Genomic DNA, 67,500 nt, shown 5'->3' with positions numbered 1-67,500 from the left:
TTCACGCTCGAATTGTGATTACGTGATAAGCGTCTGCACAGGTAAAGCTGAATGTAAACAAACAGAGCGAGCAGAAGAAAAACAGCCTTCAGCTTCAAGTTATTCTTATAGTTGTTTTTAGTTATAGAGATTGCTGCAATAAAATAACTGCGCTCTTACCTTTCAAAGTTAGAATTTTAGTCAACCTCTTTGCCCTTTCTGTGAACAATTTGTTGAATGTTTGTTTCTCTTCGCAAGAATCAAGTAAATTACCTCGGGAAATCTTTAATCAGTCATAAGCAAACAATTTGAGACGACAATATCGTAAAATATCGTGGTGTCTCTTCAATAGAAAAGAGTCCACTGGATCGCGATAAAAGCCATTTGTGCACGTGTATGATCCCTAACAGATATTTTGATTCACCTGTAGGTTTGGTATGACCAGGTCATCCTCTTGCCCCGGACGCACCTGACCCCTTGTACGTTTCCTTCAACCATTCAGTCATATCATTCTCGCAGGATAATAAAGGAACCATTCCTGTTTCGTGCGGAGCCCATGCGGTGGCACCGCACTGATCACTTACCCCTCCAAAGGAGCAAAGTGCCATCGTGAAATTACCCTTGAATTTCTTACACCTGATAAAACATACCCGCGAAACGGAAGAAGAACGTGACCTCGGTCCAGTCCCACTCTCTCCTATGTCCAAAATGGCGGGCCAGTTGATTTTGCATGAATATCAATGCCCTGGCCTCGTGTGGTTATTGTATTTAGCAATACAAGTTTTTTGTTTTACTATCCAGCTCTCCTAACGATGCATTCCTTCTTGACGGATGGTTTCATTTACTCCGCTCTAGAGGACTCTGAAATAACGGGTTACATCGACACTGCTATAAACTGCAGCTCGTATATATCTACGTATATATCTATGTATGTATGGTCATGCTCCTTTACTGGTGGGTATTTACAAGAAATGTTCAGGCTGTTAACAGACATAGATTATATGCTAACGAATGCTTTCGTTAAGCTAACTTTATCTTGTAATAATGATAAAAATCAGGCCTGACAAAATATAGAGACTTTCCATACTTGGAGCAGCGGAGAAGAATTATGACTTGAAACTGAATATTAATCAATGAAAAGTTCAAGCATCGTTTAGAAAGATCGTTATATCGAGGTAAGGCCTTCATCATTTGTGCTATTTGATGGGTACTAGGTTTTCAAAGTACAAATTAACCCTTGTTTTGCTAAATCAGGGTATTTGTTGTGCTAATCAAAGGCCTTTAAGAGCAATTGTAAGGTAAGAATCAGAGTATTTCTAAACAATTAAACTGATTTGGCTTTAACAATTCATTTTCACTGACCAAATACAGAATCAGGGCTTCATGTCAACAATTTGGTTTGTTTATGGCATGAATTATGCTCAAAATTCCATTTTGCATGACCTTATAGAGGCATGGAGTGTTTGTGACAAAAATTCAACAAACCGTGATAAGCCAAATTTTTCTCAACTGATTTTGATAATTGGGTCACTAAAGTAAATAGTGGTTTAGGTACGGATGTTATGCAAGAAGGCAGGTAGATACACTGATTTTTTGAAAAATGGCAATTTTGAGTTGCAATTTTGAAATTAATTTTGGCCAAACTCTAGCCCCAGGCTCCTCTCTGTCCAATACCTTGAAGGCAAAGTTACATGTATGAAATGAAAGCTCTATTATAGTAATGTTCATAGTCAAATTCATTTGGCAGCACAATTTACCAGTTGGGTTTTATGGCAGTTTCAAAATGACCCCTGAAAGGATGGATTTTTTGTGCTCAAAGGGCAAAAAATGAGACCCCCCTGAAACTCTAAAACTTAAAGTCAGAGAACTGAGCCAGATTGGCTTTTGAAATATCTCATGGCAACCAACTTCTGTGCCAAGTTTCAGCCAAATCGGTTGACCACAAGTTTTGGCCCCTGGAACACTTTCTCAGACAATGACACTTAAGGGTAGTGACGGGCTGAAAAATAACGTAACCATACCGAGGATTTATCGCTGTCAAACTGTCGGGTGCTGAAAAAAATCCCACAACATGGGCTTTGTGACCTTGTTTAAGCACCTCATAGAGCTTTTTCTGATCTTCTTGCAGAAGCCAAGCGTCTTGTGCAGTGTGTGGATATGACGGTGTATTTACGTAAATTGCGTACTCGTAGCTTGCATCCACGGAGCTGTTCTCAAACCAAGCAGTAGCGTAGTACCCAGTCGACGGGTTACTCTTTTGATTTCCTGACGTCTGGTTTTGGATGTGAATCTTAACATAAGGTGCAGACGAGAGTGGAATGTAGTAGCTGTTGCCTTTCGTGTCGAGCAAAATGGTAGGCGATGGTCCTTTACTTGGATTGTTTGGTGTCATAGCTAAAAAGGTACTAGTCATTCCTTTACTGACACCATCCACCTTAATGGAGAACGCTGAGGCGCTTCTGTTAAGTTTGTCTTGAAAAAGAGTTGTTTGTGCTTTAAATCCAGGTCCATTGGTCAGTTTTATGTTACTTCCCAAGCAAACTAACAAGTTTTTATGAAAGAAAACGGACTTTTTAAAGCGTAGTTTTCGGACTCGTAATCTGGCTGATTGAAATTCATGCCAAACACGCCATTGGACAAAAATTCTGTACCCAGGAAGATAACGCCTCAAGCAGACGACTGTGGGCTGTAGTTTCTATTGACAACTAGTTTTGCCTCGTTGAGGGTTATAGACATAGTAGTTGTTCCAGGAATTCTAATCCAATCCCAGCCTGCATCTACGTCATGAGCCTTCAACGCTTCCTCGCTGTTAGCTATTAGCATCGAGCCGTGAGCAAAGATACCGTTGGGATTTTCAGTAGTCGTTTTCTCGAAGTCCCAGACGAACTTGTTAAAGCCCTTCACTGTCACAGCCCAGTCTTCTCGCCGGTGAATAGAGAGGGCAGCAAAGTTCTTTGACCAGTGACCTTCTGGGGATTTTTCAGCAGCCAAGTTCTTTGAAAGGGCCTTCGCGTTCACCTGGAGAGAAATATAAAAGAAAATTTAAAAAAATGAGAGCATGGTGTTTATTTGTGTCACTTCAAAAGAGTGAAAAATTAAATTTTTGACGCAATATCCTCGCCCATCCGTAAGCGTCAAGTCTAAGCTTGGTGGGAGCTTTTTGGGCTTCTTTGCATTATAAATTAACATGATAACAGCATCTCGGACTTCAGAATACAATGGCGTCAGTGCCAGCCGCTATCAGTCCATTATGTGCGTACTGTAACCCACTCATAGTCCATGATATGAATGATGCGTGATGTGTGAAAGGTAGACCATTCACAGGAGAAACCTCCCATACTCTATTCGAACAGTAGTGTCGGTTCTTTTACGTCCCCTATTAGGCTTTGATAATTTGTGGAAGCATACTGTTTTCCAGAATTCGTCATTACGAACATGATTTTCACGTATTTTCCGAAAAATAGTAGTGCCAGCATAATATGCACGTTTGGCTAGTTTCGCTGTACAAAATTGTCACTTATTGATCATGCAACCAATTATTTTGGCCCGAGATAACTGTTACTGGCGAATTTAAGCAACAAAATCAATTTCTTGGCTGCTTATTTTAACGATTATGGGACGTGGGTTCCGTAGGAAGTAACCCAGGACTCTTTCCAGAGGACGCAACGCATGCGCATAACTGGCTAGCTCCAAATCAGAATACTATTAGAGCATGAACGAGTTCATCTATATCAGAGATTTCGAAGCCGTTCAAAAAACTCACAGTCGTGTATTTTCAGGTTTAAAAACTCTCGGCTTCGCCTAAACCTGATAATACACTTCTTAAAAAGTTTCTGGATGTAGTAGGATAAATGGCTTTGTCATTTGCTTGTTTGTTGCATAGTTATAGAAGTGGAAACATAATTTCCGCATGTTTTGCTAAAATGAGCATAATTATTGGCATAATTTTAGAAATATACGAGCACTGCTAGTAGCCTTCGATTTGACTAATGAAGAAAGAAAAAGAATGAAGGATGGAGACGAGGCCAACAGCTTAACGAAACCGCCCAATGACACAATCATCTCAACTGAGACAAGGTCTATGATCACAGCCAACATGATTCCACCAGTTGTTAAAGACCCCAGCTGTTGGTTGTTGCTCCGAGCTTCCGCTCGGCAGACCGGTGCTCTCCCATCTGAGCTAACAGTGCGGCGTATGTATACTTATACTCAAAATAAACATCATAACTTTGAGGAGTTGCTAGAAGCGATATGCCACTGCAAGGAATAATTAAAGGTGTAACTTATTAGAAATTTTGTACACAATTCCGGCTTTTTTTGCGTATGGGTGGCTTTCTTTGTAGGCCACTTGACATTACGAGAATAAAGGCCTGCTTAAAAGAAGGGAGGGTAACCCTTACTTTCAGTCATATGATAGCTTGTTAAGTCTGACTTAGACTTTGCGAAAGAAACGAAACTCAAAGTTGAAATCTTACTAATAAAACGGCATTTGATACTTATTTTTAATTTCACGTTAAAAGTAAGCCAGAATTTCGATACGGGAACTCCAATTCTAATCCAGTGCTGATCATATTACGCATTTTAAGGATTACGTGGAATGTACGCAGTGAATTTACAGTCGATGCATTTCCAGTTTTTTAGTCCTAATTACCTGTACTCTTACCTTAATCATTACTTGCAGAGAACTAAGCGTGTTGAAATATGACTTGCCTGCTTTAATATGACAATATTTCAACTCTTTAACGACAATATCATCTGACGGTTGATACAAACGTTCAAAGATTGCTTCATTGTTGTTTAAATCAGGAATGTATATACCCTTCAAGGGCGTTGAGGGTAGCACACCTGGATGAGCTACTGCTATGTAGACGTAGGCTGGGAGATTTCTCAACAGAGTTACCTTGGAATAGACCGAAAGGCGTCCTCCCACACTTCTTGGAGTTGAATATTTTACAGCTGTTATGCGTAGAATTTTAAGAGCTTCTTGTAAATTCAGTTTAGCAGTTTGTGATAATTCAAAGGCTGTTCCCTCTAAGAGACATTGTACTTGTGCCGCCGTGTGCAATGCGTCAGGTATGTACGCAGACGCATAAAATGCCATGTGGTGAAAGCCGGTGAAATCGGGTTTGATTACACCACCTAAAGCTTTGTTGATGGTCAATACATTTTTTATCCATTTTATTAAAGCGTCCATATCTCGTTTTGCCTTCTTTTCTTCACTTGTATTACTTGCCATAACTAAGACAATAATAAGTCTATATAACATCCTTTTTAACATAAAGTCCGCTGTAGTTCCATTATACTCAAAGGATGATTGATATACTTCTCCAAAGTCGTGGTACCATTTGGCGGTTTTTGTTAAGTTCTGTAATCTGTTTTTGTATGTTTCATTTTTGGCAAAAGCGTCTTTCAAAAGAAAAAGACTGTGCATAAATCCAGCGCTGCTTTGAAGACTTTCCATGTATAAAGAACCCGATGCACTTCCATCAGCCCAACCTTGATCCTCGAGATAATCTAGGACGTTACAAATTCTTTCCAGGCGAGCTTGGTCTAAATATTTCAGTGAAAGGCGTACTTTAGCTTCTGTATAAGGCTTTCCCTGTGCTTTTAAGTGGTTAAGAAACTTGTCTTGCATTTGTTTGTCATCTCCACAAATTTGAGTAAGGGACGCACTCTCCTCTTGATTATCCTGAGAATTCAATTTTGATGTCTCCTTACTCACTGTCTTTATCACTTCGTCAGTTCGAGATTTTAAGTGGAGTTCTATAGCCAGAGGCTGCAATATTTTTGTGATAACGAAGCCATATTTTCTTAACCGTTGAGAGGAAGAATAATCTTTTGTTCGCCTAGCACATCTATGGCAAAAAAGGGAAGGACCACTAATCACCTTTTTGCCAAAGACTGTCTTAAATTCGAGCCTTTCATATTCAGTATGCGCACTGTTGATACTTTCCTTTCCATCGGTTCCTCACAGGTCCCGAAAAATCGTAGGTCATTGTATTTTCGTCACAGTAAAAGTTTCTCAATCGACTCTCAATGAACAAAGGAGACTTTTGTCTGATTGGCTGTTTGATTTTGTAGTGTTCAGTCTCCTCACCGCGCGCAATTGAGTAAACAAAGGTGGCTACCAAAGCCAAAGCCCTCCTTCGATCGTTCGTTCAAGATGGCATGTAAAGGTTGACAAAGTGTGATGTCTTTCTCTTAGCCTATAGTACTTATAGGGGCGTTGACAAGATTTTTAATATGCGTATATTGCTGAGTGCGTTGCAAAAAGAACTCATCTAAAGTAAAGTACATCGGCTGGGATGTGAAATTTTTGATTTACAAAATGCTACAATAGTCTTTTTCGGAGGAGGAAACGTATTTTCCAACTTTACTGAAACGTCCTGCCGACCCGGACAAAACAGAGAAAGGTAAGCTTATTGTTTAGGTGGCATGTTTTATCACTCAAACTGTGTACAACGTCTTGATCTTCAATTAGGTAGATGTTGTTGAGTTTTAAATAAGATTAGGCTTAGTTTTTCTGTTTCTTGCCAGGTTGTGAATTTCTGTCTGTACTGTCCCTGAATGACGTACGGAGTGATGCATGTAGCGACTCAGAGACCTGCTTATTTTTTTAATTTTTTTTGCAAACATTTTTCACCACGACCCCATCTATTAAAATAAGTTACCTGTTTACTACAAAACTAGAGACGAATTGGAGTCGGTAAACGTCTGGGTGCTTTCCTAACGAATGCGGTTCACTGTAATTAATGCTAAAGGGGGACCCACCATATACATGTACTTGACTTAATCACTTTTTTGCTGGTTATTTAATACATGTAAATGTAGTCCATAGTGTAAGCAAACACTACATCTGCATCTAAAACTAAAGGGAAAGCAATAATTATAGTCTATTTTACAGTTACAGTCGAGGCTGGAGTTGACCTTGTTTTGATACAACCCTTACTTCTCTATTATGTAGATCATGTTGTTCTTATGCAAACAGTTTTTTTTAAACAAAATTTGCATTTATAAGTAAAGGAAGGAGGTTTAATTGTATCAACCTCAGCTTCACGTTCACTCAAAGACTGGGAGACTAAGCCCACAACTGTAAAATGGCCTATTGGTCTTGAATGTACATACTGTAAGTCAGTCCACATGTCATTCTCTCAGCAGTATAATCATTGTATTTTCCCCTCCTTGTTCTACCAACTATCTATTTCCATTAATAATACTATTATTTCATTTTACCTTCCTTTTCAACAATTATATTAATGTGCACCAGTTATCATGATATACCTGTTTAATAACTTTTAGTACTTGATACAGGTTTAGTAACATGAAGGTCTACATTGCTCAGGGTAGTGGGTTTTTAAGACTGGTAAATCAGATAATGATCGATATAGAAAATAATTTATATTGGCTGAAGAAAGAGATGGTTTCTGTATGAATTTTTTATGAATGGTTACATTGTAGGTACAGTATTCTAATGAGATGCAACAGTTGTATAAAAATTCTGTTCTTCCTATTTTTATCAGATGTTTACTAGACCCAAAGTTTTAGTTTGTATTAAAAGACAATTTGTGAACTACAGTCTGTAAAATTTTTGTATAGTATGAATTATTGTGCTTTGTCACATTATCTAAAAGGACATGTGGCAAATAAATAGCTGAACAGGATGCATTTTTGCTGAAGAAGCCTTGATGATAAGAGTCTCAGCTCTTTGTTAGGGTCTGTGCAAAAAAGTGTATTTCCTATGCACGTCTTTACAAATATTGTAAACACTATATGGCTGAAAGTTTATGGTTATGATTATGATTATAGTTTGCAAAGAATTCAACAACATGTTTCTTTAGTGGTTTGGAAAGGGAAGGCATTACATAGATGGGTCTGTAATTATCCCAGCTGTTTTCCGCGCCATTCTTAAAAGGAAGCGTTACTTTTGCTAGTTTTCTTGATTTACTGTAAAAGTTCTCCTTTACTATCGAAGCAAAGACTGGAGAAGTAATTTTCATTAATCTAATTGTAATGTCACTAGGGTCCGTTGCTTTCCAAACGGTTATCCTGCATGAAAATTTTATTCTACGTTTTCTGGCGTTTCGTAGAAGTGTGGCATATACCGCCTTTTAGAGGCTTTGCAAATTCGAGAATGCTATATTTGCTGCCAGAGAAGTTTTGTCACTGCAATGGAAGCCTTTATGATCCTGTTGCGAAGGCTTACTTGTTTGCCACGTTTGGAAGGTTCGAATCTGAGCTAAGCCTAATTTGTCATAAAGTATTAAACCTATGTAACTATAGAACTTGCCTTATAAAAAAAAAAAATAATATGTTAAGCTTCTTTATTGTAACTCCCAGGTCAAAGTGGTTGGTTAAAAGCCCCATTCCTTCGAATCAAGTACATGAAAAACTTCTTGAATATAGAGACTGGAATCTTCTTAAATAACATAGAACTTGTCTTAATATGGTCACCTAATGGTCACCCAAGTTATACATGAAAAAGTTGCTCCACTTAACCAGTGCTGGGGATTAATTGACAATACCCCAAGACCAATGGCACGCCCAACAAGAAATCAAAAGATTGTGTACAGTGGACATAATTTAAGAACACACTGCATAAAGTTCCAGGTACAACAGCATGCTGTGTAGAAGTTGGATTGAAGAAATAATTATTACTTTGCCTCAGGACCAGAATTTAATTTACCAAGGCAACTCTCTCCCACGCCATAACATAGCCCATCCCAAAAATGAACAGACAAGTAACTACTGTAACAAGGGTATACATGTAATGTACAATGTAGCCTACGTTGCGGATGAAACTTAGCTCCGGTTAAGTCTGTGTACGAAACAGTGCCAAAATCCATGTTCTGGGCCCCCACCAGTGTATCAGGATTTGAGTATGCGCCATGATTGGCTTGTTAAAAATTCCATTGTCGATCTTCCAATCAAGATGAAAGGAAATTCGAAATGCACTTCTGGAATTCCTTGAGTCCGTTGGGGACCCAGAACACAGACATCAGTGCTGCTTCACAGACGTTACTAACCGAGGTTAAATAATACGTCTGTGACGCGAGCTATATCAGAGCCTGCTCTCCTATAATTACCACTGGTCCCTTACAGTGCTTTTTAAACCTGGCCATGACTATCATTGTATATTTTAACATTATTTCGTAGTCAGTTGAAGCTCCTAATGGATTGAGCGCCAACACGTTTGGCCCTATAACGAGAAAACGACATAATAGCTTCTTGCCAGGGGTCAGCGGTTGGCTGATAAGCTGAGAAAATTCCAGAACCCAAATGGGAACCCCTATACAATTAATGGAGACCCAGCCTATTGCCTGACAAGAAACATACTGCCTCCTTATAGGGGAGTTAGATTGACAGATGATCAGCAGGAATTCAATAGTCAAATGAGCAAAGTGAGAACCTGTGTAGAATGGGGATTTGGGAAGATTTTTCAGCTCTTTGCATTTCTGGATTTTAAGAAAAACTTGAAGCTTTAGCTCCAGCCTATTGGCAAGTACTATGTGGTGGCAGTTATACTGGTCAACTGCCATACTTGCTTGTATGGTTTTCAGACTGGTGCATATTTTGATCTTGACCAACCCACGTTAGAACCCCATTTGTCAAACCATTAAATTCCAAGAACAGCGGTGTGCATCAAACATGTGTTTCTAAAGATTTTTTGCAAAATTCAAGAAATACAGGTACAAAGTTAACAACTTAGGCTTAGGCTTACAAACACTGGTGGTTCCAAATACAAAGTCTTGTATAAACTTAACTTCAGTCTTGTTTACCAATTCAAGATTTAATTTAAAATAAATAAAAGCTACTTTGTGTTTTTCAAAAGAGCAAAAAATGCAGTCTTCTCTTCTAACTCCAGTGTAACCAGTTCAAACAAGGAGGGTGGGAGAGAAATGGCGAAAATGGCAAAGGAAGTGCTCTCCTCATTTGAGCCTGCTATGCAGGCTAATCTCTGGTTAAAGTTTCTCTCTCTTTAACGTTTTCTTACAAAACTCAAAAAATACAAGTACAAGGGTAACACCTTATGAAAACTGGTGTTTCCAACTCCAAAGTCTTGTATCAATTCAACTTCAGGTTTTGTTCAGTGCCAATTCGAAAGCCTGTTCTTCAACAGAGCAAGAAATGTCTTTCTCTCTTTCAACTCTAGTTCAAGTTTCTCCTGTCTCTTTGCTGCTGTTTCTTCATATTTCTGTTTTTGGAACTCGAACTCTTTTTTTCTTTGTTCTGACTCAAGCTCCTTTAAATTAGCCTTCCTAACATTTTTCGTTCCCAGCATCTCTATGGCCGACAGCTTTGATGCCCTCTTCTTCTCTTTGACTGGTTTTGCTTTTGATGCTGGAGAGAGGATTAGTTGTCTAATTGAACTTAACAACTAAAATTATTACGGTGCTTGCTAGTCCTTGAAACAACCACCTTTGAGGAACAGCACTGTTGCTATATTTTGGAATTACATTCTTAGTGTGTTGGCAAAGGCATGACTCATGAATATATATAACATATGGGCAACCTGAAATCAAATTGTGGCATGCAGCGAACCAAAATAATACCTAGAGCAACTGCTTGTCCAAAAAGGCAAATTATAAAGTAGAAATGCAAATATGTAGTCATCAAGATTTCAGGCAGTCAGTTTAAGTGGAATGGCATGCAAATTTTTACAGAATCAAATGTCTAGCAAACATCCTTCCCACCACCGGCCCATTCTCCTTGGCTCAGCCCTCGTGAGCACAAAAAGAGAACCTGAATATTTTTTCACTTCCTTTTTCTGTTCAGGAATTTGAACATGGAAAAGTGACTGTTCTAGAATGCCTGTAATAGAAAAGTAGTTGTTTCGTAATCAGAGCCGGTTTCATGTTTTCGCTTTAATGTAATTTTTAAATAATAAGTTTAATTTAATTAATTAGCTTAAGACAAAAAAAAATGTTAGATCTTTTATAGCCATTTCTATTTTTACATGTGGTTGCTCTCATTATTGGAGGAGTGGGTGGGGGGTTGGGGTATACGTATAAACCATGTAAATACATACTTTTACAGAGTACAAATGCTGATTGATGTCATTTTCACCAGTTATGATAACATTTACAAAGTTTTTGAACTTCCCGCAACACTGAAAAATGACGAGTCGGGTGAATTAAAGGAACAGTATCCCGTTACTGCGCATGCACCAAACTTTGATTTTTGGACAGGATGTCGCGAAATCAAAAGATGCGAGGAGAGTAAGAGAATCTTGAAAAATCCGTTTGCATCGCGCTTGGCCGGGTTCAATACGACACTAAAACTTCTCAGGATTATAGATCAATGATATATTTTTCCTGTTAAGTTCGATTTGGGCAAAATCTGGATTTTTTGGCGTTACTTTTATTGCCGTTGGCGGTAGGACCAAAAGATTGGAAGCACTTTGATGCCGATTGAAGGCTTATTTCTTCTGCTAGCTTCCATACAAGCTCAGATAATTGTGAAAGGAATACGCAGAAATGAAACAGCAACAATAAAGACTGTAAGAAAGAAACCGTTGAGACATTGATGTGACTGAGAAGATCTTGTGGAGGGAAGCTTCGTGAAGCAGAATGTTTTGCAACGACGCGTTCGTAAACTTTTAAATGAATCTCCCTACGGCCGACAAAATCAAACAAACAGGCGTTACATGTTTTGAAAAACTAGTGACATGAAATCATAATATCATTTTTGACTAACCTTTGTGATGATTCATAGCGTTGAGATTGTATTTTTATTTATGTCTTTCAAACGTTTGAGGCTAGAACGCGAGCAAATCAGGCAGATATTACTGGACTTGGAGCGATTGACCTCTTACACGAGTTTCAATTAGAAAATATGTTTTTAAAGCGAGCGGAACGAGATTTTCGGGTCGCGAGGCGGCCCAGCTAGCGATAAAAACGCGATGAGTCTTCGAACCGCGAGCCAAATTTTTATATTAGACGAAAGACTTCTTCGAAAGTCTAAAATATTACTTGAGAAGATAAACAACAAATCTCTGTCGGCGGTGCGGTCCGGAAGGAAATCTTATCTAGTCAATTTGACAGTTCTATTGTCTTTTGAAGAAAAAACAGATGACGCTCGCGCGTGCGCATAATCGGGATCTAGCAATGTTTCAGTACAAGATTATTCCCAACATCCTTACAACCAACAACAACCTTGATTATTACATCCAACTAGAGAGAATTTTTACTGTTTTATGGCTAATGGAGTGAAAAAAAGAAATTTTGACATAAAATGATAAAAGGGTGTGTAAGAGCTAAATTAAAAAATGCATAATTTGTGATTACGATGTTTGTCATCAAAGTTTTGCTGACAGGCACTCCATTCGATCGCATGTTTTTACAGTTTCATTAACAGTGGCTTTCTGGAAATCCCAGGCTTTCAAAACTGGTGGAACATTAAAGCTTATGCATCTATCTCATTAACAGATAGTCTGGAGTTTTTCGTGTGTATATATATTGTAAAGTGTCATACTTTTTATATTTTTGCTTAGTGATTCAAACTTGCCCACTGTGTCAACCAAAAATATTCGAATAAACTTACGTCTCAAGCTAAGCAAGGCAGCATCCCTCATTTCTTCAGCTTCCCGTTTATCCTCTTTCTCCTTCTGCTTTTTGCTCTCCTTTTCCTTCTTTTGCATTTCCTCGGCATCTTTTCGAAAGATCTTCGAAAGGTGTAGATGTCCTCAAGTACCTGACTCAGTTCGCAATACTCTTCTTCAGTGCCAGATCTACGCAGCAGAGAAAAAAACAGAGAAATTGAGTGCGCATTGTGAGCCGTCTCAAATAATAAACTTGATATTTGTACTCACCTCTTAAGCGCCTTTTTATCTTTCTCTATATACTTTGCCATCAAGCGGTCTAAAAGCTTTCTAGATACACACCCCTGGCGTCAACCTCCCCTCAAATTGCCGTAACATAAAGGATTTGTATGAGAATACAGGTAATAGATTCCAGAAGATTAATACTCACATGAACTTTCAATAAAATTCGCTTTACCTTATTTAATGGTTTCTTCTTGCTTTCGATTTCTTGTGTGGTTATTTTCCCGATCCGTTGCGATTTAAGGGCTTTCCTTAATATCTATGGAAACTCGGGATAAGTAATGGTTTTAGTTATGAAGGAAGAAATACATCGTAGCACCTGGGCCACTCTAGGCGACCCAAGGCCCACTTTAGTGCGACAGCAAGGCTACTATAAACTCACTTTTATTGTAGAAATACCTGGATACCTAAAAGAATACCTTTGTCGAACGTAGGTCCCAATATAATTCATTCAGATAAGACCATTATCAAACGAAACAAAGATAGCAAAGTGCTGAACCTATAACGAGAGCTAAAATCTTAGACAAAAGTGTTAAGAGAAATAGTCTTTGTCGTGTCTAGTTTTAAGATGAGGCTCTAACTAGGAAAATCCCCCCCCTCCCCCGCCAAGAAAATAATGTTGAAGTCCGGTTAGAACATCTCGGCCCTCGACTGAACAACATTGACCAGAGATTGCTGGGGTGTTGTTGGAATGGTCATTACAGTACCAAACGCGCAAGATACATCTCAGATCTATCCGATTTTTAATTTATGGACAATTCTATGAGTGTAATTGCACTTTTAGTGTTAAGCCCCTGTCTACCCTAGTTCCTTTTCAGAAATCTATGTTTTGCTCTTAACAAAACTGTAATGGAAGTTCTGTCCATGTTACCGTATTACTGACCACTCCAGAAAATACCATAACATGCCATAATGCTCTTTGTTTGTCACCCCCAAATTTTGCATAAGCATTGTTTTCAGTTTCTCTTGGGGCCATTTTAACTCCCAAGAGAAACTAAAGACAATGCTTATGCAAAATTTGGGGGTGACAAACAAAGAGCATTATGGTATGTTATGGTATTTTCTGGAGTGGTTAATTGTATTCGACTGTCATCACCGAGCATTGGCAGACACACATCTGGCGAAAAACCTTTTGTACCCATGCTTTTCATTTTCACGGACATGTGTAACTCTCAATACGCTTGCTTGAATAACGCCAGCGACTATTTTCGGTATAGCGCATTTTAAATCATAGGGCTTAGGTTTCAATAGCTTCACCTTTCGAGATTTTTTTTTAATTTTTGTTTTTTTAACACATCCTCTTTAGATCGTTTTATTTTGGACGCAAGGCCAAAACGCATAGGTTTTCAGGAATGCGTCTCCTGACGAATCCGAACGAAGTTGTGGCTCTACTCTCTGGCCAGAACGCACAAAAATACATGCGTTTTGAAGGAAAATCTCATTGATATGAAAGTCAATGCAAGTTTTCAGGAATACATCTCCTGTGTTCTCTATGCTCACTGTTGCGTCACATTCCGTGAACCAGGTCGCTGTTAGCGATCAGCATCAAAGGCACTGAGTAGTGATCTAAACTCTCAGTTTCGTTTTGGCAGAACTGACTGATAAGCGCACCGAGAAGCAAATGTTTTACCTGTTCGAAATGATCTTCGGGCAATTGTTATCACATCACTTGAAATTCACGAACAGTATCCCAACTCATCAGACATTTCCGTCATTTTGAAACATTAGCCACCGCAGGTATCAAACAACGATCATCTGGTACTTTGTTCCGGCACAATTGTGCGACCAATGGACAAAGGTTGAGCCTCATTTATGAATCATTAGCAGAGTTTAATTAGCACGCAGGTTGAAACATATGGACTTTACAGACGAGTATTGCCTAATCTGTTGCCATACCATCAAGGTCTTAATATTCAAGAAAAGGGTCCTCGAAGTACTTTTAGGTGGGTAATCCATTTGGTCTCTCATATTTTTGTTTGTCTGTTTGTCTGTTTGTCTGTTTGTATATTTCTCTGTTTTGTACAATAATTTTGATGTAACGATTTTCTAGTATGGAGGTCACGTTTTTCACAAGAAATTTATATATTTTGAGGTTAATTTCAAAAATGGGAGTAAGGGACGATTCTGGTAGATCTTTCATCGGCTCTTTTATATTATAAGGATAAGTAATTGTTTTACAATTAAGTGGACTAGAACATTTCACTGAAAAAGTGCAATTTCTTTAATGGCACACCATGCCAACATTACAAAACAGTATGAAATTAAAAAAATGTAACATTTTGAACAACTGTAGCTTACTGTTACACGCATAATGTCCTGCCATACTTCATTTTATCGTATCTGTTAATACGTACGCGCCCTGTGATTGGTTAGTTTAGCGGGACGTATTTCAGTGTGCGGACCGTAAATTCAAGTTTGTTTTTGCTTGTAATTCGTGAAAGAAAAAGATTGTAAAGCTTTTCGTTTCATGTAATTTTCGGCTGTTATGGATAATTTACCGTTACGTCCATGGTTATTAAACACATTAATCAGACAAAGCAGAGTGCAGTAGAAAATATGAGACAGTAACACTTTATAAACCAGGGATTAAAGTTAGTTTTTCCGTTGTGCTACTACATACTTTCCTAGAAGTAATAATGGTCAGTGGTTGCCCCTAAGTAACAAACAAAATTCCAATTGAAACTACAACTTCTTTTACTGACCGAGATTAAGAATAAGGCTCGTAAAAACAAACTAAATGCCCGTATGTTTCATTAAACCTCTAAGTAAATACTGGTATATTAAATTTTCAGAGTCTTTTGACGTAGTTCCTAGTTACCCCTTTAGAGTAAGGAGTGCCACTAAAGAGGTAAGAAACCGAAATTGGTCTAGTTTTTTTTTTATCAAAGATTTGAGTTGAGTGCCATTGCAAATTTTATTGAAATTTTGTGGTTAGGGATTTTATGGAAGGTCTAAATGGAGTCCGCCGGCATAGTTTTTAATATTTCTTTGTTTTTAAATGTTTTAAGTGGCACACGACTGGCATGCAAATTCCATTTGAAACAGCATTTAGTTCTTGCTGTAATAGTTTCGACAGCCGATTAATGCAATAATATAACGTAACTGTGGAATAGAGTCTATCGTTTTCTGAAGAAGAGCTTATTCATTGGAAAATCTACAAAGAGAAAACAGACGTGCATAGTCCTAAGCCCTGAACAAGTTATGAGTCAACGATGTCGAATTTGGTGTCTCACAAGAAATTGCTGAGGCCTTTGACTGATCATCGTCTTATAATCCTCGTCTTACGTATGGATGGAGAATTGTCAGCGCCTACCGCTTGTAGCAACTACATGAACCCCTAAGCAGTATTTAATCGCAAATAAATGTGAACAATATTTTACACATTAAATCAACTTAACGTCTCGAAAAATGCAATGGTGCTTGAATTAACGTAGAGACGACAGCGACTTCGTCGAATTTTTTCATTAAAATCTCCCTACTCCTCGGACATCTAACTGGAAGAAACTGCCTTTGGGCCCACATTTGAAAGGGTCCTTCGGTCACGTCATTTTAGGCCTAACAGTTACCACGGAATCACAGAATTAACTGAAACATCAAAGTAATTGTTTTTAACTATAGTCAAAACAAGGGGAATACAAAAGAAGACAAAACGGAGCTCATACGGTGAAAGTTGAAGAAGATCAAGATGGGGGTGTGAAAGTTTCTAATTTGCGAAATTGCCTCCGAAAACGTTTCTAGAAGTACATCACCACCAGCCGGAATTTGGGCCTTTTTAAAAAAAAAATAAAAAAATAAACAATATATATATACACTGAGGTTAACCTTATAGGGGTTCCATCACAACATACTCATGCAGCATGAGTCTTTAGAGGAAAGTGTTGTCTTAAAACTACAAGGGAAGTTCAAATAAGAACTAGCATAGGGATAAAGAGAAATAAACGACTTAATAATAAAGTAGATATATTACATTCGTATGGCCGAAAGATTTATTTTTGGATCTAGCACTGTCATTAAAAAGGTAGGAAATTATATATTAAATTTCCAGCATTTTATTTGACGATCGAAATAAATTTCAATTAATCTTCATCTTAACAAGTGCTTTTGTAAACAGAGAACAGAGATAAAATATAATAATAAAGCTCTTAAAAACGAAGTAAATGCCTGTATGTTTCATTTAACCTCTAAGTAAATACCGGTATATTAAATTTGAGGAGGTTTTTACCGTGGTTCCTAGTTACCCCCATTAGAACTGGGAATGCCATCAAAGAGGTATGAAATCGCAGTTAATCTAGTTTAGTTTTATCGAAGACTTAGACGTTTCATTTCGGCTTCAAGAATTAAACAACAGCAAAGCGCTGTCAATAGTCACCTGTCCACCCCTAGAGAATTTTGTTACGGGATCGGTATTCCTGAAGGGTCAATTCTTGAACCCCCACTATGTCTACTTTAAGTGCATTACCACCAGCGGGAATTCGGGCCTTTAAGAAAAAAAAAAAAAAAAAAAATATATATATATATATTGGTTAACCGTAAAAGGGTACTATCAAAACATACTCTTGCAGCATGCGTCTTTAGGGGTAGGTGTTGTTTCAAATTACAAGGAAAGTTCAAATAAGAACTAGCAGCGGGATAACAGATAACAATAAAGTAGATATATTACATTTCCATGGTCGAAACATGTATTTTGGGATCTAGCACTGTTATCAAAGTGGTAAGAAATTATATAGTAAATTTCTAGCAATTTATTTGACGAAGAAAATAAATTTCAATTCAAAACTAAAGCACGATAGTTGGAACAATCTTCATCTTAAGAAGTACTTTTTTAAACAGAAAACAGAGATTAAGGATATTTAACTCTTAAAAACGAAGTAAATGCCGGTATGTTTCATTAACCTCTAAGTAAATATCGGTATATTAAATTTGCTGAGTCTTTCAACGTAGTTCCTAGCTACTCCCATTAACGCTAGGAATGCCGCCAAACAGCGTTTAGGTCTTGCTGTAATAGTTTCGGAAGTTCAAATAAGAACTAGCAGCGGGATAAAGAACAATAAACAGTTTAACAATAAAGTAGATATATAACATTCGCATGGTCGAAACATGTATTTTTGGATCTAGCACTGCTATCAGAGGTAAGAAATTATGTAGTAAATTTCTAGCATTTTATTTGACGATCAAAATAAATATCAATTCAAAACTAAAGCACGATATGTGGACTACATATAATATTCATGTTAAGAGGTGCTGCTGTAAATATGGAGGGGTTTTGTGTTGAAAACTATAAAAACAGGAAAGGACTATTAGTTTTATTTCGGTTTATATTTTCTTGTATCTGTTATTCTCATAGCTCTTCAAACTGAGTACAAGAGGAAATCCAAACGAGCCCGTTGTTTCTTTGAGTCAATTATGTCAGGAGACACATTCCTACTCCTAATACTTACGGCTAGTGCTATCTTGCTGTTTCCATCAGCAAAAAGCGGTGAGGTTTTTTACTGGATTACTTGACTCTCTGATAGAACCAAGGGAATTATTTACAAAAAATGAAATAATCTTATTAAGGGGATGGAATGAAACGAGATGATCTGTTTAACTTCCAGCGCTCTTAAACGCTTGTTGGAGACAACAAGCGTTTAAGAGCGCTGGAGAAGGTACGTTAAATGAGAAACCATGGCCACGACGAGGATGACAGTAGGAAGAACGTCTCCTATCCTGTTACCCTGTTTTAAAATTCATCGCTCTTATTGCATGTTGTTTAATTTGTCTAATGTTGGTGAGTATTTCTGTAGTTGAATTCTAACTGCCCTGCCGAACCTAATTCTTCAATTAAGTTCGACAAAAGCACGGCACAAGCACGACGTCTGAATCAAAATTTCTAATTTAGTGCGGCAGAGCAATTAAATTCGACAAGGTCTGCCGTGCTACATGACTGGCACGGCAGTGATTGAAACATCGTGCTTATTCCGTGGCGAACTAAATGCATAAATTTGGGAAATGTTGTTTCGCGGGAATTGTTATCCCACGAGTCCCCACGAGTGGCGAGGAAAACTGACTTTCACTGAGCATGCGCATTGAGTCTGTTTATTACAAACATGGTTGCTTTGTGTACAAGTTCTCTCGCCATGCCGCCCTTGTTTGGGTGGGCTGAAGAGACTGATGACACGTTGCCAATCTAAATGCCGGTGGAATTGGATCTTCTGTGACAGTACCACGTAAATTGTGTCTAATATGACCAAGATAAAACTAAAGGTATCTTTTGATACAAGGTTAATGTCGGTCGATGTTTTTCGGCCTTTCCTAGCTTTTTCTCTTTGACATCCTTGCTTCAAAAACGTGTGTTGGCTTAAAGTGCTGGAACCAGGAAAGATATTGGCCACGGAAATCACATTGCGGGCCAATTTATGCATTCCTTCTTCTTAGTAGTTAGCGAATACAAACGGGATTAAAGCACTCGTGTGGATGGGTGAATCCAAACCCGATACATCACACCAATGTAACTAGTAATGACTACAGCTTCATGACAAACAATCATAGCTTCCGAGAATGAGGTATTAAAGTTACAAACAACGGGGATGAACTTCGAGAAACTATAAAACTAACAATTTCTCAAAGCCTCAACTGCAATTCCATTTTATCCCCTTTAATGTATTTGTTGTGTAATTTGATGCCGAAAACATTTATTTGCTTAACTATTTAAAATTTAATGAACATTTGAGCTCACTGACATTAATAATATGATCAAAATAAGGCTCACTTGCGTAAAACTTTCATGGTCGTGTACGTTCATCCCACATGTACTACTAAACATCTTGCCAAAGTTTTGTTTAAACTACGTAGATTCGCCACGTAAGAGTACGAATAGAGACTGAGAATGATTCCTATGTATGTGTCCTAGAAAATGGATGTGAAGATACCCTTGACTTTGAAGACTCCAAGCAGGAGAAATGTTTCGAAGTGGCAAGTACTCCAAACGGACACATTTCGATATCCGCTTTCATAGCCAAGAATGGGCAAAAGTCTCTCAAGCTGGAGTCGGCAGCTGGTGAAAAATCCATTTTTAGGTACGTCCGACCATCTAAGTTTCCCATAGAGAATAAGGATCTTTGGAGAGGAGGGATTAAAATGTGGATTTATAAGACAGCTGCCGTCAATGGAAATAAGATGGAGGTTATTCTTACGGACAACACTAACAAGGCAACAGTGGGAAGATTTATGGTCGATATGGGATTTAAAGGCTGGAGAGGAATATGGGTTTCGTACTTCGAGTGTAGAGAATCTGAGAACAGTCTTCGTAAAGCGAAAGTAAAGACAGTTGATTTTGTATTAAATCATCAGGACACCATTTATATTGACTTGTTGGAGTTTGTTCCCAGCCTTGCATTTCAGTCTCGCGATAAAGTTGTTCCACCATTTACCAAATTTGGCTCAAAGTATAAGTATTGGCATTTATGGCAGAAAAGTTATAACTGGAGTCAACAACTTCCTACAGCAGCCCCAAAAGATATTGATCCGTCAAAGATTTCTAGCTTATCCCACATTGAGAGTCGGTTGAGAAACTGGTACTGTGATGAGAAAACAACAACTTACGATTTTTCAGGAACTGTGAGGAATCGATGGAACGCCCTTAAGAAAAGTATCAACATCGCGCACAAGGAGTATGAAAGGCTCGAATTTAAGACAGTTTCCGGCAAAAAGGTGATTAGTGGACCTCCGCTTTTTTGTCTAAGATCTACAAGGGGAACAAGAGAATATTCTTCCACTGAACGGTTAAGAAAGTATAGCTTCGTTATGACAAGAATATTGCAACCCCTGGCTATAGAACTCCACTTAAAATCTCGGGGTGATGAAGTGACAAGGACAGTGACTAAGGAGACACCAGAATTTAACTCTCAGGATAATCAAGACGAGAGTTCGGCCCTTACTCGAATTTGTGGAGATGACAAACAAATGGAAGACAAGTTTCTTAACCATTTAAAAGCACAGGGAAAGCCTTACACAGAAGCCAAAGTACGCCTTTCACTAGAATATTTAAACCAAGCTCGCCTGGAAAGAATTTGTAACGTCCTAGATTATCTCGAGGATCAAGGTTGGGCTGATGGAAGTGCATCGGGTTCTTTATACATGGAAAATCTTCAAAGCAGCGCTGGATTTATGCACAGTCTTTTTCTTTTGAAAGACGCTTTTGCCAAAAATGAAACATATAAAAACAGATTGCAGAAGTTAATAAAAACCGCCAAATGGTACCATGACTTTGGAGAAGTATATCAATCATCTTTTGAGTATAATGGAACAACAGCGGACTTTATGATAACAAGAATGTTATATAGACTTATTATTGTTCTAGTCATGCCTGACACCGCAGAAGAAGAACAGAAGGCAAAACAACGCGATATGGACGCCTTGAAAAGATGGTTGGATAATGCATTGACTATCAACAGGGCTTTAGGAGGGTTCATCAAACCCGATTACACCGGCTTCCACCACATGGCTTTTTATGCGTGTGCATACATACCCGACGCATTGCACACCGCGGCGCAAGTACAATATCTTTTGGAGGGAACAGCCTTTGAATTATCACAAACTGCTAAACTTAACTTACGGGAAGCTCTTAAAACTCTTCGCATAACAGCTGTAAAATATTCAACTCCAAGTAGTGTAGGAGGGCGCTTTCCGGACTATTCTTTGGTATCTCTGTTGAAAAATCTCCCAGCCTACGCGTACATTGCTGTAGCTCATCCAGGTGCCCTACCCTCAACGCCTCTAAAAGGTATATACATTCCTGATTTGAACAAAAATGCAGCCATCTTTGAACGTTTATATCAACCGTCAGATGATATTGTCGCTAAAGAGTTGAGATATGGTTATATCAAAAGAGGCAAGTCATATTTCAACACGCTTGGTTCTCTGCAAGTAATGGTTAAGGTAAGGGTGTAAACTCATTGCGTACATTCCTCGTAATTAAATATAACGGAAAATCCGTAATGATCAGCACTGGATTAGAATTCCTGGATTAGGTTCCTGTGTCGAAATTCTGGCTCTTTTTCATTGTGAAATATAATGAAAGCAATTTTGTTAGTAAAAGTTCATTCTGTGTTTCGTTCCTTTGAAGTAACATTTTTTCAAAACAAAAAAGAAGAAGCTAAGTCAAAGTCGAGGTCAGATTTAAGGCAAGCTAAAACAGGACTGAAAGTCAGGGTTGCCCGCCGCCGTTACCTACCCTACCCTGTTCTGACTCGTAAGTTCAAGTGGCCTACCAATGAAATCACCCATACGCACAAAGAGACGGAATTGTGAACAAAATGTATAGTAAAGGTACACCACCATTAGTTGTGCCTTCCAATGATATATCGCTTTTAGTAATTCCACAAAGTGACTGTGCGAGTTTCACCCACCAAGCTTAGACTTGGAGCTTACCGATAGGGGAGGAAAGTGCAGCTAAAATGTAAAGGCAGGTACTGTAAAAACCCACAGAACGAACATGGTTTTTAAGAGCCTTTTGGGTTAAATTCTGCCTGTTAGGTCGTCTCCTCTATACAAGAACCTGTTAAGCCTAAATTTGAAACAGGGTCTTATTTCTAAAATCTATCAAAAAAATATGTATACTTTGTTCTGCTTACAATTATTTTTACATAAATACCAATTTGGTATGCAGATGTTGTATAAGGAATAGGCTGAATACCACTAAGTAAACAAATATAAAATAAGAACCAATTTAACAACCTAAATGGTCTAAATTCGTGTTAACTAGCATTTATGTAACAACCTGTTTAGGCTTACTTGTGAAAATGTAGGTTCTTACTTGCGGCTTTATACTGTATTTTTCACTCTTAGAAATGACGCAAATGAACACCACGCTCTTATTTTTTATTTCTTCTTTTATATTTCTCTCCAGGTGAACGCGAAGGCCCTGTCAACGAACTTGGCTGCTGCAAAATCCCCAGAAGGTCACTAGTCAAAGAACTTTGCTGCCTTCTCTATTCACCGGCGAGAAAACTGGGCTGTGACAGTGAAGGGCTTTAACAAGTTCGTCTGGGACTTCGAGAAAAAGAAAACTGAAAATCCCAACGGTATCTTTGCAAGCCACGGCTCAATGTTAATAGCTAACAGCGAGGAAGCGTTGAAGGCACATGACGTAGATGCAGGCTGGGATTGGATTAGAATTCCTGGAACAACTACCATGTCTATAACCCTCAACGAGGCAAAATTGGTTGTCCAAAGAAACTACAGCCCACAGTCGTCTGCTGGAGGCGTTACCTTCCTGGGTACAGAAACTTTGTCCAATGGCGTGTTTGGCATGAATTTCGATCAGCCAGATTACAAGTCCGAAGATATTAATCATCCCTTTCCAAATGTACAACTACACTTTAAGAAGTCCATTTTCTTTTATAAAAACTTGTTAGTTTGCTTGGGAAGTGACATAAAACTGACAAATGGACCTGGACTAAAAGCACAGACAACTCTTTTTCAAGACAAACTTAGGAGAAGTTCCTCAGTGTTCACCATTAAGGTGGATGGTGTCAGTAAAGGAATGACTAGTCCCTTTCCAGCCATGACACCAAACAATCCAAGTAAAGGAGCATCGCCTACTATTCTGCTCGACACGAACGGCAACAGTTACTACATTCCACTCTCGTCTGCACTTCATGTTAGGGTTCATATCCAAAACCAGACGTCAGAAGATCAAAAGGGTAACCCGTCGACTGGGTACTACGCTACTGCCTGGTTGGAGCACAGCTCCGTGGATGCAAGCTACGAGTACGCAATTTACGTAAATACACCGTCATATCCACACACTGCACAAGACGCATGGCTTCTGCAAGAAGATCAGAAAAAGCTCTATGAGGTGCTTAAACAAGATCACAAAGCCCATGTTGTGAGATTTCTTTCAGCACCCGACAGTTTGACAGCAGTAAGTCCTCTGTATGGTTACGTTATTTTTCAGCCCGTCACTACCCTTAAGTGGGGACCAATTAAGGAAGTGAATAGGGAGTGTCGTATCATCGCCAGTGAATCACAGACGGAGCTCTACATCAGTATCAGCTTCCCTGACCTAGACTTTGACACATCAGCAGTGTTAGATACGCTAAGTGATGTGGGACCCAGAGAACGGTTCTATATGGAAAGCAAAGAAAACGAAGTCGAAGTCACCCTAACAGTTGACGTAGACAGCAACATCCAATCGGTTTTTGTACATGGATCACCGGCTGACTACGAACCAGTTGTCCAAGTCAATTCCTCGTCCTCATCTCCTCCAAACAAGGGACACAAAATTATTTTCACTAATCTTAAGAATGGGTTCAGTGTTGAAATTAAATTTAAAAAATAGGGTTCAATCTTTCAATCTTTCTCTTGGAATTGTTTCATGTATTGAGTTGTCTAGTTATGTTTGGTTAGTTATCTTACTGTTTCAAAATAAGAACATTGGGATTTAAATATTAACGAAAGAAATTAAACAATGGACGGTCGCCCGCGTGATGACGAATGTTACAGAGGAGGATACAAATGTTTGTGTAACCGTGTGGTATGTCAAAGTGTAAATTTATTGGATTTAGGGTAAGCATCGTATTATTATGTAGCGGGGGATTTTGAAATGTAGATGGGAATCAGTGCTAAATAAATTAAACGTTTAGTATCTATTGTCGTGTCTTTTGGCTCAGACTAATGATAGCACTGAAAGGTGAATTTAAACTAAATTATAGTGAGAATTTAACTGAGATACGCCATGAACGGGCATCTGTCAGGGTTTACCTTTTTTCTCTATCATATCCATTTTGTAATGACTGGTGATCCCTGCGATGTGATTGGCTCTAAGTAGTGTGATTTACCTCATTCATATTCTAAATTGCGTCATTTTTTTTAAATCGTACCATTTTCGCTGTATATTGCTTCATTTCTGATGAGATGTAAAAGCCTTTTTGTTTCCACTTTTCAGCAAAACCACTACTAGATCAAATTAATATATAGATTTAGCCAGGGCTAAAAGCGAAGCTCTCATCAATAAATTTATAATAAATTGTAACCCAGAAATCAGTTAACTTAAGGACACATTCATGTGACTTTTGAGGGAAAGGCTAAGTGATTTTAGAGTGAAACAAATCCTACATCGAGTTGATAGCCTTACATGTACACCCAAAAAATAGCAACCATCTTCGATCACATTTAAAAGCCATAATGGTTGTTGATCACAGTATATTAGGCCTGGAAAACAAATCAGGCCGAATTTTTTGCGTTCGACAAGTTTACTTAACAAAATCTTGCCAACAAATCTGGGTGCGCGTAAACTAACCTTTTATACTTTTTATACATCACATCTGAGGTGAAACAGTACCATGAGGCGCTGATTTTATCATATATTTATCAATATTAAGGACGATGGAAGCACGCGTGGACTTTTAGCGAAACCGTTCAAAAATTTTCCAAAATCACCTATACGGCAAGCCGGTTCTCACTTTTGACAAGCGCCAAATTTGCAGTGAACATTAATAGAGTTACGCTTCAACATAATAAAGAATTAATTGTGTTTACTTTTTATTTAATGATTTTATAACGATGTGTAAACTTAAAAAGCGTGTGATAGGCGCGGTATTTTGAGTACTCCTGGAAGCCATGTTCATGAACAACTGAAAACATTAACGGCAAAACGATTGAAATTGCAAGAGAGACTACTAACAATCAATGAAAGAAATATAATTCGGTGAAACATTTACAGACACAACAATTTTGATTTACGAAGACAAGTATTCAATTGTCTCTAAAAATCCTGAGTCTTTAAGCTGAAAGCTTAAGTTTATGTTTTAAGCCGGCTTCCCGGTGTTTTCTATTTTCAAAGATGAACTCGAGGCGAGAAAATCAATGGCTGAATTTCGCGTCCGAGGTCAGTTGGAAATAAAAAATTTCGATAGTGCAGGGCCATAAAGACATAAACACAACATATTTCATATGAATTTTAAAAAATTAAACTTGAGCCTGCGATCATTTGAAAAGTAGTAACTTGTCAGCAGATAACTTCAAAAAATACTCGACGTGAATGGGTCGACTGACCTGAGCCCGCGATACGGTCAGGTAATAATGGTCAGCGGATACCTTTTTTTGACAGCTGTCAATTGATTACAACATTGATGTGCAATCAGTTTTCTCTTAGGCTCTCAAAGTAGCTAGAAAGTGTGAGAGTAAACATTGGTATGCCTAGGTGCGGACGGACGGTCGACGGTCGGTGTACGGTCACGTGATTACCAAATTTTCTCGGAAGGGTCGATTTACTTAGCTATGGGGCTCATCCCGCGCGCGTGGAGCTTCGCTAATATTGGTACTGACTGAATTCTGCGATTTCAAAATTACTGTAATAAAGTGGTGATTTAACTAGTGGTAATTGTCTTGCAATTTTTTTCTGAAATCATACTTTATGTTGTGTGATTTCAAATCGAACTCGCGCCGCGTTCAGACCAAATTGCACTCCACTCAGTTCAATTACCATTATAAATCACGGGCTTGGCTTTACGCTAATTTCTAGGATGTTCTTCTGTAGGGGAGGGTTTAGTTTGCCCGTCAATACTGTATTCAACACCTTTTGAGTCGGTTTTCAATTGCAGATCTCGCCAGCGCACCACCCTTCGTTATTTGCCAAGCCTCATTCCAAAGAAAAGGCAGCTGTTCATCCACAAAGTATTTATAAGTAGCCGCCGGAGGGTTTTTTTCAAAACTTCTCTAGATTTACAGAGGCGGCGGAGCGTTTCAAACGTGGGAAGGGGGCTCATCCTCCACTCCCATTGCGTTGTTCTTTGGCACAAGCAAACTTCTTTCAAAGCTTCACAGTCACAATTTTGATTTGTCACAATGCATCAGTCAGTTGTTCAGGCGGTCCTGCTTCATGGTGCTTCTTAGGTTGTTGTTGAGTCGTCTGAGGGCAGAAAATGTGCGATCTGAAGTCGCCGATGTCACAGGCAATGTCAATGGGATGACAAATACATCCGTAAAAGTGTTTTTTGGCACTAAAACGCGGCTGCTCTGCCCCCCAAATGTTTTGTTGAGGGGGGATTGGGGGGGGGGGGGGGCTACGGATCCCCCTCTCCCCCCTTCACCGCCTATGGCTTCTGGTAGAATCGTTAATGTCGTGGTCGGCCAATGGCTCAGCAGCGTTCGGTTTTTCACCTTGGCCTTCGCTTTAAGCTGCTTCTGTCCTTAAAATAGAAGCACTATAACTGTATCTTTTTAAGTTAGCGATCAACCGCCTAAAAGAACCCCCCATCAATTCAGTTTTATCAGGTCTGAGATAGGCAATCTTGGGTGTCTCGTCGCGCGTTTATCGAACACACATATTCCCCGAAGATTTCACTATCTTACTTGGTTTTCTTTCTTGTGTTTTCATTTTAATTTTTTCAATAATTTGACAAGAAGTGGAGAAGCCTTCCACTGCCTATGACAAACAAGTGCCCAGTATAATAAAGAGGATGGAAGGAGTTAAAAACAATCGCTCGCACATCCGGGGCCTTCTCTATGAATAAAAAAGTAAAACATACGGGTGTACTTTTTTCCTGAGATTCATATAAGTATAATTTTAAAGACGTGCAAAAATTTAGAAAAGCTAGTTTGTTAGTTTGGATGAATGCCTGTAATATGCATATGAAAGGAATAACAACAACACGAGTACGTGTGGCTTCATATTGAAGACATTAATCTTCTTGATTGATTTCTCTTCCGTTGACAATCCTGTTTTCAAAATAGACATAATAGATTGCAGACGGCGTTTCTTTCACCCCAAAAAAGCCAAATTATGTAGCAAGACTTTACAGACTTTCAGATTCTCCATGATTTAGACTGAATTCCCTGACATCATTAGTTTACAAATTTAGACCTATTTTGAAACGAAAACAACGACAAAATGAAAAAGAGATTCTGATCTCTTTTTCGCTCACTCACGATTACTTCATAAATGTCACCTTCAAGTTCTTGAGAAATCTTGCGGAAGGAAAATAAAAAATAATGCTAAGTCATTCTTGCGCTAAAAGCGTTCAGGAAATACTCCCTTTTTAATCACAGCTTTTGGCCAGAAATCGAGCACAAATGTCAGTTTCTTGAGAAACCTTTCGAGAAAAAATAGACAATAACGCTTAGTCAATCTTGCGCTTAAGGCATTTTGGAAATACTTCCTTTTTAAACACAGCTTTTGACCAGAAATCGACCAAAAATTGCAATTTCTTGATAACCCTTGTGTAAAAAAATAATAGATAACGCTTAGTCATTCTTACGCTTACGCATTTAGGAAATACTCCCTTTTTTAACATAACGTTTGATCAAAAATCGCCCCCAAGGGGCCATAAAACAGCTAGCGTCATTTCCCACCATCTCAGTTCATGGAAGAAAATGTGTGTTGAAATGTAGGGATGGCATGGAAAACCATTTCCTTTTTCAAGCGCATTAGCAAACCAGTAAACATGGTACATCAGATTGAGAGACGTTGCATGAGGGACTCTAGTAGCGTCATAAACTTCAGGGGCGTTCCCAGTTGACGACTGTGTGACAATGCCAGAGAGTCGATCGAAGGCACGCGTCTAGGGATTTCCTTTAGGGTGTGCTGTAGTGTTTCTTCCAGAATCAACGGTTTTTTTCCTTTTTCATCTCAAAATTTCGTTGTCAAAGTCTTTCTTCCGGCTCGTATCGATCCATCTTCAGACTCAGTGAAACGTTACAGAATAGTTTCCTCTTTACGATCTCTATTTGTTTGTTTGCCTTTATGCTTTTAAGCAAAGGTGGAACGTCTTGTAAGCCCGCGGTTATTTATTCTTTTTGTTAAATTTACTATGCGTACGGTTTCACTTGTCAACAAACATGGTAATATGCAAGTTAGGACAACTTACAGTAACATTTTCTCACACTTTCTAGCTACTTTGAGAGTCGAAAGCTTTTTATAGCGCGTTCGACGAAAAACCCAGACGGTCTCTCACATTTCTTGTAAGAAGAGCAACTGAACTTTTTTTACTAAAGAGTTCAGTAGCAAACTAAATATGAACCTGATCGAAGGTACACGCTTGGACTCACAACATAGAGGGGAGAGATATGAAAGGTGGAGGTAGGCTTACAGAATAATCAGAACGGTTGTAATTGTCAAGTCTAGATATCTAATCCGTCTTACAGAGTACAGCAAGCGATGCTTCTCTTTTTCGCAGAGCTAACCTCTCAGTTAAGGCAAATTGGCAAACGTTTTGTAGAAAAAAAAGCGATATGACCAGCTGAAATGGTCAGGTCAGAAGCTCCTGGTCAGATACGTTAAAATGCACGTGAAGTTAAAAATAACCCGCGCTAGCTGCACGCTTCTCAAACCACAACGCGTGTCCTGAGTCAGTATTCAAGGCGTAGCCCAGTTCTTCACGTAAAATCCGCAAGTTTGACCTTAAAGAAAGCTTAATAAGGCCGGTATACCGCAAAATTTTATTTGTACAAATGAATCAAAGTTCATTCCAGACATTTTAATTACTTACCTAATTTTTTAGATGACTTAACCTTTATAAGCTGAAATTAGATGAGCTTTGACCCAGTAGAAATGAAATAAAGCCAAGAAGTGAACCATATTTAGATAAAAATTGTTGCGGTTTAGTATAGAAGGCGTGATGCCGACAATTGATCCAGACTCTTGCCCTCACTGCTATTTCCGTTGTGAAGAAATTAATCATTTTACTCATGTACATATGTTATGTCTTACTGCCAGACCTTTCAAGAGAACATTCATCTCTTGATTTATGTTCTCAACAGAACAACTTGAGCCAAGAGAGGATTCTCTCTTGCTTGAGCTGATTAAGGGAAGTCTTCTGTACTGTAACAAGCTTAATTATAATCCTATCATAGTTTTTGCAATTCCTCATTTGCCATCCTTGGCTAATCAAAACAAATATGACGACAACGTTCGAGTTGCTAACTATTAGATTGAATCAAAGTGAAATAGATAAATTTTGAGATGTCTTGCATGGCAATGATCTCTTTTTAACATAGAATATGCATGGCGATTTCCACAAGAACGCGAAACAGTGACAAAAATCAAAATTCTTCTGAATTCGATTATCAAAGTACCTTGGCCTTGCCGGGTTAACATTTGTTTTTGTATACCATTACAGTAGCTTGCGTCGCCGGACTTAACTAGAAGTCAAGTTCCGTCTATGACGCAGACTATACCATTATCAGAGTGGCTGGTATTCTTTTGGTAGCTTGCGTAGCAGGCGTTTGAAAGGGAGGAGGAAGAGAATAAGAACGTCGGAACAAGCTCCACTATACTGACTACTGAACAATTTTGGACGAGGATCGTCAACAGACTGAAGAGTTGCTAAAGCTATATCATATCTCCGTAATTGATTGTACAAGTGAAGGGTTAATTGATAATTGATTATCACCACGAAATGTAACAATCACCCGACTTTTTTAGTAAGAACTGTAAGTATTAACTTAGGAATACATATAGCACTATTTCTATTTTTCTTAAGTCTTACTGTATTCCTTCGAAACATGTGGAAACTAACAGAGTGCATATTCAGACGTTTGAACAAGTATGTAGATTGAGAACGTAAAAAGGTGCGAAAATTTTGATATCTTAGTTACAAACCTGTATGTCATCACATATAAACACGTTCCATCGGGCTTTATTGAATGCTGGCTTTTCAGCCTTTTTAAAACATAAAACGACACCAAATGTGTTAAAAGGAATAGTATGATAATACGATGAAAGAGAAAAAACTGCAAAGAATGATCTTGTCTTTCACACTGTACCCCTCTCAGCAGATGATTTCTCGGCGAGATTTGGTTCACGCACTGATTTCGTTTACAAAATAAAACATCAAAAAAGTGAAGATTATATAAAAGCGTCACAGTATATAAGAATTATTTGAACTGAGCATGGACGTGTTTCATCAAGTTTTAAACACGACGCACGAAAGAGGAAAACAATACAAGTAAACAAATTATTGCATTGGCAAGGTGTACTGATTTGTTTTAATCCGTGACCACGTTGACTTTCCTTCTGAAACTTTGTGACGTGATCTCGTCCAACGACTTTTTACACCACAAACTACTTGTTATGAAGAGTCATTGTCCTGCTCCGATCATGTTCTTGCCGGCAATTTCAGTCGCCCGTCATTGTTCACCATTGTGTAGGACGTTTCGCGAAACGTACTGTGAGGGGGCGAGCATTGAGAGGCGGATATATCAGCAGACTTACAATGGCAGGACTAGAAAATTCAGAAAAGAGGAGGCCGTCAGACGTAGCCGTTAACCTCTCCTTTCATTGCCAAAAAAAGGCCGAACTAGAAGCCTGCGTCACCGGGATTTTTGTCACAGCTCCCAAACTCTACCTTAAAATCTTCCCTCTTTAACCTGAAATACTAAACAAAACTTTTTCTAACGGTCTTTAATCAATAAATATTATCTTTCGTGTAGTAGGTTGGCCCATCCTTCTAAAATAAATTAAATCGGTTAGTAAAAACGCCGCGTAACAGCGGAGTATATAGAAGTTGCTCGCTCCGGGTTGTGGGGGGGTTGGCTCTCTTGATCTCACCCCTGATCCACCCATTACACTCACAATTCAAGGGCTTCAAATTTTCTGGTTTGTGTTTTTGGTAAACAATACTAGTACATTAGTGTTCGCATCTCACAGATTTCAAATGAAAGCAGGGGTTGTCAAGACTCGTTTTATAAAGACTGTTGTTGTTTTTAAGTAATAATACGATACCGAGGCAGATATGAGTATTATTAGCTCCTAACCTTGGTTAAACAGTACAAAACCGCAGCTAAATGTTCCGTCCGTCTGTGGACAAAAATTTCGTAGTGCGACGCTTTTGAAGCGGTGGTTTTTACGTCTGATACGTTTAAACAAAAGACAGAGTTGTCATTCAAGTTGAGGGGCTTAAAAGGGATTTCTTTAAAAGTATCTTCAGACTATCTTCCATACATGGAATAACTTGATGAGTTCGAGTTTACTAGTAACAAGTTCGTTATTGAATTTGACCACGCAATTAACCTCGTCCCTTGTTCCATGTCTGAGTCCATATTAACTTATTTAGTGCCTCAGGCAAACACATTATGCTCTGAATTCTCAAGAAATAAACAGTGCCACTGAAGAGGATCAAGAGCTTTCAATTGATTGGTTACAATGGAGGATTTTATCACGCACAGAATAAACATTGAAGAATCAGATTAAACGGATTTATTGAGCCGTTTGAAATAGTGCGCATAGTTTTACTTAACTTAGCAGAAGATTAAAGAATCGAAAATTAGAGAAGAGAGGAATTGCTTTGTCATCTTACCGGATCTGTGAAAAAAAGAAACTTTAAATTACAAGGTACAATGATTTTTTTATAGTTTAGTTTCCCTAGATCACCTCTACTATGCTTAGCGGAAGCAGTCAAAACCTAATGTTACCACTAGAGCATTACAAAAGATTAGCGGTTTTTACGCACTTTGTTGCACGCACTTGGGAAGCAACGGTATTGTAAACCGATTAAATTGGTTTTCATACCAGACGGAATTACCATATGAAGAAGTGGAATTTGTATGTAGAACATTTTCGTCGTAACTGGAATTTTCCCATTTGGGCTTGATGCGGGCACTACAAAGGAGAACAATAAAAGGGGTATTGATATCAACCGCTGAAGTTTCCTCTTAGCAGCTATAAAAGGAGTGAACTTCAAAAACGATAAACAACTTTGTATTCTGTCGTGAAGCATTGATAGAAAGAGGAAGTACTCTAGAGCATTTTGTGGCTTCTAAACTCATCAAGTCGTTTTTACCTTGCACAGTTAAAAGGTGCGGCATCAAGCAGTGACCAGATACTGAAGACAGTTCTGTGAAAAAGAAAAGGCATGGAAAAGATAACTTTTTTCATCGTAACGCTAGTCTTATATTCAGTCATTGTCCAGCAGAGCTCTTGCAGGATAACTACTATACTGCATGGAGGACGCATTCGAGATCCTACCAAAACTAAAGCGACTCCGAAAAGAGTGCATCCCAGTGAACCTGACGCTACAACACCTTCACCAACGCCGCAAGCGGAGCTTCGTCGCAGCAAAATCAGGGACAGGCGCTTGGTAAGAAATTATACCATTTTTATCCACACAAACGTTAAAATAGAAAACACTGAGAACTACGTTCTAATCTTTGTAAGTGTCCTTTAGGTGTTTTTGCGCTGATTACTAAAGTTCATAAAGTCAGTGTCTAGATTTCTGTAGATAATGACTACTACCGCGCAACTACGTAGAGCGAGAGTTATGATTAATTAGTATTGCTTTCACTGCAAACACTTTAAAGTTAAACGGATTCTTTCGTGCAAAACTTAAATAATGTTTTTTACTTTTTCCTCCATTCTAGAAAAAGAAGAAAATGTACGAATCTCCAAAGTTGCCATGAACCGAAGTGATTACGCAACTACATTTCACTGCGAAAGACTGTTCCTTTTGTGAAAGGTTTGAACCCAGGAGTCGTTACAAGAAGAAGTGCTTTTATTTGAAGGAACCAAGACATTAAATTATTTAATAGTTAGTTTAATAGTTGCAAATTCAAAGAAGAAACTTGAAGAAAAGGATTCCTGTCAACCAAGTTTTTGGATAAACGGTCAATTATAAAAAAATCGCTAAAAAACAAAAAACAAAACAAAAACAAAAACAGAAAAAAAAATAGAAACTGTTAAGTTGCAGAGAAGATATTCGGTGCTCTGCAACAATTTATTTATTATAGGTCACATATGCAACCAACCTGTATGTATTGATAGCTTTATCAGTGAGTTCCATCCAAAAAGGAATGCTGTGGAATATGATTTAGCATGCGGGGATGGATAGTTCTAGAGTTTTTTTGTTCTAGAGCTTTTTGTAAAGTACAAAACATCATGTTGAAGGAATAAAGAGAATTATCCAAGTTCAATATTCATCGGCTTGTTAAATGTTGTAATATAAACGTCATGCATGATCCTGGAACTTCTCAAGGGCGTTTAAATTGTTATTCTTGAGGATTTCATCGAAAGATGATTAAAAGGGTCAGAGATGGTGTTCAAGATGTGAAGGGCGAGACTTCCGTTTCGAACATTATGAAACATTGAACCTTCTCTAGCTTAATTGTGTTTATGTCAATTATTTTAACTGAACTCATTTCATTGTGTAAATAGAGTCATTATCAGAGTTTTGTCGTGTTAATCGCTGCTAACGTTCTTCGTCCAGCCCCGCAGAAGAAATATAGCTATTTTAACTCAATTGAATTATACTCAATTTACGAGGAACAATTAATTTCTTTTAATAGTCTTATCTATAAAAACGGAATCATAAATTTCATTCGCTACACTCATTACGGAATTATCTAAGAGTTTTCACTCTCAACTGGTAAACTTTTCTTTAACGAGTGAGTAGATCAAAATTCGTCGTATCTCGTTGATGATTGGGGCTGATACTCGATTGGTCTTCTCATTTGTCATCGGCTTTCACAAAAGAAATTCCCTCTAAGGATGTTTACTATTGCCTTGTTGCAAGTTTTTTTAAAAATAACTCTCAAAATTATAATCATTTCGATCTAAACAAATGCAAGTAATCATAATTGTTGTAAGGCATATTTACAAGTAACAATCGTATTTAATCCTCTCCCTTCTGCTGTTTTGATCCGGCCGCATTCAGTGTAATATGTCAGATTATCCGAGGGATTAAATCAAATTAAGCCTTCTTATCATCTTATTAACAGGGCGGCACATTTCATCACGCCTACCTCTCCTGCAACGCAAAATGTACGTTTGGAATGGGTAAAAATAGATGACCGCAATAATAGGGATCAACCAGCTTTGTCTATTTTCAGTTTATATAACTCATATTAACACGTATAGCAATAACACTGACCACAGATTTTTCAGCAAGTAAGGAGTCAAGTTCACGAGGGGCGTGCTGCCTGTCGTGTTTTTGTTTTATTAGTACCATTAGAAATTACTAATAAGAAGTGCTTCTAATGCAGTGGGACCAAATGTTTCCACTGCATGATCAAAAGTTGAGAGAACTTTTCCTCTCAAAAAGGCATTCTAAGGGGACGGCTTAAGTGACGGGGGAATGTGTGACTGAGCTCTTAGAACAAAACAATGATTATTTTACCACTATAAACCTGAGAAAATCGGATCACGAAAACCACTTCCGAACCAAGAGAATGTAGGTCAATGTACTGCCCATTGCATTTATAACAGGGCATTCTGTTGAATAACAAATTATATTTTAGTTGTCCCTGGAGATTCGACCTCGGGATGCTGGAAGCTATTAAAGTTACCTGAACGCCAACCTCGTCCCCAGGGCGCTTTTCCCTGGCTTTGGAGGTGGGGCGCTGGGAAAAGCGCCCTGGGGAAGAGGTTGCCTGAACGTGTGACATTTAAAATTTTGTCCAAACCCCAACCAACTTAAGCCTGAATCCCGTCTCCTAAGAAAACACTGATGTGGTTGATGTGCCGGCATAGATATTAAAGCTATGATAATTTAAGCAAACTGTTCTTCTTGTGAAGTTCTGGCCTTTTCTAGTAAATGAAGGCAAAGTAATTTGGTGAAAGTGAACCTTGCATGCAAGACGTTTCGAGAAAAGTAATATATCCCCCTGAGATGCGCTCGCATTTCTCTTACAAAATACTGGCCTATTTGTTCAAAAGATGGCGAGCACTATCCAACTAGCCTGGGACCAGGCTCCGCAGTGGGGAAATAAAGCAAAAAACGGGGTCCAATAGGACACTGAAATATCGGCGAGCAAAGCGAGCCGAGCGGTATCCTGGGGAGGGGGGAAAAGGCGGCGGAGGCTGGATACATGCCTTTGATGCCGCCGTTCCATGATACCAGATTCTGGTATCATGCTCCGATTGGTCAAATTTCTTAGTGAAATCAAGTGTGCTATGCACTGGATAGAGGTTTCCCCGGTGGATAGCGTTGTCACCTTTTGAACCTGAAGACAGGAATTCAATGTAGTCAGTCCAGACGTTTTTGTCCTGGAGATAAATGCGAGTTGTCGTTTTTAGGGCTCTTGTCTTACGCATTACGTACTCAATGCACACTATAGGGAAACAAATGAAAACAAACAAAGAAACAAATCTAACATCAAATTTGTTCAGGATTTATGAAAAACTCCAGTTTCATGTAACGAGAGCACATTGCGCGCTAATAATCTACAAGAGACTATTAGCAGAGAACTTGTGACAGATACCAAACGAAGACTGGCCTCCTTAAAAAATTATACTGATTTGGAGGATATTTTTCCCATTACTTCATCGGCCGTAATAAGGGAAGAGTTATATTAAAGGTAGAACAATTCTCGGTAGCGCCTGTGTTGGTGAGCGATACTGTCTTCCACTGGTTAGGTTTTTAACTTTGTTGGACGATACAGTAGACATATTATAATTTGAAGCACTTGTTTGATTACTTTCCGCTCTAATACTTCTCTTTCTGGGACTGTTTTTCTGCTGTTTCGCTGAAGCGCTTTCCTTCTCTCCGCCTTTTTTGTTCTCTTGTTGACCCTGCTGGAGATCTCTGCCTAACGACCGCCACATTCTATGATACACTTCTGATTCACTGTCATACTTCCACTTTGTCCACGAGTGAGAGATTTTCTCTTTCAAAATATTCTCTAGCGACGAAGAAGCCTGGCTCTCCTGTTGATACAATAGACTGCTTTGTCGGTATGCAGTGGCTCTCTGTAATGCAATTTCCGTTACTCGCAAATCGGAGAAGTTTGGTAAACTTTGTGAGTTACTTGTGTTATTGTCACTTGTTCTTATGGAAACCTTTGGAGTAGGAAGAAAGTCTTGCTGTAGTTCACCTATGACGCGGCTTAAACACAAGGGCCTGTACTTCGTAAGATATGGTTTTCTCACAGGCTGTGCACAGTGAATCGTGAACTTTATGACACTGTTAGCTCTGTCCATACTGTGATAAATCTCTTGTTTAATTTGACGCTCGCACAAAGGTGCTTCCGCTTTTCAAACTCGAGGGATTCTCTCTGACCCAGTTTTTCCGTGCGGCCGTAACTCCTGTCGATAACTTCTGAAAAGTTAATTTTTCTACCTCAATATTTACATGGGTGCGCTATTTATAGTGGCGTTGTAAAATGCGCGTTGCTTACTCCATGTAAAGCGTAAACAGAATTAAGTTTCCAAGCTAGAACAGTGCTGTCAGTCTTGGATTAGCTTTAGGATATACGCGTTCAAAGCCAAATCTGTATACTGCAGCCGACGCACGCAATTAAACGTAGTTGCAAATAGCGTTCATTATTTTTTAAGTTGTTGCACAACTTTAGCTGCTAATGAGCAGAATATTGAATGTATTGTTTCGCCGCCATTGTTAATTCAGTGTGGTATTTTAGCTAATTTGCAAACACAAAAAACCTGGCTATTCAGAATTCCTAATTACAACCTAGCAACGGTCTTTAATTACGGTGGAATCAGTATTAAAAGCTTTGGGACCTATAAGATAAAATAGTATCGATGATACAGGTTTGGTTTTTTCGGTGAGGGGCGAACTGTCAAAAGAAAGCTCAGTACTACAATGTTGAAATAAGTTGAATGCTTTTTTAATATGCATACTTTAAAGAGGACTGAGTTGGTCGACTTTATTATGTGATATTTGCAATTATATTCAAATTGCTTTCAAATTAAATATGAATAGCCCACAATTTAAGATGTATATTTGGCGCCAAGAAAGAGCTCTCCTATGATGAAAAAGCTTAATCCCTCTAATGTACTCAGAAAGAGAATTATGAAATTCATTCAGTTTTGGATCATGCGTATGTTGGCAGATCATGTGTACGACGGCACATCGGCGTTGTTTGCTGCGACCAATCAGGAGAGACCTTACGAGCAGCTCCTATACAACTGGAAAAAAATGGCCTAGCTCTGATTTCCCTCTTTTTTAGTTCCTATTAATTATTATTGTATTTATGTACTCTTTTTGAATAAGTGTGAATAAACTGAACTTGAACTTGACTGAACACAGGCTAAGCAAGAAAGGACACATTACAAAACTCTTTTTATAAGAAGTGAAATGGTTTGAACGGCTCGTTGCTTTCTACCGGCCCTTGCATTGTGTACACAGTGTTTGAGAATGTTGCTTTTGTTATTCTTAACTTGGCTTTTAAAAATCTACTTTATACTTTAGGGACTCTAGGCAAAAACACCGATGGGCACACCGACCAAAGTGTCCGCCGACGGTCAACCGACATTGACAAACCCACGTGTGACCGACACAAACCACTGCAAACAGTAAACATGTTATAAATATTACATTGGAAAATGTGTGTAGTGGCCAAAGGAGCGAAGCTTTCCAGTTGGCCACTTCCACGCCGGTGCAGTTACTAATGGGCGGCGGTTTCATTTGTAAAACTAGTTCTTAGTTACAAAGCTCGTACAATATACTTATCTAGATCTATATGATCTATTATTACACGAGAGAGTATACAAAGATATATCTCTATAAATAAAGGTATATCTCTTGCCTAATATTAACAAGCTTTTCGGATGCCGGACAATGAAAAACTTAGAATTATTAGTAACAGATAAAAATACAAATACACTACAATTTTGTTAAACTGTGCAATTTTTGATAGTCCCAAGAGTTCTTTGAAAAAGGTTGAATAATAGAGACAACTAAATTTGATTTTCAAATTTAAATCATTGAATAACTGAGTACAACTTTAATTTTGGTTAGTTCAATCTGAAATGTTCAACAGATGCTGGTAGTGGCGGGTACCTCTGAACAAAGCCGCAGCTTTCTTATGTATCGCAATGTATATATGTCTTGCCTAATTTTTCAAAAATAAACATTTTATGGAGAAAATGAAAAGCTAACAAATAAATGAAGTAGAAAAAAAAAAAAACCTCTCTCCCCGGCGGGGAATCGAACCCCGGTCTCCCGCGTGACAGGCGGGGATACTCACCACTATACTACCGAGGATCCCTTACTTCTGGTGCGCAAATATTATAAACAGTTTTAAATCAACGTCTCGGTTTGGTTGGTGAAATTCTCACCAATCCATGGAACACTGTATCCTTGCCTGAAACAAAACAAAAAACATCAAATCAGACATAAGCCAGGTATTAGTAAGCATTATAGTACAATGAGAAATTTCTACAATTTGGTTTGCTTAGAGCAGTGGTATTTCAGCTTAGTTTGACTACCTACATGTGAAACTTACAAATCTTTTGTGGGTGATTTTTTTTCCTTTTCTTTCTTTGAATTGACTGGACCTTAACTTTTGATTTATTGCCGTGATCAGATGAGACACTACCTGGTCGCTTAAATTTTTGTGGTGGCTTAATTTTGCAGATATTGGGGAGATAATCTGAAAAAAAAAACGATGTTGTACGTCTGGAGGACACAAATTTTCCTTATTGTTCATGGATATACAGTACTATTCCGCGAATAAGAACCTACAGCCTACATTTTTCATGATTTTTCCAAGTCAGCTAAAAGGAAGACTGGTACGCAGGGGGGTACTCCGGATTTCCAAGTGACAGGGAGGATCGAATAATCCCTTGGGATTCAAACGCCCCCCCCCCCCCCCCGCCAAAAAAAAAAAAAACAAATCCCTGGACCAAAATTTAACCCTCAAAATGTCCCATGCCGAATTTCCGAGCCATTAAAATTTTCAGAAAGCATGAATGATATAGCCTGCGTTGCAGCCGGCCCACCCACTCGTCTAAACCATGAGTATAGTCCGACGTTCTATACAGAAGGTTTAGAGCGTCTGCGACGCAGGCAATAAAATGATACCCCCAAAAATCTCTTCTTAAATCAAGCAACCTAAAAAAATACTTGCCAAAATTTTTCTACCCAAAAAATATCCCGAAATAGAAAATTTCACGCCCAAAAAAATCCTTCGATCATCACTGTCGCTTGAAATCCGGAGTACCCCCTGGGGACTGGTAACTAATTAATACAAACAGGACCCCTTCTAGAAAAAGTTTCATGCATGCTTTTCATGCTCTCTTCGCGCTAAACTTGCCACAAGTCGACTGCAAGATGAACACCAAGGGCGCGAGGGACGCTTGCCAAACGAGCGAAAGTGAGCGACTTACGTCACTTACCACCTACCTAACCACTCCATAAAAACCAAGCACCCCGAACTACCGGAAACGAGCTCGCTCTGTTACTAGGTTGAGCGCCAGCAAATGAACGACCAGCGGTGTCATAAACATCACGTGATCAAGGGGAGTGAGCAAGGATTAGCAAGGAAGTTATCTTCTTGATTTGCGAAGCAGCTTCTTTTTCTTTTTGCTTGTGGAGAAATGTGGAGAGCGGGGCTTGATACGAAAGGGATTACAACTGGTGGGGATGATGATGATGACTGGGAAACTGATCCAGACTTTGTGGTGAGTCTTTAAACGGATGATTTGTTCCGTAGTGTCAGATTGTATTGAAGCACTTTCTGAATCAATTGGATCATCATTCAGCTAATGGAATGTGCAAGAAATTTAGGTTGGTCTGAGAATAATTATGAAAATTTACTTTTGTCCAGTTTTTGATCTTCTCAAGAATTGAGAAAGGTAAATACCGTAATGATGAACTACTTCGGCTCCTGGCCCTCGCTGCTTTTATTATACTTATTAACATGATACAGAGAAGCCTGTTAAATTAATATGTATTATGTTTTTACAAAATGTTGGGAAAATGCTGCTTAAAACTTTCAATGTCATTTTCATACTTCAAGCATTTATTGTGAGAACCCTGCAAATTGACTGCAAAGTTAATGTCAGAGTGAAAATAATAATTATTTAATTAATTTTTAACTTAAGGATTGAATTGGTAATAATTTTGTTAAGGCTAATGATGTCAATAATCAGGTGATTAATGGGAATCAGGGTGCAAAGAAAGTCAGTTTTACAGCTTGCCATTCGGGCAAGCTGTACATGTACCTAGCATGACTAGCCCAAAGTCATTTCGACTAGCCTCCCCCAAAATGTTTGATGAACATTGATTACAGTTCTTCTGTAATTTGAATACTGGAAAAAGCTTCACTTGCTCATTGGGCAAGTTAAGAACAGTGGATTCACTAGCCTAATAACAAAATCCACTAGCCCCAGGCTATAGGACACTACTTTCTTTGCATGTTATGGTATACTTGCTATAGCCAGTAAATTTTTTGATTTATGAAAAAAATAACATTGAGCTAATTGTATGATGCAAAGAATAGTGTAACATGATTTTCATTGCATATAAGGGATTGGCAAAGGTGGCTGAAAGGCTTTTCAGTTCTGGATCATTTTCCCTATTCTTAAAAAATAAATATTAAGTGTCAGTCAAAGCCTTGTTTGTGCCTTGGTTGTGTGTGTGTTTTTCATCTCATCTTGCAACAAATTCTCAGATGTTTAACCCTTTTGCCGCTGAAGCTCACAAAACTGTCCATGCAGATCCTAGTCCTTTTTACCGCTTGTGACATCATCAGTTTGAACAGTCAAGGACAGCCTTGTCCGCTTACATGTGCAGGGTGAAGAGATCTTTCAAACCATACCAAAATGAGCACGATTCAGACAAGGACACTGGCAAAAAAGGCAAAAAACCACGTAACATTGACCTGAAAATTTCCATGAAAATCTTGTTCCACTAGAACCCACCTGCGTTTTCTTTCATCTAACCCTAAGATCCTAAAAGCTTTCCCAAAAACATTTCCCACCATTAATGAAGCCTACTAAATGCCTAGCCAAAGAAAAAAAAAGAAAGTAAGGCAAGAGAAGTAAAAGAAGAGGAGAGGAGAGGAGAGAAAGCAAAAAGTAAAGGTCAAGACTGCTGTGTGCACTTTTAAACCCAATCTCAAAATTTTGCTTTCTGTGCATAGCTGAACTTCGCAAGTTAATATTTTTGCATCTGGACCAAAAGGCTGCAAAGTTTATGACCCGTAAACGGTTTTGTGGTAAGTTTTAGTTCTTTTTAGCAAGACAGTGACCAGAAAATCGCTCAACAAGCTTTAATCTCATTTTTACGCTAGATTTCCAGGGGCAAAAGGGGTTAAACAAGAAGTGTCTTGGTTTGGTGAGTCGTGGAAATATCTTCTTGCACCATGAAGGACAGAAATAGTTTTTACCCTGCTGATGCCTTATAAGTGGTTTATAGAGAAGCTTACATACGCAGTATAGTTGGATAAAATACCACCAGATTGGTACCCTGGGTACCAGAGGTTTTTCTCGCGTGCGGCGGGAATTTTTGGTGTTGGCTGAAGGCCGACACATTTTTGGCCGGAGGCCGAAGCCACGAGTGGTGAAGCCGCGAGAAAAACCTCTGGCACAGAGCGGTGCTTTTTACCGTTCCCGTTGACCTTTGAGCTTTTTTATCGGTTACATTTACGCCAATCAGATTGAAAGTCTCCAACTGTGATCATGTGAGCCGGCACGTGAAAAAATGTCCGGGGGGGGGGGTACTGCCATATATGGGCTATATAGGTATGTGCCGCTGTGAAGGGTATGGTTGTCAAGCAGTTTACTCTAGGACAGGGTATATAAATCAGAGTGTTTGGGTCTAGAATAGGGTATCATTTTTCAGGAAACTGATCAGTTGGTTGAAGATTTTATCTAGACTAGGTAAACAGCTACTCTAGGATAGGGGGATTTGGGGAGTTTACTCTAGTATAGGGTAGCAAAATTCAGCTGAACTAGCTCTGGTATAGGTTAAGGGCTCCATGGTCCCAGCGACACATCCCCACCCAGAAGTTCCTAAAGTACCCCCCCCCCCCCCCCCCCCCCCGAGAAATGTCCAAAGACCCACATTATCCTTAGCAAAACAGGTTCGAGTTTAAAATTCATTGCTTTAAGAGTAATCATGACTGGGTCACATAGCAGTTCTCCATAGATGATGTAGCTTCAGTTTAAGTTGCAATCCATTCTTCGAGATTTGAAAATCACTATCCATGCGAATTTAACATCCTGCTTAAAATGCTAACGAGCTGGGCCCAGAATGACAAAACATTGCAGGAAACCGTCACTTTCACGGACAAAAAGAAATCGCTCATAATTAGTCAGATCCAGGAGGCACCTTGGAGAAATTAAACAACCTAAAACCCTTATTTAGCCGCATTGAAGAGCTTAACATTATTTTCAAAAGAGGTCAAAGAAAATGCTCTTCCTAATCCATCAATACAAACTATTTCAAAACATGTTGTAATTGTTTGAAATAGGAAATTAGTAAAGCTTAAACCGTATTGCTACAAAAGCTGAATTGGTGATGAAAGGTTAATTGCGTTGGATAAAATTAAATACTCTACTTGTTTGCTCATAGCTTTTAACTTGTCCTTCTGGTATATTGCTTATCATGCTCCTTCAAAGCTTTCCAAAGCTGCCATCACAGCACTTCTCGCGAGTACAACAACAGCAAAGTTGGAAATATTCTTTCATGTGCTGGTCTATTCTTGTCAACCAATTGTAGCGTCTGTTAGACTCAAAGTCCCTCAGGCGGTCATTAGGAGCCAATCAGCCGTCGTGTCCAAAATCTGGATCAACTGATTTAACCATGCTAACGATTGGATTGGCACCATCAAAGCAATAGCGCCCTGCTCCAGAGGCTTTTCACGCGAGTCACTATAAAGACTTGACCGAAACCGGAAACCGCGCTAGAAAAGTCTCTGGCACCAAGGGTACCAGATTGGAGATTTTCTTTTTTGCTGTGAGACAATATGAGTCTTTTCATCTGCCTATTTATTCATTTATTTATTTATAAACTTCGCCAAGAGGCCTGGATCACTCACAGAGCAAGCTCCACTACGAGGTCCAGAGCCATGCATGTTTTGCGAAGAAAGCTTAGCAAAGATGAAATTTAGAGCTTTTCCGGAACAGATAGGTCCATGAATTCTATCGCATGAAAGCGTTGATTACTTTGGAATAAGTGGACACTTCAGTGGTCGAAAAAAAAGAAGAAGAATCTTAATTAGCAAAACTTCAATTGTTGTTTGCAAAGGAGTCTTGTGATGAGCATGTGGTTTATTTTCGGCAATGACTGAAATGACGCGCGGTGTTCTTATCACATTTTTTATCTCTGGCAATGATGTAATTTCTCTTGAATTGAGGCCCTTGAATTTTCGTATAATAATATTATCATACACGCGTATAGCCTGTGTATGGCCTCCAGCCATTGCCAACACACGTACTAAATCAATTCAGAAACAAATCATCAAATACAATATAAAAAGTACCGTGGATAAATTTAAGGAGGAAGTGAAAAACCTTTAGCGAGTAAATTAATTAGCCTGCGAAAACAGTTGTTTTCTCCTCTCTCTTCGCCGGTTGCAAAACGTCCCCAGCAGCAAAGAGTGAGGATAAACGGCTGTTTTCACAGGCTAAGAATTAATCACCTCCTCATTTCTTATCTAGTCTCCAAGCAAGCGAGACTAACACTGATTTGAAGAGCTTTCTTGTTTCTTGTAGAATGATGTGTCTGAACAAGAACAAAGATGGGGAGCAAAGACAGTGGAGGGATCTGGACACCAGGAGTCTATAAGGTGAGTGTTAAGCCTTACATTTTACTACCCAATACCTGTAACATAAAGTTAAGTTCATATTATAGTTGACTCCGGATAACTCGAACCCTTGCTAACTCAAACCAAAATCCTTAGATTTCCCCTGGATTTACGTCATACTTCCTACTGTAATTTTACCCTCGGTAACTCGAACCTTAAAGAACTCGAACCTCCGCTAACTCGAAGTATTTTTTCTTCCCCTTCAGATCATTTCTATGTAGTTTTACCCTTGACAACTCAAACTACATTTATGTTTTAAGAGCATGACAAGTCCAAAAAAAGGAGCGACAATGTTCTGTACTCCGAAACATCATGAAAACAATGAATTTATTTCAAAACGACCATGTATTCTTTGTCTTTGCTTCTTTGTCAGTCCAGTTCAAATACAATGTTCAGCCCTGTTATTCGTTATTTTTGCCATTTGCTTATTTCCTTATTTTCGGTTATTTACTTCAAGCTCTTGATAACTTGAACTCCCAATAATTCTAAACGTTTTTCATTTCCCAAGAAGGTTTGAGTTATCAGGAGTCGACTGTACATGTATGAGTCATCAAGTGTCATGAGAAACTCTGTATGCCAACCCAGTACCATAATGACTGTATATGGACCTTTCCATCAGGGATAGTCAGTGATTATTACACATAATTATTTTTTTCCAGTATAAAGGATCTGCGACAAGGTGTCACTACAGACCATGCAAAACTGAAACATGGTAAGTTTACATCATGAAAGATTTTAATCATCGTGGATAAAGTGTATGAAGGATTTAGTTTATTGTTTGTCTCACAATTGTCACTTTTACATTATTGACTGCGATGTTTCGACCACATACTGCAGGTCTTGATCAGGCAATAGTGTGGATTTACTGAGTCAGACTACAGTCAAACCTCAGTAAACAGCCCTGGATATAGTGGTTACCCTGTATATTACAGTCACTGGACAACTTTCCAAAATTTTCAGTTGCCCTATATTTTCTGCAAAGTTGACCTGAATGTAGCAGTCACCCGGTATATATCAGTCACCTTGCCATTTCTCAAGTGACCATTGTACACAGGTTTGACTGTATTTGTACCACTGTCATTGTTAGTGATTGGTGTATCACGAATCTTGCTCATGGTTGGTGGGTTTCGATCCAAAGCATTATTGGGATTGTCAGAGGAGGAAACTGATCCCTCAGAGGTCCACTGTGTTAGTGATTGGCTGTTACATGTATGTATTTTGATTGTAGGCATCCAGGCTTCAGGAATCTCAATTCCACTGCCCCTGTTGATGTTGTTAGGGTGAAGTCTTATGTTAATAGCCTCTTTAACTCTACGAGAGTACCAGTGAGGGTCTTGGTCAATAAACTTAACTTTGTCCCAGAGAGGATGATTCCAGGTCTTATTGGTGTGTTCAGAAATGGCCGAAGTTTGAGTTTGTGAAAGCTGTATATCCCTATCATGCTCCTTAATCTGTTCATGCATGCACCTTCCTGTTTCGCCAATGTATACTATCGCCTGATGAGGACCTGCAGTATGCGGTCAAAACGTCTTGATCAATATCAAAGTGACTATCATGAGACAAACAATAAACTAGACCCTTTATGGTAAGTTTAATGAGACATTCAGCCTGGCAGATATTTTCTGCTCTTTCTTATGATTGAAAAAATAAAATATCCTCAGGGGCAAGATATTCTCATGTATTAATGTGAATTAGTTGCTGTTTAGCAGTAAAAAAATACTAAATCTTCCACACATAATGGTATAGAGGAGATAATAATAATTATTACATTCTTGTTGCTGAATTATTCAAATACAGTACATGTAATATAACACAGAAACAAATCGCTATTTTCTTACCACAAAACTAGCACCATATGGTCGTTAGAACCTCTTGTAAATAACCACCTCAGAAACAAATTGAGCACCATTAGGGCCCCCTGGGAAGGCTATCAACTTACTGATTGGGAAAGGTGACTTGTTTGGCAGGAAGAAAATTAACTAAGTTAGGGTCTTCACCAATGGTCCATCTTTTTGTGCTAATCGATCTTCTTTTATTTCAGAGGAACAGGAGAGTGGGTATCCTTTGGAATCTTTTCAGGCTTAACACCAACATTGATTTCTAATAGACCAATTTTGAAAAATTAAAATGATTATACATGTACTTGGCTTCGCAGCTCATGAAACAAAACAAATCATCTTGAGGGTCAGCAGTGAAAAATGCATTTATTTTGTCTTACTTTATTATAGAAAATGAATGCTCCATGAAAATTTAAAAGTTATTGGAAATTAGCGTGACTTACATTGATGCAAATTTAGTGGGAAAGAGAGCATAATATTTCAAAATGAGGAAATCAATGCGATGTTCACAAAGAAACAAATCTAGTTTAAAAGATAACAGGAACCAAGTTCAATGCACAATCCAAAATGGAAACTTTGTTCATGGTACTTTCCCTAAATGTACAAAGGGGGGCAAGTGAGGAAATCTTTGCACTTTGAGGTTTCTTCACAGCGGTTTCACTGTTACTGGCAGATCTCCACCTGATCAGATGCCCCTCTTTCGTAGGTGTCAAGAATGTCAGAAGTGGCCGAAAATTTGGGGCCAAAATAGTAGAAATTATTATTAAGGTTGCGGAAATTAACGCTCCACTTTAAATAATTAATGGTGCGGAAATGAGCATTCACAAAAATAAACGCAACTTAAAGTAATGCAAATTTTGGAATTAATTTTAATTTCGTGAATTGTGTTAATTTCATATAGTAAGGTACATGTAATCCCCCAAGCCTTGGAGCCAAGTATGGTCAAATTTAAATAACATATCAAAATTGGTCTTTTGTCTGGGTCCAATTTATTGTTGTTGTGTACTGAAGGTTGATCAAGGTCTACCGTACAGAAATGCAAGTATACATTTACATGTAACCAGACCGACTACTGAGACTGAGAAAAGTGAACGACGAAAGATTGGTACAAAGATGTTATTCTGATGAAAAAAGCTGGGGTAAGCAGAAGGCAGAGGGTTGAAATGGGTTTTGTCAAGTTAACATTAAAAAGTAAAGGAATGAGTGTTTTTATTTTTAGTCCTTAATTAATATTTTAGCCCAAAAGCTTCTTACGGTTATGGTGGAAAGTTTGGTGTTCAGAAGGACAGAATGGACAAGGTATGTCAAACATCCATGTATTTATAATTATTTTGATCTGATCCAGGATGTTATTCAGGCTTAACTTAAGATTCCGGGCCCACGCTTGACCTGAATGAGATCGGAAATGTTTAAAATGTCATATAAAGACTGGAAATCATTAACCCATGTTATATAAAGCAACTGTTATTATATGAACAATAAATGAAGTAGTAATAATAATTTTTTTCAGAATGTAGTAGGATGGGAATATGAAGGAAAGGTCGACAAACATGCTTCACAAAAAGGTACAAGTTCTCAAGTAATTAATGTTTATATCTTGCAAGCATTAATTGAAGGGGTATATGCTACCTGCAAAAAGTCACATTTTCAATTGAATTAGCTTTTATTTTTTTACATGTAAGTTAGGAAAGTGAGAATTTGATAATAATTATACAGATTTAGCCAAGGCCAAAAGAAATTAATTGAGAAATTTTCTTTCTCAAGTAATCTTTTTTTCACAACTTATGCCGTAAGCAGAGAGCAAACTGAATTCCATGTTAAAAAATGGACCTGAGCCCACGATCAATTGAAAACCAAAACTTGTTCAGCAGGTACATGTAACTTAATACCTGAACTTGTGATATAGTCGTGTGCCACTGGGCAGCAGGTATCGTTTTTTGTCAGATGTTAATTGACCATAACATGGATGTACAATACCAATTTAAACAGATAGGATATGCCTCGGACTCCTAGCTGGCTTGTAGTAAGTGTGCCATTTCACATCTGCTAACATGAAGGGGTGGATGTACAGACAATTCTGTCAGAACCAAAATTTCCCAGATTCATAGACAACCAAATTTTCTTACCCATGGTGCTCTGCTGTGCGCGCGAGAGCTCCGCTATTAATAAGCCTTAGGGCCTTTATTATTCAAATCACTTCTTCAAAATTTTATCAACTTTTTGGTGAATTACCATTATAATGTTTGAATATTGCTGATAATCAAACTAGTTTCATCCAAAAATGACAAAAATGAAAGTGGGAGTTGTCACAAAGGTCTGGGGGCAGGGGATTTCCACCTGCTACTATGAGCATGTTTCCTGGCTAATTCTTTCTTGGGGTACAAAAGGAAATAGAAACTCCTAACTTTTCAGTCTTTGACCCAAAATTAATTGTAACTGATTACATACCCAGTAACTTGAAATCTTGAGTGCAATCCTTCTTTTAGTTAGTTTTATGTTTTTTTTTTACATGTGTTTTGGTATTTTCCATATTATTTTTGTTAAAATACCTCGTTCTATTGTGTGGCAGATTATTCAACTGGTTTTGGTGGCAAATATGGAGTGCAAAAGGATAGGGTTGATCAGGCAAGTACACTGTTGACCCAGCAGAGGTCAGCTGAACTCTCACACAAGTTTTAAGAATAATTTTATACAACATGAACTGGTACAGAGAATTCAGACTTGTTCTTAAAGCAATAAATAATATGAGGAAATCATGTGGGATTTCCAGGAACACATTTTATATAGCAAATAAATTTATAAATTTATGTGATTTCTGTAAAGCAGATTTTGCATGGAACACTTGCTGAGTATTATGTAGTTAGAAATTGTCAGAAATTGTGGATTATATTTCCAAGCTACATGTACTTCCCAGTAGTAAACCAGATAACAAAATCGAATTAGCATTTACTTTCATTTATGGTTCATTTACTTTTTCATTTTATGTCTTTTTGAATAATTATTCTTTATACACTATACAGGTAGCAGTTGGCTTTGAGTATGAAGGGAAAACTGAAAAGCATGAGTCACAAAAAGGTTGGAAATATGTTGTCCTCGTCTACAAAATAATTATGTAACTTTACTAAAAATCCTAACTAAAATGTTGATCCTCAATTTAGTCCTAATGGTTTTTAAACAGGCAGGTTATGAGGTACAAAACTCAGTCCAGGTCACTTCATTTACATACTTACCAGACAATCATTTCTATTGTTTTCCCTATATGTAAATTTATTTAGATGTTATAATTCACAAAGGTTTCCCATCACTGTAAATGTGTAAAAAAATAAATATTAAATAAATGAAATAACAATAAATAAATAATAATCATGGAAACTTTATTTGTGTTTTTGAATTACAGTAAAAACCTGCAACTAAGAACCTAAAAATTAAGAACCTGTTAACCTAAAATTGGTCATTTATACCCGCTATAAACAAGAACCTATTTAGCCTAAGAAATTTAAAACAGGTTCTTATTTTCTAAAATCACACTAGTACATTACAGCTGCATTGCAAGAATCATATTTGAAGCAAAAAAAGCAGATTGCCATTGTTGTAAAAATACTTTTTAAAGAAAAATGAGCGCAACATATGTAGACTTACAAGGCATACTAAGCAATATGTAGATCAGCACACCATTATGTATTAAATATTATATATTTTATTCTATTCTATATTCTTAAATGTTTTTTTTGGGGGGTGTGGCTGAAGAAAATAAAAGTATAGGCTAATGACCAACTTGTTTGCAGCTGTGTTTTAATTGTTTTTTCTCCAGGATTAAGAACCCATTTTAAGAACCTAAATAGCCTAAAATTCTGTTAACTACCATTTATATAAGAATCTGTTTAGGCTAACTCCTAAAAATGTAGGTTCTTAGTTGCGGGTTTTTACTGTATGTAAAAGTGTAAATCTTGCTATGTATAGGCAATTTACAATTGGCTCCTTGAGATTGAATTATTCCAAAACAAACAAACAAAAAAAAAAACACACTAAAAAAATCAAAATTGCGTAAAGTCTGGGCTATCAACTTCAACTTCAACTTCAACTTCAACATTATTTCATAAGACTATTGGTTACAATGGACTGGCCTGCAAAATAGCAATTGCTAATCTAGGCGGACCAGTTAAAAGAAAAATAAATTGAAAGGAAAAGAAAGGAAAGGAAAAGGAAGGAAAAACTACAATTTTAAGTTATGAAAATTCTTCGGAAATTTTCTGGAGTTTTTCTTTCAATTCAGCTATCTCATTTCGTAAAGATTGATTTTCCTTCCTCAGCTTTTCATTCCCGGTCATAATTGGCAGAAGAAAGACTCAAATTCTAATCTTAGCTCGGACCAGTCTCTATCCCAATTCCTATTTGTATAACTTAAGATGTAATATGTTTCTCTAATGGCTGTATTTATCATTTTTTTGATTATAATTATAATGTTGCTGCTCTTTGTCAAAGCCAGTGTCATTCATCATGTCTAAGAACATGGAGCATTCGTCGGAGAAAGCATCAAGGGAGCTCATGGAGAGAGTCACAAATTTCACACATCTGTAATTTCAACTCATTTCTCTGATCAAGTTCTGATATTTTTCTTTTTTACACACTGCATTATTAAGGGTTGACTTGAAAACAACTGTTAATTCTAGAACATATAGGCACTTTGACTGGATTAGGTAAAGAAGAATAATAATAACAATAGTAATAAAAATGATGTATAAAATCAATGAGGGAGATCAAAATAATTAGTAACAGCAGATTTAAATGCGTCCACGCAAGGCTGATCTAATAAAAAGTAAAGTGTTCCATTCTTTTAGAGTTCTGGTCAAAAAAATTGTACTTTTAGGTATTGCTTTTACTCCCAATTAGAATGTTTAAATGAGCCAATCTGGTCTGAGTTTCGTACCAGCACTTTTTAAACCTCAGGCCCCAGTTGTTCAAAAGCTGGATAGCGTTATCCATCGGCTAAGTCTCTATCCAGTGGATAAGTATTGGGGGAACCAATTGCACTATTCAGTAGATAGAGATTTATCTGGTGGATAGCGCTATCTTAGCGCTAGCTTAGCATGATTAATTTCTTCTATCTACAGCTATGTTAAAATCAGTGTTATTTTATCTTTATAAAATAGAACAGTTCCACAGAGAACAAATTTTTCTATGTAATTTGTTCTTTTTGCTTAATAGTGTTGATTAAATGTTCCATCCACTTTAAACAGACTATTCAAAAGGCTTTGGTGGTAAATATGGAGTTCAGAAGGACAGAGTTGATCAGGTACAATAATTATTTATACTGTATGTATTAACTCTGTCCCAATGTATATTTGAGTTATCAATTACAGTCGACTCTTGTCTTGTGAACACCCGCTATAACGGACACCCCCGATAAAACAGACGGTAGCCAAATTCCCCGGGCAAAAACAAATTACAGGTACAGATGTTTGACTGAAATAAACTCCTGCTATTAGGGACTCACACTAAAGAGGACACTAACTTGAGGTCCCTACAGTGTCTGCAATAAAGGGAGTTGACTGTACTTAAGTACTGGTATAAGGTAAGGTGAAGGTAAAGGCGCACTCTAGCCAAAGGCCCAAAATGGCTGGAGCTTATCCCAGTTTCATTAGCATGACGCACTTAGGAGTATTGCTACTCCTCCCTGGACAGGATGCTTGTCCATCTCAGGGTTACCCCCCAGCAGTATGTTGTCGGTACCCACTTATATACCTGGGTGAATAATGACAAAGTGGAGTAAAGTTCCTTGTCTAAGGAAACAGTGTGATAGGCAAGGCTTGAACTGCGGACCTCCAGATCTGGAGTTCAAGGTGTTAACCACTCAGCCTCTCACGCCTCCACAAGTATTGATATACAGCTGTATTTATTCACTTCACTATTAAAATAAATATAATCAACATATTAAGCATACATATAGTGGTGAGCAGATCTCAAAGAAGATTTGAGGTGATTTTTATTTAATAATACTTTTACTTCAGAACGGTTTTGAGATAACATCTTTATTTACTGAGTATGTATGATCTTGCTGATTTGAGGTGACTTTATATATTACTTTTGTGCCTTTAGGCTGCAGTAGGATGGGAATATGAGGGAAAAACTGCTGCACATGTTTCTCAAAAAGGTTTGTTACTTAATGTGTTTATACGGGTGTCCATTTTTTTTATTTTCTTAAATGAGTTGCTACACTTCAGAAGTTTGTGAACATATAAGTTTAACCAACTGCATCGCTTAAGTGGAAGGTGGTTGCCTGGGATACCCAGGGTCTTCCACTTTGGCCAGCCAGCCCCTAGATAAAACACTGCCCCGATGGCTGGCAAATCCCCACAACCCAGCCATGAGTCCCCATTCCAGGCACCTGTCACACTGATGAAACAGTGGAAGGAAGAAAAATAGGGGATGGGAGGAGGGGAAGACGCCAAATAAAACCACCCCACAGACCACTGCACAAATACTGGACAAAGAACTCACAGATCCTGGCAGTGTTCAAAACTACCACATACGTGTACCATGTGAGCCTGCACTTATGGGATTGACTGCTGGATGCCAGCTAAGCTCATAGACTGCTTGACTGCTAAGCTCGTGGACCATTTTACCGCTAAGCTCGCCAACCGCTTGACCGCTAAGCTTGTGAACTGCTTGACCGCTAAGCTTGTGGACCACTTGACAGCTAAGCTTGGGTGGTTAACTTAGTTAAATTACATTTAACCGAATTATAATTATAAGACCTTTGGACATAAAATGCAGCTTAAAGGTGTCCAAGTACTAACATCAGAAGTCCATTAGGAAAAAAATGCTGAGTCATGGTAACCTCTTCCCATCAAGAATATACCTGCCAAGTCTCACGCATTATGCGTGAGTCTCACGCCAGTGGACTATTAAAGAAATTGACCTTGCGCATCAAGGAAAATTTCTCAAGCTTGACTCACAAATCTGGACACATTGTTGTTTAACACCTGTGTCTTTTTCTTGTGTTCTAACGAAATCAAAGCACACTAAAATTGTGGTCTGTTTAGTAGCTTAGGAAGTGCTCAAATGTCTTCAGAACATCTGCAGACATTAAATTTTTTGGCACTGTTTTGAAGTCTTTGGAAATTCATTGGAAATCTTTGGAAGGTGCCGAGATGTTTCCGGAAATCTCGGTCATGACAAGGTGAAAATCTCAGGCATTTGACTCAGAAAAAGTTGGTGCAGTGTAGGCATGGAGGTTTTAAAACCTCCAAAAAAACCTGTCACCTGCATGAATACAGATGGTGTTAGTAATGTGACCACATGACTGTGTGATCAGAAAAAGACCATTTTTCTTTCCTCGTACAATTATAAACCCTTTGTAATAAGTTAAAATTAATTTTTAATGTAGTGCCTAAAAAAACTATTAACTTGCATTAAAGTGTTGACAGCTTTTTTGTCGTCATATCTGTGTTTTCTGTAGATTACTCCAAAGGCTTTGGTGGCAAGTATGGAGTTCAGAAAGACAGGGTTGATAAGGTGACATAACATTACTGTAGAATTTTTACACTGTCACAGTCATTAAAAAAGTAGGTGACAGGATTTTACATGCTTCCCCAAAAAATGAGAAAAGTGTGTGTGCATCAGTGTTAATCCATTGATACTATACATTAAAGTGCTTTTGACTATGTAATGGAGATGGTCAAAAGAAATTTGACAAATTACATGACCGAAATATATTTTTGCAGGCAACATATAAAAGGAGCCTGCAATCCTTTGCACTTCCCTTAATAATGAATGGAATGCGTAAAACACAATCTGATCATGTGCGTTTGCATCTCCTATTGCTGATACTCTCGTGATCACGCACGTTTGACCTTCTGTCACTTAAAATTTACACAAAGCACCAGCATTGTGGCAAGAGCAATCTGCCCCTGATTATAAGCCTGAAACTTTCCTGCACTTTCTAACCTTTGGCAGGGTTGTCACTAAGATTTCAAGTTGCCGGGTAAATACAACAAGTAGGCGGGGAATCAAATGGCTAAGGATTTCTTTTGGTTCTATTTTTCTTCTATTTTCCGATGAAAGTAGCCAGGGAAAATCCCCGGCCCCCGGCTCTTAATGACAACGCTGCTTTGGTCATTACTACTTTATACGGTTATTAATATTAGCAGTGAAGTTGTGCCTGGGATGGTAAGTTCCCCTTCCTAAAATGTTTTACTTTAGCTTGTTGATGTAAGGGAGGATTGATATTTTGGTATTAAAACAGGAATCACATAGGGCTTTTTTCACACACCCCTTCAGTTATAGTATTGAATGGTATTATTGTTGCATGTTGTTATTATTTTTTAGGCTGCTGTTGGTTGGGAGTATGAAGGGAAAACAGAAAAGCATGAATCACAACTCGGTATGCACAATAAGTTAGCGCTTCCTAAGATTGATCATTCCAGTGCAGGGCTCGAAGTTAACTTTTTACTGCACCTGCAAAGTTTTACTAGTAAGATTTTTTTCCACTAGCAAACTGGTGAGACCACTAGCAAATTCTTTCCCTTTGTTTGGGAGACATGGATGATTCTAACTCGCAAACATTTGCTAGTGGATATTTTTCTCTCTCGCCGATTATCAAAGTCACTCGCATTTTGCAAGTTTACCACCATTAATTTCGAGCCCTGCAGTCAAGTAAAACAATACAGATACAACACAAAACAACACAGACTCACAAACAAGGCATGGCCTTGTCTTAATAAATTTCAAGAACTTATAATAATATTAATTTAACCTGCCGACTACATGTATTTATGGCTGCAGTAGTCGTAGAGAACTTGATTGCAGCGTGGAAAGTAGCAGGTTTGATCCTTGGGGCCTGACCTTTACTCAAGATCCTAAAATCTTAAATGATAGAAGAAGAAATAGTGTTGGCCTTGCAATTTCAGAGGTTGGGTGACCACATAAAATGTTGATTTCTTCTCTGGTAGGGGATGTGAAAACACCGTCTTACGGTATAGTGGTCACCATTCCTGGCATGCACTGAAGTATGTCATGAAAAAGGTGTACAGATGGGTACAAGTTTGTCTATGTTTGTAGAAATAGCTACATTTTGAACCGTTGTGTTTATCCTTAAACAGATTACTCTAAAGGCTTTGGAGGCAAATATGGTGTCCAGAAAGAAAGGGTTGATCAGGTACTTTTGATTTCCATGTATGTGCACTCTTTTGAACTTTGTTATACCAAGTGTGTATTAATTTATGACCAGAATATTTATTGATTGATTAATATTTTTGTGCAGGCAGCAGTTGGTTATGACTATGAGGGGAAAACCGAAAAACATGAATCTCAAAAAGGTAGCTAAATAGTGCTTTTGGTGTCTGCTAAACTGAGGATGATTTGAAATGAGCAAAGTGACTGATGTAGCACATCTTACTTGGATGTGTTTTTTATTACTTGAAATGCAGTACTGTATTAAACAGAATATTAATTCTGTTTTCTCAAATAGATTACTCTAAAGGCTTTGGAGGAAAGTATGGAGTACAAAAGGAAAGAGTAGATCAGGCATGTTAAGTGTTGTTTGTTTAATGATATTAATTATTCAGGGCGGGTAATTGTCTGCCCAGAGTTTGAAAGAAAGGTCATGACCAAACTTGTCTGATACTTTATTGGCATATGCAAGTTTCTTGTACTATTCTTAGTTATATATAGTTTTCATTATATTTTTTGACAGTCTGCAGTTGGATATGATTATGAAGGCAAGACCGAAGCACATGCCTCTCAGAAAGGTTGGTAAATCATTTTGCTCTCAATTAAAGTTGGTACTTGTTCAGGTCTAGGCTTAATTTTTATCTATGGTTGCGGTGAAGAAGTAAAGAAAATAATGATGAGTTTCTTTTATTTACAGTTATCTGCATAGGCAGTTTGAATTAACTGTGGGAACAAACCCTTATTAATATGGGGCAAAATGTCTGACATAATGCCCTAACTGAAAAATTAATTTGTCTAAGAGTAAAATTACAACTCTGCATGCAATTCATTATTATTGTTATGGTAAGTTGCATTTTATAGAGTAGTTTCTCATTAAGGTTACAATGAAATGATTACGTAAAGGACAAAAAATAACCTTTTGTATGCTGTAAAGAGATCGGACTCGTGCGCATAGTTTTACACTTAATTTATTCCAAAATTACCCCTTCAGTGATCTTTTAGCTTGTCTCTGAAACACCCAAGGCGCTCGTCTTGCTAGAAATGCAACAGAACTGAAACTAGCTTTCAAGTTCAAGTAGTCCATATGTGTTCAATAATAACGATCTATTAATTAGCGTTAAGCATTTGTGCGATAACTGTTGTTTCTGCTTTTATGGATTGTCGCTGGCGCTGTTTTTGCAAGTTCACTTTATTGTTTTTTGATTGACCTGTCTCAGAAGTTACGTGTACAGTACTGCTGTTACAGTTTTTTTTAGGCAGTTGCTTGAAGGTTCAGTTATTTTGTTGTAGATTATTCCAAAGGTTTTGGTGGCAAGTATGGTGTACAAAAGGATAGACAAGATGCCGTAAGTATTGACAGAGCATAACAAAAATAGTATCCATGACTTAAATGTTGCTTTAGTGAAAATGTGGTTTTCCTCCTCTTGCGAAGGCAAAATGTTGCTTGATCAAACCTTGTCCATTTGAATTGTCTGTACTTTGAAAATTGTGAGTTGAAAGCCTGAGGGAAGCGACTACTGGGCGCCTTATTAGAGCTTGGCTGCTTAACTGAGGGTTACAAAAACAAAGTCGCACATAGCATTTTACTTTAGGAAGCACATAACCGTGTTCACGTTATAAACCTGTGACCAGTGAATACCATTTGTTGGAATTTGGATATGCTGAGTTTTATGAAGGAGGGAAAACCGGAGCCGGCCACTTCAGCACAATACTACAACCATTTACTCGTTTCTGTCTTGAAACACTTATTCATGTTGTACCATTCATTTCTACTTATTTTCTGGTCTTTAGACGGCTGGCAGTTATGATGAAATGCAAGAAGTGAAGTCAACATACCACACTGCAAAACCTCGTGCAGGTAAGATTCGTAGTCCCACTAAATATTTACTGGGACACGATACAGGTTGAGTCTTGGTTGAATATTGTGTAAACAATTCTGGTCATGCAGTCTCGAACAGACTTAAAGGGGCTAGGTTACGCTATTTGCTGTCATTGTAAAGAAGCCGTAAAACGTGTCTTCTCATCTATTGAATTCTGAAGATAATCGTCCAGTTTTGTTATATGCCTGCAAACAGCACCCACCCCCCCCCCCCCAAAAAAAAAATTATTGTGGTAAATGTTCCCTGATAAAATCAATTTTAGGTCCTCTTCATACGCTACAGGAGCATTTTGTGTCTGTATAAGATAAGGTACCAAGTAATGACGTCGGGATACGACATAAAACAACAATGTCCTCGTGAGATAGCCCCTTTAAGTTCCCAAGAAGAATCAAACCTGTGGCTTCCTAATTTGCAGTAGTAAGCGGCTTAAAGTGAGTATTAGGCCTTCCTCAGGTGTTGGGAGTGGGGAGATTTTAAAAGGTGAAGATGGGGGAGGAGGAGAGACGAAACTGACATATGACAGTTTATGGAGGTGACAACACATGCCCGAAAATGATGTTGTGAAGGGACATTTGTGTTAAGCTTTTCTCCCTTGCACTTTCTGCCCCTCTCCCTATTTGCCCTTTCTGTTGTGGGGAAAAAGGCAGTTTACTTGTTTTCGGGGATGTTGTTTTGACCAGTAGCATTGTGTTTTTTTACCATGGGGGAGAGGGAGAGTAAGGTTAGCCTCATGGAGTTTGTCTTTTGTTTCTGGTTTCCATCTTTGGTAGGTTCTGGTGCAGCAGGCAATTTGAAATCAAAGTTTGAAAACTTGGCAAAGGAACAAGAAGAGGTTAGATATTTTTGAGATGAAAGTTTATTGATGCCTACTTTTTTGCGTAGAACAATCAAAGGTATGTAACTTTCTCGTGAATTAAAAATATGACGCAGGAAAATAGAAGACGAGCAGAAGACGAGAAGGCAAGGCGACAGGCCAGAGAACAAAGAGAGAAAGAAGTCAATGAGAAAAGACATGCAGAAGTAAGTGTATGCCCATATTTTTTTTCTGTTAAATGGAAGGCTCTTTTACTTAGTAATTTCCAATTTAGTAGCCGGCGAAAACTGGGGAAATGGCCCTAGCGGCGAGGAGTGAGGAGAAACAGCTGTTTTTGCAGGATAGTTACCAGCCGCTGGTTGGGAAATGAGCCTGCACTCCTCCCCTGAGGGAGTGGCAGAAATCGAGCCTACGTTTCATTTGAACGAAGAACAACCATGGGCAGGTTGTTCAAAGCTGGGTCAAGACAACCCAGGGTTTTTTGCGAAATGTGACACCAGATATGAAAGCTTAAAAAGTAAATTACGTTTAATTCATTTTGCTTACAATTTCATGCCCTTCATAGGATAGAGAGAATTGTCCGAGAAAATGCTTTTGAACAAAAGAAAAGTAAACCTGGGTTAAAATTTGACCCCGGCTTAGTGCTATTCGGCTTTTGAACAACTGGGCCATCACATGTCCTAAAAATACCTCGTAAATACTACATGTATGTGCTTTGATTGATGCAAAGCTTGCCTTATATTAACCTCACATGAAATTCTTTATGCTGCTTACAGACTTCAAATGTGGCCTATTGAATCCTTTGAAATGCTCAACTATCTTGAACACATCTAGCATTTTGATTAGTTTTAAATTATGCAGAACCCATCAAAGTTCCCATAAATTTTCGGACTGCGTTCATTACTATAAGTGTATGTAATGACTTTTACAGCAGGAAGCACGTGACAGAGAGGAACGTGAGGAAGAAGCTCGCCGTGAAGCAGAAGAGGAAGCCAGACGACAGGAAGAAGCTGAACAGCAGCAACCACAAGACGAAGCTGAACCAGAAGAGTTTTATGAACAATTATCTGAAGAACAGGCAACCCATGAAGAACCTACAGAGTTGTACGAAGAAGTCACTCAAACACAGGAGACTCAGGTAGAGCTGGTAAATATATAACACTTAACAACCTGGGCCGGGTTGTTCAAAGCAGGGTTAAGGTAGCCCAGAATTAATGCAAAATATGTATGCAGATATAAAAGCTTAAAAAGCAAATTCGGATTCTTTTTATCAACTAGTAATACTGTGAAAGGTTTGAACCCAAGGGTCATTTCATAAGTAGGTTGAGTTTGATCGTCCGGGTGAACGTAGTCCTGAATAGGACTGTTGTTGTTGACTTGACACAACTTGTGCGGGAGTCATCTTCAGAGTCAAAGCCGCGGAGTTGTATCACATCAGTTGATGGTATTATCCTCTGCTTATTGACCTGATTGGCCAATTAAGTCGCGATGTTATTGGTCGTCTGTCAGTTAAGCCGTGATGTTATTGGCTATTAAGACTCGCAATGTCATTGGTGCATTTCGATCCGTCTATTGTCATAGTTAAACAGTCGTCTTTTGTTAGCCAAATTGTCAGTTGTCTAGTCTTTCTCTCGTAGTTAGATTTGCTTGATTCCGTCAATAAGTCGTTTGTACGGTGAGGGTAACTGTTGACTACGATTCAATGGCGTTTGTTCCAAGTTTGTAAATCAGCTTTCTAAAGTGAGTAACAGTAGTGAGCTATAGTTGACACTACAGCTGCGCCCGCTCTGTATGTTGTCGGTCACTTGTAGCCTTGGTCCTTTTGGTTGCTCTTTTAAATATACTGATTCATATTGAAGATTTTCACACATATAACATACAATAAGTGAGTTTTTTAAGGAGCTTTGATCAAAACACCCTCGGCGTTTTGAAACTTTTTTCACACTCGCGTTCTACGGTGGGCATTTAAGACAATACTTTGCCTTGAAAAAGCGTTATGTATGAAAAGGGAATAGATGGACAGAGAATTTAACAGAATTTAATTGTCGGGGAATTTCTGTAATCGTCTACCCTGCGAGCAGTGTCTTCATTTTCCTGGTGTGAGCTGGCGTGCGAAAAGTACTGCTACGCATTTCACTCACACTGCGAAAATGTAGCCTCTGCTCGCAGGGTATGGTAATCGTCCATCGTTCTACTGATAAGATAGCTTGATTTACTTGTTGGCTTAGGAAAACTTGCTTGTTTGTGGACTGAGTCTTACATTCATGGCCCAAAGTGATTTGTGTCAGACAAGTTTAAAACGTTTCTAATGAAAGATTTGTGAATGATAAACTCGTGTCTGGCAGATCCTCCCAAGTGCTTATAGACAGTTATACGCCATTTATAACTTACATCCGCGCATATCGACTTTCGGTCCATAATTTCGGTCAAACACAATATTTCCTCTTTCATGGTCTGTCAGTTTTTTTATGTTTGTTTAAGAAAGTAAAACGAGACAAAGAAATGAACATTTCAGTTTTGCTTTAATACTTTCAAAACGGCTGCTCTAGAGAATATCAGTGAACACATACGAAACGCCTAAAAGTATTGAACTATGACTGTACAATGACTGTCACAAAATCAACCCAAGCGGCCCCTTTGGAAAGTTTCTGTTTTACGTCATTCTAACCATATCCTACTTGTGGGCGTGCAGCATTATTCCGCATTGAAAGGTCATCATTACCCAGCGATTCCGCGCGGCGTGTTCAAGCAAATCGAGATATTTTTCTGGCATACTAACCGCATATTTTAACAGTAAGTGCTTTCTTTTATATACGCGCGAGCTACTAGGATGCCTCCTCGGGGTTTCGGCTTCTGGGTGAAATTCCTGCAGGGGCAACAATTTGATGATTGGGTGCTCTGACCAGAGTAGAATTATACGAGAAAATGCTTTTGAACAAACGGAAAAGAAATCAGGATTAAAATTGAAAATGGGTTAGCGCTAATCGGCCTTCGAACAACCGGGACCTGCTCAGACATATGCATGGGTCAACTTCGGCGGTCAACGTTTGGCGGGTAAAGTGCACTCTGACGTCACAGCCCGCTAAAAGGCTTTTTACCGGAAACAGTTTCATTCTTTGATGTTATTTGACCTGGCAGTTGACCAAAGATTCCGGCGAAAACAAAGATGACTAAGGTCGGAACACAGGCTAACACATAGACTTCGAGCAGTCCCCCATTTTTCCTCAGGGATAGTAGAGTGAGCGAAACGCGAGCGCGCGTGAAAATCACCCCACACGAGAAAAGGCACATTTTTCTCTCTCCCATCCGCGTGTCGCCTTTTCTCGCACGTACACATGTACACACGTACTAGGTGACTAGTTACAGTAACACGTTGCGGCGACACGCCGCAGCGACAAATCGTTTCGTTTGCACTGGGTAATATTTATGAACATCTTTGTCTCCGAAATAGAATTTTGTCGCCCCAACAGGTCGCACAAAATCAAATCAACTTGTTGCAGCAACTTATCGCCCACGCTGTGCACGCGGAGTGATTCGCCGCGGCTTGTGTGTTCCGACCTATACTACGAGCAGTCTCTCTTTTTTCTTGGTCCGTCGAGCAAAACGCCCGAGACACGTAAATGACCACGCGTGACTGAAGGCGAGAGACGGGAGAGGCACGACAAAGAAGAGACTACCCGCAAAGCCAGAGAGAATGGTCTTTCACGGTCTAGTGATTTTTTGGCGTGAAAACTGAAGTGTTGACAGGCCAGAAGATCTTTTGTCTTCTCGGGCTGCCGCCCTCGTTTCTCGTGTCTCGCGGCTTTGCCGCTCAATGCTTGCGCGCGCCTGCACTCCCCCTACTAAATCTGAAGAAAAAGAGACTGCTCGCAGTCTAGTTCCGACCCTAAGGGTTGATTTCCACTGTCGCGTAACTTTTCCCGCGCGTAAATGAAATGGAGGCAATGTATGAAAGGCCACGGGTAAACGTGAAAGTTGAACAAGGTTCATTTTTAACGAGGAGGCGTGACCTTCGAAACATTGTCTCTATTTTATTTTCGCGCGTAAAAGTTACGTGCGTACGCACGGAAAAATTACGCGACAGTGGAAATCCACCTTAAGTAGTGACACTGACGTTCGTCGCTCTTTTTCGCCGTTAACACTTACTGTTAAATTCGTTGTATCGCGCTGCGCGTTTTGCAAACTTCGAAGGAGTTTTGGTTTTTTTCTGTTTTCCGTCAATCATCCTAGCGGACCTCGTAGGAAACACATGTTTACTTTAACGAGTGTAAAAGGTCATGGTTTGTGATTGGTGATTGGTGGATTTCGATCTGTTTGGTTATTTACTGTGTTGCTTGACTTGTGATCGTCGTGTGTGGGGCTATAGTCGGCTTTCTGATCTTTCTTAATCTTGTCACTTGCAAGAATAAAGCGATGTCTGCCTCCTTCCTTCGACAAAAATTCCACTCACCATCGCGATTTCCTTCGCCATTCTCCGTTTTGTTTTTGCCAGCGTGTTCAAATACTGTGATTTGCATTAACCCCGGCCCCACTCAAATGATTGACGGAACAGAAAAACCCAAAATCCCTTCGAAGTTTGCAAAACGCGCAGCGCGATACAACGAATTTGACAGTAAAGCCCCAATATCAACAAATTCTCCAGACTGATCTCCATATATTTCCCAAAAAGTATTTTCCCTTTGGTGAGCATTTTATTAATTCTCACAACCCTTTCTTTTGATTATGTACTGTTGTTGTTAGGAGAAAATTGATGTTGGTCACTATTGGGGCCTAAAAGGTTTAAAAGTCAACTTGTTGTAACTTGTGTTAGGGCCTGTTTACATGGAGGTGGAGGACCCCTGGACCCAGCTGTTTAAATGCTGGATAGCACTATCCACCGGGTAAATCACTATCCAATGGATAAGTGTTAGCGAAATCAATTGTGCTATGAAGTGGATATTGAGTTATCCGGTGGATAGCGTTATCCACCCTTTGAACAACTGGGGCCAGGTAGGTGAGGTGACATGTAGCGGGTCATTCCATCTATCATGCAAACGCGGTCAAATTAAAATGAGAGATTGAATGGACTGGCGGGTTGGAGAAGAAATGAAAGTCATTTCACACTTGGTATTTTACTTGGCATTTTACAGCGGCATAGAAAATATTTAGACTTTTATATTCAAATTTTCGACGTTTTCTTTCTTTTCAGGAGGCAGCTTCACCAGACACTGGAAAGAGGGCGAGAGCAATTTATGATTATCAAGCAGGTAAATGGTCAGAGATACATTGGTGATCCGTTCATGACAAACATAAGTGCTTTAGGGTGTGTAGGTGTAAATTCTAATAGGTCAAAGGTGTTGTGATATTGATAATACTATCATCATTAGTCGAATATTTGAACATTTTCAGATTTTCAGTTTCTGTGAAGACAAAGTGATAGCCCAGAAATTATTGGAGGAGTTTTGTAAAACCAAAAGCATTTTGTAAAAAGAGGGGTTCAGATGAAGGGAATAAGTAGCTACTGGAATAATTCGAGTCGCTTGTGCAAATGTGCAAGGGACACCATAGTCATTCGTACAAGAGAGGTCGGAGAAAAGATTAAAAGCTAAGCAAATATTGCTATACATCGCTAATTTAATCGTAAGTGTGCGAGCTTTGTTGTTGCTTTATTAATCTGCTTGTGTCAACCGTCTTGGTATTTTGTGTCCGTAATTGTGGAATTTTTTTGCGAGATCGCCATTTTCTTTACAGGACCCGCAAGGGGATAAAAAATTAGTTCCTTTTTTCTCTAAATAGGCAACGTCTTAGTCTCCAGAACAGGAGGTTCGATTCAGAGGTCACACACGTTTATATTCTATAATTGGTTTTTCTAGTGATATCATAAGGCTACCAAAGATGGAAAAAGATTTCTCCACCATATTAACTCTTAGCTGTGTGTTCTCAGATTAACTCCCCTCATTGTACAAAAAGAATATTTCATCTTACTGTGAGTGGACGCCTATATGTCGTCTATAGCTAGTTCAAGAATTATTTTCTCTAGTGATATCGTATCTTTGGAGAAAATAATTCTTGAACTAGATGTTGCATGGGCATCCACTCACAGTATGATAAAATATTCTGATTGCTCAAGCAAAGGGGGGCTATCAGAACGGCGTCCATTTTGAACTAACTGTATCACGTGACCAATCGATTTTGATAATGTAGATCAAACGCAAGGCATGATGGGATATATGCAAAGTCCTCTTTTGTTTCCTTGGAGACAATTATATTCAGTAGTTTAAAAACATGGCCGTTTTGTCCATTTTCTCTTTCGGCAGATGGTGAAGATGAGATTTCCTTTGATCCTGACGACATCATTGAAGATATTGATGAAGTGGATGAGGGATGGTGGATGGGGACTTGTCATGGCCAACGTGGGTTATTCCCCGCTAATTATGTAGAACTGATATGAGAATGATATGATTGAGTAAAACAGTCACCCCGAGGAAGTTCACAGTCCAGGACCAGAGTTAAAACTTTTATGTGATTTTGCTTTCGGCCTTAATAAGGATCTTGGAGATAAAACTAAATGAAAGTTAATAACTATGGTTGATACCTTGAAAAATGTAGCGAAACAGCTTTCGTAAATAAACTGCAAATCAAACTTTTTGATCTGCAGTGTTCTTTGCAAACATTGATCCTTCTTCTCAAAAGACAAAAAGGTATTAAATTGAAGTAAAATAAAATGCTGGAAGTGCCAGCGCAGGTGACTTCTGTTAATGATCACCTTATAGGTTTTCATCTTTACACTCAAACGCCCTAGGGGTGCTCGTCGGGAAATTAGAATTAGATCAAACTGGGCGTGGTAGCCCAGGCTTTATTGGCTTCCAAAGGAGACCATACTTTAACACAATATGACAGCATTTTACCATTTTACGTAGATATTTTTCCATGCAGCAAGTGATAACTTTAGGGCAAACATACTGGAATTCCGTTAGTCCAAAATCCGCAAATTCTTCCCGGAAGCGAAACGACGAGCATTCGGGTCACTAAGGGAATCGATGATGTGCCTCTCGGAGTAAAAGGCTACGAACTCTTAACTTTTGTAAAGGAAGCCCGTCGTCGTTGGTGGAATTGGTACTGTACCGTAATAATTTTATACAATAAGGCATTATTTCTATGTATAATTCATGATGCAACAATACATATGGCTTTTCGCGAAAAACTATAGTTAGTTTACTTCTCAGTAATTTATAGTACCGTGTGGCAATAAATTTTTGCGGATGGCGATTTTTTTTGTGGGAACTTATTTTTGGTTTTTCTTACTGCGATTTCCAGAAAGTCCCGGACAAATCATTGATTATATTTCGTTTTTATTGAGAACGTGCAATTGAAATACATATTCTCAAACAATACTACGGTGTGTGTACGCTGGTAAAACTAGCAAAACAGATTTCTTTTTTATTACAAATACCCTGTAAAAATTTCGTGCCACACGGTATAAAACATTTCTTCTGCAAATGTGATAGTAATTATGAAAAATACCCATCGTCTATTGGCGAAATTCTTTTATAATGGTTTTAGACAAATAGAAAAGCTCGTTTACAGATGAAAAATATTAACTTGCATTAACATCCACTGTGTAAGAGTTATTAATGTTTGTAATAAAATAAGAACCTCAGTAATCAGGTTTGTTCGTTTCCTTGCCGTGAGGTTGACCTAACTGGCCACAGCTACTTTTACTACAGGTGCTGGGCTATCTCTTACCATACAGAAGCATAGAGGAAAAAATCACATTTTGACTCAAAATCATGGGTTAACCCCTTTGGAAAAAAAGAGAAGCGACAACCGGAAATTAATTCTAGGTTACTTTCCTAGCAGCATCTCGCGATTCTTAAAGGCTGTATCTAAGGTCAGAAAAAAATTGAATGATAATAAAGTTGTCTTGGGTTCACGTCCACAGTCGATAAAACGTGAATACTATTATCCCCTCCTCATTAGGCATTAAGGTATGGGACAAGTGATTTCTGTCTCGCTTACCAAAAGTCCCCCTCGTCCGGACCAGGGGGCCCGTTTCTCGAAAGTCCCGATAATTAAAGGGCCCCGTAAGCTGTCTCCCTTTACCTTAAAGATCGAGGCCTCAATAGTTTTGCATCTAACATAATAAAACTATCAGGTAATAAAAAAAAAATGGAGTAGTTTGCTAGCCAGGACCCTTGCTCTTATTCTTTATATTTCGATTTGAATATTTGATTTCGGGCCCAAAAAGTTACCGGAACTTTCGAGAAACGGGCCCCTGGTCCAGTTATCTGCACGCAGTTACATCCAACCAAACATCCCCAATCCCGAATCCCCAGCCCTAAACTGGTCCGAGTCCCCATATCCTAACATAACAATTATCTCAGACACAAAAGAATGAGATTATGAGTTTCATTTTTTCAAGGTCTTAAGCCGCGCCTTAAGCCAAAAATTTGAAATTTCTCGTAAGTTATTTTTTTTAATAAGCCTATATTATATTAGAGTGATTTAGTTAGAGTGAAATAGGTAGTAGAATAATACGCAACAATTATGCACTAATTCCATTGTCCTCTTTTGTTTATTTGTGGGTATTTTGTTGTTACTATCTGTTTCACGTTTCAAGTAAACTCATTCAGAGATCGCATTAACGCAGAAATCGTGCATTTTTACGCAAACGAAAAATGCATCATCAAAATTTTAATGCTTTATGTGAGAGGGGGTTTTCTTGCCAAAACAGAAACAAGACGGGCCTTAGAAACAGAGTGTGAGAGCAAAACTTAGAGAATCTTATGAAAGTTGCAATTGAGGGGGCCCCGCTTGCAGAATTTGATTTTGAGAGAGCCAAGCAGATCTTTAAAGGGCACCGTCATCGTAGAAAATAGTGACGCCTTTAATATGCTTTACATTGACTATGCTATTCTGTTCATCTCATTCTGTCAAAAATAAATCACACATTGGTCAAAAGCTGGGTTGTCAATAGTGTTTTCATATGACGTCACAGCGGCCATATTGGTGTCCCAAAACAATGAAACGGCGGCCAAGTTGGTGTCCCAAACCAATCCTGCCGGAGTTGAACTCTCTTCTTACGCAAATGCTTTCTTTTGTTCCAATAAATTTGCACAGATGCTGGCCAAGTGAGTGAATATACTCTATACTTTAATGTAATGATAAGGTTGGGTAAATGCAATTAAGAATTCATTGCATTGTCTAAAGTTAATGTTTTAAAAAAAAAAAGACACTAAAGCATAATTAACAGTATGACAGTAATTTGCGAGTCACTCTTTCTCATAACAACGACAAAAAGAATTTATTAGGGGAGGGTCACCAAGATTTTGGGACCCACCCAAAATGCTTGGGACCCCAACTTGACCGGACATGTGGGTCCGAGGACCCAGATTGAAAAATCCTAGTGCTATCCCTGAAAATCACCCTATTTGACGATGCTTTAGATACAAAGCAAGGCTAGACTAAAAAAAAACAGGTCATTTTGACATAGTCAACAACCCAAGACTTTATTCAAAAATTTAAAATTCCTTATTTTGACTTTCAAATTGGCCAAAG

The 67,500-nt window shown here is 38.5% G+C and overlaps 2 protein-coding genes and 1 non-coding gene across 3 annotated transcripts; 2 read left to right on the top strand and 1 right to left on the bottom strand.

Moving 5' to 3' along the window:
- Window positions 1-20,024: 20,024 nt before the first annotated feature.
- On the top strand, window positions 20,025-22,808 carry LOC140935018 (chondroitin sulfate ABC exolyase-like). Its single transcript, XM_073384560.1, has 2 exons — window positions 20,025-21,715; window positions 22,686-22,808. The coding sequence occupies exons 1-2, from the start codon at window positions 20,582-20,584 to the stop codon at window positions 22,743-22,745; spliced, it is 1,194 nt and encodes a 397-aa protein (XP_073240661.1). The 5' UTR covers window positions 20,025-20,581; the 3' UTR covers window positions 22,746-22,808.
- A 15,832-nt stretch (window positions 22,809-38,640) lies between these two features.
- On the bottom strand, window positions 38,641-38,712 carry Trnad-guc (transfer RNA aspartic acid (anticodon GUC)). The gene has a single exon. It is a non-coding gene; the product is annotated as a tRNA-Asp (tRNA).
- Window positions 38,713-39,973: 1,261 nt separating this feature from the next.
- On the top strand, window positions 39,974-65,604 carry LOC140932805 (uncharacterized). Its single transcript, XM_073382313.1, has 23 exons — window positions 39,974-40,130; window positions 44,169-44,242; window positions 44,920-44,972; window positions 46,302-46,317; window positions 47,337-47,397; window positions 47,609-47,663; window positions 48,668-48,723; window positions 49,119-49,173; window positions 51,336-51,391; window positions 52,195-52,249; window positions 53,558-53,613; window positions 54,427-54,481; window positions 55,200-55,255; window positions 55,361-55,415; window positions 55,568-55,623; window positions 55,793-55,847; window positions 56,560-56,615; window positions 57,061-57,127; window positions 57,920-57,981; window positions 58,080-58,169; window positions 58,895-59,110; window positions 63,152-63,209; window positions 64,260-65,604. The coding sequence occupies exons 1-23, from the start codon at window positions 40,047-40,049 to the stop codon at window positions 64,391-64,393; spliced, it is 1,581 nt and encodes a 526-aa protein (XP_073238414.1). The 5' UTR covers window positions 39,974-40,046; the 3' UTR covers window positions 64,394-65,604.
- Window positions 65,605-67,500: the final 1,896 nt, after the last annotated feature.

Source organism: Porites lutea, chromosome 4 (assembly GCF_958299795.1).
Source record: "Porites lutea chromosome 4, jaPorLute2.1, whole genome shotgun sequence".
NCBI classification, from domain to species: domain Eukaryota; kingdom Metazoa; phylum Cnidaria; class Anthozoa; order Scleractinia; family Poritidae; genus Porites; species Porites lutea.
The sequence above is the reverse complement of the archived record's forward strand: the minus strand, read 5'-3'. Positions and strand labels throughout refer to the sequence as shown.

Bases quoted from the DNA above. Each gene is read 5' to 3' on its own strand.
- LOC140935018 (XM_073384560.1), top strand. From the start codon at position 20,582: ATGACAAGAATATTGCAACCCCTGGCTATAGAACTCCACTTAAAATCT. The intron at 21,716-22,685 runs GTAAGGGTGTAA...ATTTCTCTCCAG, and splicing joins CTCTGCAAGTAATGGTTAAG to GTGAACGCGAAGGCCCTGTC.
- LOC140932805 (XM_073382313.1), top strand. From the start codon at position 40,047: ATGTGGAGAGCGGGGCTTGATACGAAAGGGATTACAACTGGTGGGGAT. The intron at 49,174-51,335 runs GTTGGAAATATG...CACTTTAAACAG, and splicing joins AAAGCATGAGTCACAAAAAG to ACTATTCAAAAGGCTTTGGT. The intron at 57,128-57,919 runs GTAAGATTCGTA...CATCTTTGGTAG, and splicing joins CACTGCAAAACCTCGTGCAG to GTTCTGGTGCAGCAGGCAAT.